Source organism: Salmo trutta, chromosome 13 (assembly GCF_901001165.1).
Source record: "Salmo trutta chromosome 13, fSalTru1.1, whole genome shotgun sequence".
Lineage (NCBI taxonomy): Eukaryota > Metazoa > Chordata > Actinopteri > Salmoniformes > Salmonidae > Salmo > Salmo trutta.
The window spans coordinates 25,020,759-25,091,765 of record NC_042969.1 but is presented as its reverse complement, the minus strand read 5'-3'; the positions used below and the strand labels follow the sequence as shown (position 1 = coordinate 25,091,765).

At 43.8% G+C, this 71,007-nt stretch overlaps 5 protein-coding genes across 6 annotated transcripts; 1 reads left to right on the top strand and 4 right to left on the bottom strand.

Moving 5' to 3' along the window:
- Nucleotides 1-20,256: 20,256 nt before the first annotated feature.
- On the top strand, nucleotides 20,257-25,682 carry LOC115205478 (lateral signaling target protein 2 homolog). 2 transcript variants are annotated; one of them, XM_029771493.1, is made up of 10 exons: nucleotides 20,257-20,371; nucleotides 21,207-21,347; nucleotides 21,616-21,753; nucleotides 21,901-22,103; nucleotides 22,194-22,283; nucleotides 22,395-22,484; nucleotides 22,604-22,705; nucleotides 22,797-24,119; nucleotides 24,341-24,468; nucleotides 25,428-25,682. In XM_029771493.1, the coding sequence occupies exons 1-10, from the start codon at nucleotides 20,336-20,338 to the stop codon at nucleotides 25,571-25,573; spliced, it is 2,397 nt and encodes a 798-aa protein (XP_029627353.1). In that variant the 5' UTR covers nucleotides 20,257-20,335; the 3' UTR covers nucleotides 25,574-25,682. The 2 variants fall into 2 exon arrangements, with proteins under 2 accessions (XP_029627353.1, XP_029627354.1); XM_029771494.1 differs by lacking the exons at nucleotides 24,341-24,468; nucleotides 25,428-25,682 and having other exon boundaries at nucleotides 22,819-22,989.
- A 1,126-nt stretch (nucleotides 25,683-26,808) lies between these two features.
- On the bottom strand, nucleotides 26,809-30,048 carry selenot2 (selenoprotein T, 2). Its single transcript, XM_029771495.1, has 6 exons — nucleotides 29,656-30,048; nucleotides 28,908-29,018; nucleotides 28,686-28,812; nucleotides 28,535-28,622; nucleotides 28,004-28,150; nucleotides 26,809-27,874 (listed from the first exon to the last, which is right to left on the bottom strand). The coding sequence occupies exons 1-5, from the start codon at nucleotides 29,871-29,873 to the stop codon at nucleotides 28,029-28,031; spliced, it is 666 nt and encodes a 221-aa protein (XP_029627355.1). The 5' UTR covers nucleotides 29,874-30,048; the 3' UTR covers nucleotides 26,809-27,874; nucleotides 28,004-28,028.
- Nucleotides 30,049-36,259: 6,211 nt separating this feature from the next.
- Nucleotides 36,260-44,051, bottom strand: rab33a (RAB33A, member RAS oncogene family). The gene is made up of 2 exons (XM_029771492.1): nucleotides 43,688-44,051; nucleotides 36,260-37,517 (listed from the first exon to the last, which is right to left on the bottom strand). The coding sequence occupies exons 1-2, from the start codon at nucleotides 43,955-43,957 to the stop codon at nucleotides 37,068-37,070; spliced, it is 720 nt and encodes a 239-aa protein (XP_029627352.1). The 5' UTR covers nucleotides 43,958-44,051; the 3' UTR covers nucleotides 36,260-37,067.
- A 746-nt stretch (nucleotides 44,052-44,797) lies between these two features.
- On the bottom strand, nucleotides 44,798-54,621 carry si:ch211-159i8.4 (matrix-remodeling-associated protein 5). The gene is made up of 3 exons (XM_029771491.1): nucleotides 52,626-54,621; nucleotides 49,619-50,528; nucleotides 44,798-47,127 (listed from the first exon to the last, which is right to left on the bottom strand). Exons 1-3 carry the CDS (start codon nucleotides 54,271-54,273, stop codon nucleotides 45,219-45,221), a joined length of 4,467 nt encoding a protein of 1,488 aa, XP_029627351.1. The 5' UTR covers nucleotides 54,274-54,621; the 3' UTR covers nucleotides 44,798-45,218.
- LOC115205037 (matrix-remodeling-associated protein 5) lies at nucleotides 54,315-64,760 on the bottom strand. The gene is made up of 6 exons (XM_029770597.1): nucleotides 64,474-64,760; nucleotides 60,858-61,096; nucleotides 58,410-58,539; nucleotides 57,820-58,210; nucleotides 54,728-56,480; nucleotides 54,315-54,393 (listed from the first exon to the last, which is right to left on the bottom strand). The coding sequence occupies exons 2-6, from the start codon at nucleotides 61,067-61,069 to the stop codon at nucleotides 54,315-54,317; spliced, it is 2,565 nt and encodes an 854-aa protein (XP_029626457.1). The 5' UTR covers nucleotides 61,070-61,096; nucleotides 64,474-64,760.
- Nucleotides 64,761-71,007: the final 6,247 nt, after the last annotated feature.

Here is a 71,007-nt window from a genome sequence, read left to right as displayed (position 1 = left end):
TTCGTCGCCAGACCCACTGGCTCCAGGTCATCTATAAGTCTATGCTAGGTAAAGCTCCGCCTTACCTCAGTTCACTGGTCACGATAACAACACCCACCCGTAGCACACGTTCCAGCAGGTATATCTCACTGATCATCCCCAAAGCCAACACCTCATTTGGCCGCCTTTCTTTCCAGTTCTCTGCTGCCAGTGACTGGAACGAATTGCAAAAATTGCTGAAGTTGGAGACTTTTATTTCCCTCACCAACTTTAAACATCAGCTACCTGAGCTGCTAACCGATCGCTGCAGCTGTACATAGTCCATCTGTAAATGCCCACCCAATCTACCTACCTCATCCCCATACTGTTTTTATTTTGTTTACTTTTCTGCTCTTTTGCACACCAGTATTTCTACTTGCACATCATCATATGCTCATTTATCACTCCAGTGTGAATCTGTTAAATTGTAATTATTCGCTCCTATGGCCTATTTATTGCCTACCTCCTCATGCCTTTTGCACCCACTGTATATAGACTTTCTTTTTTCTACTGTATCATTGACTTGTTTATTGTGTTATTGGCTTGTTTATTGTTTACTCCATGTGTAACTCTGTGTTGTTGCCTGTGTCACACTGCTTTGCTTTATCTTGGCCAGGTCGCAGTTGTAAATGAGAACTTGTTCTCAACTAGCCTACCTGGTTAAATAAAGGTGAAATAAAAATAAATAAAATAAAAATTGAATCAGTAGACCTTCCCGCCACATTGTATCATATGGTTTTTCAATATCAAAATATACTATTGACATCACTTCCTTCATTGCCAAAACTTTGGTCACCTCAATACTAACTTTAACCAATGCATCAAGGGTAGTCCTTCCTTTTCTGAATCCACTCTGGTATGGACTTAATAGACCCCTATGTTCCAGATAACACATCAATCTGCCTACAGACAACTGTTCCATTAGTTTACAGAGATTTACTGTAAGTGCAATAGGTCTTTAACTAGCAGGACTGGATGGATCTTTACCAGGTTTCACAAAAGGCAAAACCACAGCACGTTTCCATCCTGATGGTAGCACTTCTGTCCTCCGTATTTTCTTAAATAAACTTTCCCAAAACTTCTGTAGGCAGTTGTTTAAACAATGTAGCATAATGGATCTTCACACGGGGCAGTGCAACTACACCCCTCCAAAGTCCTCGTTATTTTAAACGTGATGAACTCAGCATCCAGTGACTCTCCAGAATCACACTTCTTAAAGGATACATCTTCATGCATTCTTAGCTTTTCTTCCTTACATATTTTACATTCATCACTTAGATTGTCAACTTTATGCACTGCTGCAAAAGCTCTTCCTAGATTACCTGCTTTTTCTTTGTTTGAAACAGACATAACATTTTCCTCAGCCAACACAGATATCTGTACTGTCTTTCCTTTCACCTTCATTCTCTTTAACATTTTCCACATATCCCCCAGTTGTTTCCCTTCCTAGAAGAACAGAATTCCCTCCTTGCACCTTTCTTTGCATTCTTAACGACTTTCCTAGCCAACGCTCTCTTTCTCTGAAAGACTATCATGCTATCAAATGTAAAATGATTCTTCAAAGTTTTAAAAGCATTATCACAATTGATGGCCTTAGTACATGCTTCAGTCCACCAAGGAACTATCTTTAGTCTACCATCCCCCCCCTATTGGAATAGCCAAAAAGGCAGCATCCAATATGACTGAATACACAGATGCAGCACAGTCTTCTACCGACCTTTCCATTGACAATTTATGACCTTCCTTTTCACACAAAGTGTAAAAAAGTTCTGCATTTGCTTTGTTAAAGCACAAATTTGAAACCAGTTCCCTTTTATGAAAACATACGTCAAGATCTATGTTGCACATGACCAGTGGCGACTCGTCATTCCGGGCAGATGGGTCAGTGAAAAGGTCTTACAATATTCGATGATTACATTTCTCTAAAACGGGTTATAGCTACATGTGCACCACCAAGTCAGAACAGTTGGCGAAATTAAGAGGCGAAAATAGACTAAATTATTAGGGTGAGACATATGGGCTACTAACAGCTTACTGCACAACATACACTTAGTATTACTTTCTTAGCTATAGTATACGTTTTTGTTGTACTGTATGTGTGTTAATAGTTTTGTTTAATGTTGTGTTAGTGTCTGTAAGTTGTTTTGTCTGAAACGTTGTTCCCCCTGCTGCTATTGGACCAGGTCTCTGTTGGAAAAGAGATGTTATCTCAATGAAAAAAACCTGTATAAAAAAAAAATGAAAATAAATATAAAATGTAAAAAAATAATTAATGTCTTAATCAAAATGATGGATTGCCTCTTATCGGCTTGTCGTCCCCTTATGTCATAGTTTGTACATCTCAATTGTCAGTATAAACCAAATTTGTTTAAGCAAGTCAGCCATATCAGCTATGTTTTTTTAAAAGGCAATAAATGAGGCTGAATGAACTGGTAAGGTGTTGGGACTCTGCTGTTGGGACAGCTTTATGTAGGCCCTAACAGTTTGTGGGCACCATTTGTCACCGTTATAGTGCAGTTCATGTATTGTTTAGTGTTGTGTTGTGTAGTGGCTTTGCTGGCATGCATCCCACATTCTTTTGTTTGTTTGCCCCACCAAGATTTACGTGCTAAAATCACCATTGCACATGACTGGGAAATTATCAGTACCTATTGTGGATTCTATCTTCACATCCAACTCACATATACCAGCAATGGAGGACACCAGCAATGGAGGACATGACAATGTACCTCTCATTCAATCTTCAACAACTGAACCATTGGCATTTGTGGTATTGCTGCCCCACAAGCTGTTATGCGCATAGACATTTCCACAACATATCTCCTTAACACTTGAACTGGATTTCGCAACTGTGTCTAATTCAGATACAGAAATGGGTTTACAAGGATTATAGTAATTCAACGATGCGATATTACCCCCTTCTCTACACATCTCCACCGCCCCACATTTATGCTCTTTGAAACCATGAATCACTCTATCTGCTACACCTTATTTGATAAATGTAGCACAACCACCAGTGGTCCCTCTATTCCATCACTTCTCACAGAAATAAACCCAGGCACAATATAATCCAACTGAGGTTTAATCCATGTTTCTTGTATACACACCACGTCCAGTAAAACATCCAAGTCATGTATAAACTTCTTAAATTCTTGTCCATTGGTTATCAACTCCCGGTATGGGAGCAGCTTTTTGGGCTCCCGAGTGGCGCAGGGGTCTAAGGCACTGCATCTCAGTGCAAGAGGCGTCACTACAGTCCCTGGTTCAAATCCAGGCTGAATCACATCCGGCCGGGATTGGGAGTCCCATAGAGCGGCGCATAATTGGCCCTCATTGTAAATAAGAATTTGTTCTTAACTGACTTGCCTAGTTAAATAAAGGTTATATAAAATAAAAATCAAACTCCTAGTGCTCCATTGAACACCATAATACTAGTCATTATCTTGATCATCATTTGAAATCTGGTTCAGCATCTGATGTACAATTTCTACCGTAACTTCAGAAATCCCCAGAATGTCTTTGGCTGCCTTCACTTCTTTTATTTGTGCAGTCCTGCTCGTATGTGGAGAGTGAAATTGATTGCACTACACATGAAGGCCAAGAAGTCTACACTACCATGTAGTAATCTGTAATCAAGCATTTATGCTCGCATATCGCATTAACAATCGGCTGAGGTTCCACTGGCGTCCTTGGAGCAGCCACTATCTGCCGATATGTTGTATCTGGAGTATTTTGAACACTAGGTTCGTTATTCACTTTCCGAACAGCCTCAGCATAGGATACATTGTTAGTAACTTTGTACCTCTGCGCTTCCATGGCTTTGAGTTGTACGTCACATCCTCCATATACTGCATGTTCTCTGTCGCAGTTACAACATTTAACTTTAGCATCAGTCCCACATTTCCCATACTAGTGATCCCCAACATACTTTGCACATCTCATTTTACCTTTGCACACATTAGCAACATGCCCCATCCGTTGGCACTTAAAGCACAGAAGTAGAGGTGGCACGTACTCTTAAACTTTTTCAGCCTGGGACCCAAATTAGAAATGTTTTTCCTGGGACCCAAGCTTAGGAAAATACGCAACTCTACATACACTACTGTTCAAACGTTTGGGGCCACTTAGAAATGTCCTTGTTTTTGAAAGAAAAACATATTTTTTTGTCCATTAAAATAACATCAAATTGATCAGAAATACAGTGTAGACATTGTTAATGTTGTAAATGACTATTGTAGCTGGAAAAGGCAGATTTTTAATGGAATATCTACATAGGCGTACAGAGGCCCATTATCAGCAACCATCACTCCTGTGTTCCAATGGCATGTTGTGTTAGCTAATCAAAGTTTATAATTTTAAAAGGCTAATTGATCATTAGAAAACCCTTTTGCAATTATGTTAGCAGAGCTGAAAACTGTTGTTCTGATTAAAGAAGCAATAAAACTTTTTAGACTAGTTGAGTATCTGGAGCATCAGCATTTGTGGGTTCGATTACAGGCTCAAAATGGCCAGAAACAAAGAACTTCCTTCTGAAACTCATCAGTCTATTCTTGTTCTGAGAACTTAAGGCTATTCCATGCGAGAAATTGCCAAGAAACTGAAGATCTTGTACAACGCTGTGTACTACTCCCTTCACAGAACAGCGCAAACTGGCTCTAACCAGAATAGAAAGAGGAATGGGAGGCCCTGGTGCACAACTGAGCAAGAGGACAAGTACATTAGAGTGTCTAGTTTGAGAAACAGATGCCTCACAAGTCCTCAACTGGCAGCTTCATTAAATAGTACCCGCAAAACACCAATCTCAACGTCAACAGTGAAGAGGCGACTCCGGGATGCTGGCCTTCTAGGCAGAGTTCCTCTGTCCATTGTCTGTGTTATTTTGCCCATCTTAATCTTTTATTTTTATTGGTCAGTCTGAGATATAGCTTTTTCTTTGCAACTCTGCCTAGAAGGCCAGCATCCCGGAGTCGCCTCTTCACTGTTGACATTGAGACTGGTGTTTTACGGGTACTATTTAATGAAGCTGCCAGTTGAGGACTTGAGCCGTCTGTTTCTCAAACTAGCTTTTCTTTCAAAAACAAGGACATTTCTAAGTGACCCCAAACTTTTCACCCGTAGTGTAAATATCGGTACATTTCATTGTCCTTATCCCTAAAACAAATACAATATAGACAAGAATAAATAACAATGAAATTAAATATTAATATAAATATATATTCACATTTCTTTTCTACCATTAAATACACTCTTATATATCTGTCTAGGTTGGAACTGTTGCTGTTAAAATACAATAAATCATTTTCATTCTGTACTGGAAATAAACTGATTGATCACATCACACAGATGAGTAACAGAACACACACACAGGCTTTTTGATAGTGCAACCCTAACAATACAGATGAAAAATTATCAGGCCTACTGTACATCTTACCGTATAAATTATTTTTAAAAAGAAAGTCTAGATTAGAACTGTTGCTGTTAAAATACAATACATATTTTTAATTCTGAACTAGAATAAACTGATTGATCACATCACACAGATGTAGACCAGAAAATACACACACTGAGGTCATACTCAGCATTGACACTGTTTCTGTACTTGTTATTTAAGTATGTCAGAGTTGAGAACCCTGACTCATATAGTTATGTGGTGCCAAACTGGATCAGAATATCGGCTGCTTTCTCAGTCAGACAGCATACGTTCCATTTATCGAGCGCATGCATCAAATTGTATGAGTAAACTTGACAGAAAGTAGCAACATGTGAATGTCAAATTTTTGTTGCAAACATATCCAGTAAAAAAATGTTTGATTGCATAGTTTCTTTACATATTTGTATTAATTTATTTGCCAAGTAGCATACATATTATTTATTCGATGACGTCTAAACATTTATTGTGAGAGCCTATAATATAATTTCCCTCCAAAATGCATAGTTTTGGAGCAAAATGCAATAATAAATGGTCAAGATAGCAGAGAGTAGGCTCTTTCAACAATGAGACCAACGCTGAGAAAGGTGGTTTTGATCGCGCAGTTGGACTGGGACCAGCCCCGCCGAAAGCGCAGGTCTGTGTGGTGCTAGAGATGGTTGAAGTCCCGAAAGCATGCAGGGGAGTTCCACCGTCTCATTCAAGAGCTTCGACTATTTCGAGAGGAATTTAACAAACAACTATCCAGGGCAAGGTTAGCTGTTGAATGCGCCTGTTGGATTCTGACAGCCCGGTGGAGAATGTATCGGAGAGTGCTTGGTCTCAGCCCCTCAAATGTCGATGCCTGCGTGACGGCCACATGTGTTCTCCACAACTACCTGCAGAGGTCATTCCAGGAGCCGCACCGGATGGAGATGGGCACGCCAAATGGTCACCTACCTGATGTCACCAGGGCAGGTGCCAACAACGCCCCCAGACAGGCCCTCCAGGTGAGGGAGAAGCTGACCACCTACTTCTCATCGCCAGCAGGTGAAGTCCCATGGCAGTATGCCGTGGAGTGAAACGGCTCTTTTAAGAGCCCCCTAACACAAAGGTTATTTTAAGAACCATCCACCATTTTCCATAAAATAGCATTTTTCCCCAAGATTATTTTATGTCTCCTTCTCTCTTCATTTGGAAGTTATATTTAAGTGACATTTGGGAGTAAAGACCACACCTTAACCCCTTCCCTCTCCCATTAACATCAGTATTATACACACCTGGCATGGTACATCAGGTGAGCAGGACCTCTAATTATAAGACACACAGTTAGTATGATAACAATGGGAAAAGGTAACCTAGGGTCCATACAGATAATATAGTTTACCACCATCTTCACTGGTCTGACAAAATGCAGGTGGGAAAAAAAACAATTAGGAAGAGAATGCATTTTTACTTTAATCTTGTTTAAGATCTGCAAAGGTGTAGGGAAGAAATGAGCAGATTAAGTCCTAATGAAATATTAATAAACAACTGAAACAACTGACTATGAAAACATAATTGAATAAGTATTCCAAGTACAGGAAGTATGGGTGTTGTAAAAATGTTTAAAAAAAATACAACTATTGAAAGAGGTGTGTGTGTGTGTGTGTGCATGTATGTGCGTGTAAAAATACAAAAATGTAAGTGTAGCCTGTAATCTGTAAGAGTACAACAAGAGCATGTATTGTTGGCACAACTGCAGACAGATACAGGGACTACTCATAAAGCCTAGACGTAGTAGGGGAACTGCAGACAGATACAGGGACTCTACTCATAAAGCCTAGACGTAGTAGGGGAACTTCAGACAGATACAGGGACTACTCATAAAGCCTAGACGTAGTAGGGGAACTGCAGACAGATACAGGGACTACTCATAAAGCCTAGACGTAGTAGGGGAACTACAGACAGATACAGGGACTACTCATAAAGCCTAGACGTAGTAGGGGAACTGCAGACAGATACAGGGACTACTCATAAAGCCTAGACGTAATAGGGGAACTTCAGACAGATACAGGGACTCTACTCATAAAGCCTAGACGTAGTAGGGGAACTGCAGACAGATACAGGGACTACTCATAAAGCCTAGACGTAGTAGGGGAACTACAGACAGATACAGGGACTACTCATAAAGCCTAGACGTAGTAGGGGAACTTCAGACAGATACAGGGACTACTCATAAAGCCTAGACGTAGTAGGGGAACTGCAGACAGATACAGGGACTACTCATAAAGCCTAGACGTAGTAGGGGAACTACAGACAGATACAGGGACTACTCATAAAGCCTAGACGTAGTAGGGCAACTTCAGACAGATACAGGGACTACTCATAAAGCCTAGACGTAGTAGGGGAACTGCAGACAGATACAGGGACTACTCATAAAGCCTAGACGTAGTAGGGGAACTACAGACAGATACAGGGACTACTCATAAAGCCTAGACGTAGTAAGGGAACTTCAGACAGATACAGGGACTACTCATAAAGCCTAGACGTAGTAGGGGAACTGCAGACAGATACAGGGACTACTCATAAAGCCTAGACGTAGTAGGGGAACTTCAGACAGATACAGGGACTACTCATAAAGCCTAGACGTAGTAGGGGGACTGCAGACAGATACAGGGACTACTCATAAAGCCTAGACGTAGTAGGGGAACTGCAGACAGATACAGGGACTCTACTCATAAAGCCTAGACGTAGTAGGGGAACTACAGACAGATATAGGGACTACTCATAAAGCCTAGACGTAGTAGGGGAACTTCAGACAGATACAGGGACTACTCATAAAGCCTAGACGTAGTAGGGGAACTGCAGACAGATACAGGGACTACTCATAAAGCTTAGACGTAGTAGGGGAACTGCAGACAGATACAAGGACTACTCATAAAGCCTAGACGTAGTAGGGGAACTACAGACAGATACAGGGACTACTCATAAAGCCTAGATGTAGTAGGGGAACTACAGACAGATACAGGGACTACTCATAAAGCCTAGACGTAGTAGGGGAACTTCAGACAGATACAGGGACTACTCATAAAGCCTAGACGTAGTAGGGGAACTGCAGACAGATACAGGGACTACTCATAAAGCCTAGACGTAGTAGGGGAACTTCATACAGATACAGGGACTACTCATAAAGCCTAGACGTAGTAGGGGAACTTCAGACAGATACAGGGACTACTCATAAAGCCTAGAGGTAGTAGGGGAACTGCAGACAGATACAGGGACTACTCATAAAGCCTAGACGTAGTAGGGGAACTGCAGACAGATACAGGGACTACTCATAAAGCCTAGACGTAGTAGGGGAACTACAGACAGATACAGGGACTACTCATAAAGCCTAGACGTAGTAGGGGAACTTCAGACAGATACAAGGACTACTCAAAAAAGCCTAGACGTAGTAGGGGAACTACAGACAGATACAGGGACTACTCATAAAGCCTAGACGTAGTAGGGGAACTGCAGACAGATACAGGGACTACTCATAAAGCCTAGACGTAGTAGGGGAACTACAGACAGATACAGGGACTACTCATAAAGCCTAGACGTAGTAGGGCAACTTCAGACAGATACAGGGACTACTCATAAAGCCTAGACGTAGTAGGGGAACTGCAGACAGATACAGGGACTACTCATAAAGCCTAGACGTAGTAGGGGAACTACAGACAGATACAGGGACTACTCATAAAGCCTAGACGTAGTAAGGGAACTTCAGACAGATACAGGGACTACTCATAAAGCCTAGACGTAGTAGGGGAACTGCAGACAGATACAGGGACTACTCATAAAGCCTAGACGTAGTAGGGGAACTTCAGACAGATACAGGGACTACTCATAAAGCCTAGACTTAGTAGGGGGACTGCAGAAAGATACAGGGACTACTCATAAAGCCTAGACGTAGTAGGGGAACTGCAGACAGATACAGGGACTCTACTCATAAAGCCTAGACGTAGTAGGGGAACTACAGACAGATACAGGGACTACTCATAAAGCCTAGACGTAGTAGGGGAACTTCAGACAGATACAGGGACTACTCATAAAGCCTAGACGTACTAGGGGAACTGCAGACAGATACAGGGACTACTCATAAAGCCTAGACGTAGTAGGGGAACTGCAGACAGATACAGGGACTACTCATAAAGCCTAGACGTAGTAGGGGAACTACAGACAGATACAGGGACTACTCATAAAGCCTAGACGTAGTAGGGGAACTACAGACAGATACAGGGACTACTCATAAAGCCTAGACGTAGTAGGGGAACTTCAGACAGATACAGGGACTACTCATAAAGCCTAGACGTAGTAGGGGAACTGCAGACAGATACAGGGACTACTCATAAAGCCTAGACGTAGTAGGGGAACTTCAGACAGATACAGGGACTACTCATAAAGCCTAGACGTAGTAGGGGAACTTCAGACAGATACAGGGACTACTCATAAAGCCTAGACGTAGTAGGGGAACTGCAGACAGATACAGGGACTACTCATAAAGCCTAGACGTAGTAGGGGAACTGCAGACAGATACAGGGATTACTCATAAAGCCTAGACGTAGTAGGGGAACTGCAGACAGATACAGGGACTCTACTCATAAAGCCTAGACGTAGTAGGGGAACTGCAGACAGATACAGGGACTACTCATAAAGCCTAGACGTAGTAGGGGAACTGCAGACAGATACAGGGACTACTCATAAATCCTAGACGTAGTAGGGGAACTGCAGACAGATACAGGGACTACTCATAAAGCCTAGACGTAGTAGGGGAACTTCAGACAGATACAGGGACTACTCATAAAGCCTAGACGTAGTAGGGGAACTGCAGACAGATACAGGGACTACTCATAAAGCCTAGACGTAGTAGGGGAACTACAGACAGATACAGGGACTACTCATAAAGCCTAGACGTAGTAGGGGAACTGCAGACAGATACAGGGACTACTCATAAAGCCTAGACGTAGTAGGGGAACTGCAGACAGATGCAGGGACTACTCATAAAGTCTAGACGTAGTAGGGGAACTGCAGACAGATACAGGGACTACTCATAAAGCCTAGACGTAGTAGGGGAACTGCAGACAGATACAGGGACTACTCATAAAGCCTAGACGTAGTAGGGGAACTGCAGACAGATACAGGGACTACTCATAAAGCCTAGACGTAGTAGGGGAACTGCAGACAGATACAGGGACTACTCATAAAGCCTAGACGTAGTAGGGGAACTACAGACAGATACAGGGACTACTCATAAAGCCTAGACGTAGTAGGGGAACTGCAGACAGATACAGGGACTACTCATAAAGCCTAGACGTAGTAGGGCAACTGCAGACAGATACAGGGACTACTCATAAAGCCTAGACGTAGTAGGGGAACTTCAGACAGATACAGGGACTACTCATAAAGCCTAGACGTAGTAGGGGAACTGCAGACAGATACAGGGACTACTCATAAAGCCTAGACGTAGTAGGGGAACTGCAGACAGATACAGGGACTACTCATAAAGCCTAGACGTAGTAGGGGAACGGCAGACAGATACAGGGATTACTCATAAAGCCTAGACGTAGTAGGGGAACTGCAGACAGATACAGGGACTACTCATAAAGCCTAGACGTAGTAGGGGAACTGCAGACAGATACAGGGACTACTCACAAAGCCTAGACGTAGTAGTGGAACTACAGACAGATACAGGGACTACTCATAAAGCCTAGACGTAGTAGGGGAACTGCAGACAGATACAGGGACTACTCATAAAGCCTAGACGTAGTAGGGGAACTGCAGACAGATACAGGGACTACTCATAAAGCCTAGACGTAGTAGGGGAACTGCAGACAGATACAGGGACTACTCATAAAGCCTAGACGTAGTAGGGGAACTGCAGACAGATACAGGGACTACTCATAAAGCCTAGACGTAGTAGGGGAACTACAGACAGATACAGGGACTACTCATAAAGCCTAGACGTAGTAGGGGAACTTCAGACAGATACAGGGACTACTCATAAAGCCTAGACGTAGTAGGGGAACTTCAGACAGATACAGGGACTCTACTCATAAAGCCTAGACGTAGTAGGGGAACTGCAGACAGATACAGGGACTACTCATAAAGCCTAGACGTAGTAGGGGAACTGCAGACAGATACAGGGACTACTCATGAAGCCTAGACGTAGTAGGGGAACTTCAGACAGATACAGGGACTACTCATAAAGCCTAGACGTAGTAGGGGAACTGCAGACAGATACAGGGACTACTCATAAAGCCTAGACGTAGTAGGGGAACTGCAGACAGATACAGGGACTACTCATAAAGCCTAGACGTAGTAGGGGAACTGCAGACAGATACAGGGACTACTCATAAAGCCTAGACGTAGTAGGGGAACTTCAGACAGATACAGGGACTACTCATAAAGCCTAGACGTAGTAGGGGAACTGCAGACAGATACAGGGACTACTCATAAAGCCTAGACGTAGTAGGGGAACTACAGACAGATACAGGGACTACTCATAAAGCCTAGACGTAGTAGGGGAACTGCAGACAGATACAGGGACTACTCATAAAGCCTAGACGTAGTAGGGGAACTGCAGACAGATACAGGGACTACTCATAAAGCCTAGACGTAGTAGGGGAACTGCAGACAGATACAGGGACTACTCATAAAGCCTAGACGTAGTAGGGGAACTACAGACAGATACAGGGACTACTCATAAAGTCTAGACGTAGTAGGGGAACTTCAGACAGATACAGGGACTCTACTCATAAAGCCTAGACGTAGTAGGGGAACTGCAGACAGATACAGGGACTACTCATAAAGCCTAGACGTAGTAGGGGAACTGCAGACAGATACAGGGACTACTCATAAAGCCTAGACGTAGTAGGGGAACTTCAGACAAATACAGGGACTACTCATAAAGCCTAGACGTATTAGGGGAACTGCAGACAGATACAGGGACTACTCATAAAGCCTAGACGTAGTAGGGGAACTGCAGACAGATACAGGGACTACTCATAAAGCCTAGACGTAGTAGGGGAACTGCAGACAGATACAGGGACTACTCTTAAAGCCTAGACGTAGTAGGGGAAGTGCAGACAGATAGAGGGACTACTCATAAAGCCTAGACGTAGTAGGGGAACTGCAGACAGATACAGGGACTACTCATAAAGCCTAGACGTAGTAGGGGAACTTCAGACAGATACAGGGACTACTCATAAAGCCTAGACGTAGTAGGGGAACTGCAGACAGATACAGGGACTACTCATAAAGCCTAGACGTAGTAGGGGAACTACAGACAGATACAGGGACTACTCATAAAGCCTAGACGTAGTAGGGCAACTTCAGACAGATACAGGGACTACTCATAAAGCCTAGACGTAGTAGGGGAACTGCAGACAGATACAGGGACTACTCATAAAGCCTAGACGTAGTAGGGGAACTACAGACAGATACAGGGACTACTCATAAAGCCTAGACGTAGTAAGGGAACTTCAGACAGATACAGGGACTACTCATAAAGCCTAGACGTAGTAGGGGAACTGCAGACAGATACAGGGACTACTCATAAAGCCTAGACGTAGTAGTGGAACTTCAGACAGATACAGGGACTACTCATAAAGCCTAGACGTAGTAGGGGGACTGCAGACAGATACAGGGACTACTCATAAAGCCTAGACGTAGTAGGGGAACTGCAGACAGATACAGGGACTCTACTCATAAAGCCTAGACGTAGTAGGGGAACTACAGACAGATACAGGGACTACTCATAAAGCCTAGACGTAGTAGGGGAACTTCAGACAGATACAGGGACTACTCATAAAGCCTAGACGTAGTAGGGGAACTGCAGACAGATACAGGGACTACTCATAAAGCCTAGACGTAGTAGGGGAACTGCAGACAGATACAGGGACTACTCATAAAGCCTAGACATAGTAGGGGAACTACAGACAGATACAGGGACTACTCATAAAGCCTAGACGTAGTAGGGGAACTACAGACAGATACAGGGACTACTCATAAAGCCTAGACGTAGTAGGGGAACTTCAGACAGATACAGGGACTACTCATAAAGCCTAGACGTAGTAGGGGAACTGCAGACAGATACAGGGACTACTCATAAAGCCTAGACGTAGTAGGGGAACTTCAGACAGATACAGGGACTACTCATAAAGCCTAGACGTAGTAGGGGAACTTCAGACAGATACAGGGACTACTCATAAAGCCTAGACGTAGTAGGGGAACTGCAGACAGATACAGGGACTACTCATAAAGCCTAAACGTAGTAGGGGAACTGCAGACAGATACAGGGATTACTCATAAAGCCTAGACGTAGTAGGGGAACTGCAGACAGATACAGGGACTCTACTCATAAAGCCTAGACGTAGTAGGGGAACTGCAGACAGATACAGGGACTACTCATAAAGCCTAGATGTAGTAGGGGAACTGCAGACAGATACAGGGACTACTCATAAATCCTAGACGTAGTAGGGGAACTGCAGACAGATACAGGGACTACTCATAAAGCCTAGACATAGTAGGGGAACTTCAGACAGATACAGGGACTACTCATAAAGCCTAGACGTAGTAGGGGAACTGCAGACAGATACAGGGACTACTCATAAAGCCTAGACGTAGTAGGGGAACTACAGACAGATACAGGGACTACTCATAAAGCCTAGACGTAGTAGGGGAACTGCAGACAGATACAGGGACTACTCATAAAGCCTAGACGTAGTAGGGGAACTGCAGACAGATGCAGGGACTACTCATAAAGCCTAGACGTAGTAGGGGAACTGCAGACAGATACAGGGACTACTCATAAAGCCTAGACGTAGTAGGGGAACTGCAGACAGATACAGGGACTACTCATAAAGCCTAGACGTAGTAGGGGAACTACAGACAGATACAGGGACTACTCATAAAGCCTAGACGTAGTAGGGGAACTGCAGACAGATACAGGGACTACTCATAAAGCCTAGACGTAGTAGGGGAACGGCAGACAGATACAGGGACTACTCATAAAGCCTAGACGTAGTAGGGGAACTGCAGACAGATACAGGGACTACTCATAAAGCCTAGACGTAGTAGGGGAACTGCAGACAGATACAGGGACGACTCACAAAGCCTAGACGTAGTAGGGGAACTACAGACAGATACAGGGACTACTCATAAAGCCTAGACGTAGTAGGGGAACTGCAGACAGATACAGGGACTACTCATAAAGCCTAGACGTAGTAGGGGAACTGCAGACAGATACAGGGACTACTCATAAAGCCTAGACGTAGTAGGGGAACTGCAGACAGATACAGGGACTACTCATAAAGCCTAGACGTAGTAGGGGAACTGCAGACAGATACAGGGACTACTCATAAAGCCTAGACGTAGTAGGGGAACTACAGACAGATACAGGGACTACTCATAAAGCCTAGACGTAGTAGGGGAACTTCAGACAGATACAGGGACTACTCATAAAGCCTAGACGTAGTAGGGGAACTTCAGACAGATACAGGGACTCTACTCATAAAGCCTAGACGTAGTAGGGGAACTGCAGACAGATACAGGGACTACTCATAAAGCCTAGACGTAGTAGGGGAACTGCAGACAGATACAGGGACTACTCATAAAGCCTAGACGTAGTAGGGGAACTTCAGACAGATACAGGGACTACTCATAAAGCCTAGACGTAGTAGGGGAACTGCAGACAGATACAGGGACTACTCATAAAGCCTAGACGTAGTAGGGGAACTGCAGACAGATACAGGGACTACTCATAAAGCCTAGACGTAGTAGGGGAACTGCAGACAGATACAGGGACTACTCATAAAGCCTAGACGTAGTAGGGGAACTGCAGACAGATACAGGGACTACTCATAAAGCCTAGACGTAGTAGGGGAACTTCAGACAGATACAGGGACTACTCATAAAGCCTAGACGTAGTAGGGGAACTGCAGACAGATACAGGGACTACTCATAAAGCCTAGACGTAGTAGGGGAACTACAGACAGATACAGGGACTACTCATAAAGCCTAGACGTAGTAGGGGAACTGCAGACAGATACAGGGACTACTCATAAAGCCTAGACGTAGTAGGGGAACTGCAGACAGATACAGGGACTACTCATAAGGCCTAGACGTAGTAGGGGAACTGCAGACAGATACAGGGACTACTCATAAAGCCTAGACGTAGTAGGGGAACTTCAGACAGATACAGGGACTACTCATAAAGCCTAGACGTAGTAGGGGAACTGCAGACAGATACAGGGACTACTCATAAAGCCTAGACGTAGTAGGGGAACTACAGACAGATACAGGGACTACTCATAAAGCCTAGACGTAGTAGGGGAACTGCAGACAGATACAGGGACTACTCATAAAGCCTAGACGTAGTAGGGGAACTGCAGACAGATACAGGGACTACTCATAAAGCCTAGACGTAGTAGGGGAACTACAGACAGATACAGGGACTACTCATAAAGCCTAGACGTAGTAGGGGAACTGCAGACAGATACAGGGACTACTCATAAAGCCTAGACGTAGTAGGGGAACTGCAGACAGATACAGGGACTACTCATAAAGCCTAGACGTAGTAGGGGAACTTCAGACAGATACAGGGACTACTCATAAAGCCTAGACGTAGTAGGGGAACTTCAGACAGATACAGGGACTACTCATAAAGCCTAGACGTAGTAGGGGAACTGCAGACAGATACAGGGACTACTCATAAAGCCTAGACGTAGTAGGGGAACTGCAGACAGATACAGGGTCTACTCATAAAGCCTAGACGTAGTAGGGGAACTGCAGACAGATACAGGGACTACTCATAAAGCCTAGACGTAGTAGGGGAACTTTAGACGGTCATAAAGGTAGAGAGGGCAGGGCACTGGAGATCTGAGGTACAGAGAGGAGTGGAGGAGAGGTGTGTGTGTCTGAAAAAACAAAAAGTGAATGTGTAGCCACAATACAGGTTAACACACATTTCACCTTAAGTCTTGTAATAGAACAACAAGAGCATCTGAATTCTCGGTGTGTCAGTTTCAATTCAGTCAATTTTCATGCAATCTATGTACAACTAATAATGAATGCTATCCTAAGTATTGAGAAACTATTTACTTTATGAATCCCATTAATTTTATACTAAAAAAGCCTACTAACAAGGACATAGTAAGTGGAATAAGGACAGTTGGAAAATCTCAATTGAGGACAGTTGGAAAACCTCAGTTGAATTTCCTTGATTCCTCGTGTCCTCTATCCTCACCTCCCACTCAAAACCCATTGGAGGAGAAGGTCAAAACAACAAGCATACAACTCTCCTTTTCCTGTCCTTCCTGTGAACTGGTCGGCTAAATTGACTCCATCTCTGGAAGGGAAGAGAAAAACAACACATAAAAGCATTACATAATATAACACCATAAAAGGTGAGATTTATGTTAACTAAATACTGCTTGTATAGTGTAGTTGGTGGCATAAATATTGGAACAGTGCGGTAAAGTTGGTAATTCTTGCTGTTTACTCATGGAATTTGTATTTCAGATCAAAAGATGAATATGACAGGCAAATATTTAGACAGTAAACTGTTGTTTTGGGATATTTTCTAACCCAGAAACAACAGCTACACATTTCCCTCATATTAATCCTTTGATCTGAAAGACCAATTAGCCTACATGACTATACTGTAAAAATGACCTACTTTACTTCACTGTCGCAATACTTATGACACTACCTGTGTTGTGGAGAAAAAAAACGTACCATTAAACTCTGCATCGAAAAGCAGCTGATGAATTTTAACCTTGACTGCTGCTTTTCTTTGCTGAGGCAGCCTCTTCAGTGTTGGCACCAGGCCCATGGCAAAGAGGGTTTCTTCATCCTCCTTCCTGTGAGGATCAGGTTGGGCTGCATCCCTCTCGATGGCTTGGAGGAGCCTCTGCTGAAATTAGTTGAGGGGATCTGGGGGCTGCTACCTCCGATAGTGCCTGGTGTGATGTTGTTCCTCTTCATTTCTCCATGTTTCTCTCCTCGTTTGTCTCCACAGCCACATCCTGTTCAAGGTCCTCAGTGGTCACTTCCTTGAGGGTCATAATAATCTCAAGTGGTCCTAGATCCAGACGTGCTTCCTCCATTTCATCATCTTCCGTGGCTGCACCGGTGGTGGTCATACTTGTGGATGTTGTAGAGGGTCTCGCTGCAGCCGTGGAGGCGGTGGTCTCACTTGTAAATGACGTAGAGGGTCTTGATGCACCGGTGGCGCCCACACTTGTGGATGAAGTAAAGGGTCTGGCTGTAAAATTGCCACCGGTTGCACTAGGCACAATAAATGGATCCAGAAAAGAAAGAATGTGGCAGAAGCACCAAGGCTGCTGGCCTGAAGCTGCTGACCCAGACCTCTTCTTCTCTTTCTCTCTCTCTGATACCTTCCCGAGTCTTCTCCACTTCCTCCTGCAGTCTTCTTCTACATAGACATGAACATGATAAGCCAAACCATCACCTTGCATTACTATAGTTATTAAATAGCTATCATGGACATGTCACCTACTGTACACACAGACACACACACACACACACACAGTTATCTGACCAAATGATCAGAGGTTGTATCTACCATCATTTATATTATTATTTATCTGACATACACACCAACGCACTTTCAAACATGATTGTTTGGGCAAGTTATCAGGGGTAGTAACTAGCATAATTATATTACTATTTCTTTCACACACACCTCATTGGTTAGGTTAGCAAGCTAGGTTAGCTAGCTAGGTAACTAGCCACATCTAGCACAAGCTCACTACAAAACTGACCTGGCAATCCTACTATCGTGGACACTTGTCTCCAAGCAGCATTTTTTGTGTTTATGTCAATGTAGCTGTCAGCAGTTGTGTCAAAAAGACACGGTTTTGAGGATACTGCGAAAATGATTCTCTCCTCCATGTGTCCAACCGCATGCGACCGTCTGCAAAAGATACATGCATCAGTTTAGTTGCCTAGCTGCGAAAAATGTTATGCAGCGTTGACGCAATAACACAGTCGGTGTGTTTGAAGCGTGAGCAGAGACCGCTGCGAAGCTTGGCCAAATCAATTCCAGTAATTAATGAAATAATTCTAAATGTACTCTGACACGTCGCGACCCATCATTAACAGGTCCGCGACCCATACTTTAGGCTGCTTTATAGCTAACCGGATAACTGAGTAGTGATCCTAGCTACACCCTATTCGGCAGGTTCCCCTCAATGTGTAACAGTACAGTTGTAGTGTCCACTCGACTACCACTCTTTTTGCTTTTCATCCTTTTCGCTTCAATAACTTTTCCTCCTTTCAGGGAAGCCTTAACTTCTTCCATGGTCATTTCCACTGACATCCCAGCAATTACTCCTCTCAGTTTAGACATAACATCATGAATGTGACATTTCACCCGACCCCCATTTAGTGAGAATATATATATTTTTTACTATTTGCAATGATCAGGACCTTCCCATAACCCAATGGTTTGGTATGACCAATCACCCCAATATTTTTCCTAATTGATTTTGTGAAATGCAACCGATGAAAGTACTTACTTGCTGGTTCTGGGAGCACTACCATAACTTGATAACGTTCTACTCCAACCTCTTTGTCTAGAGTGGTCCTTTACAGGTCTACTCTCAACAATGCCCATTGTTTCCCCAGCAGTATTCATCCCTCCATCACCCTCATTTGTAAATGGCTGATCACTACTTGTTTTATCATCATTATCATCATCAATTGCCCTAGTGCTACCATCTGAACTATACGCAATGCCGGCCTCAGTCACAGTAGTTGTTCCAAATCCGCAAAAAAACAAAGACAGCTTGTTGCCGATGTCGTCCGATCGACCATCCAGGGTCGCTCTCCGACGTTATTGCAAACGTTATGTTTATGCTTTGTTTAAGTACTTAGGGCAAGGGAATTGGCTTGCCCCAGTAGTAATGAGTAGAGTTGTAGTGACGTTTTGGGACTTAGAGATTCAGTATCCCTATTACTTTGAATGCTACAAAGTTTTAAAAAAATAAGGAAAAAAAGTATTTAATATATTGTTTAAATCAATAATAAAAAAATGTAGAGTTGTAGTTGGGGGCAGGTAGGCTACTTGTTTCAAAAGTTAGAGAGGGCTGTGAGTTATTGTTCAGGAGAGGGACTGTAAGGGTTTTCTACAAGGACATTGAGCATTCCCTTCAGTGGCAAACTATTGTTGGGGGGGGGTCTATAAATGTGTCATAAATGTGAGGATTATTCCATTGACATTTTGTGTGTCTCAATCCTAAATGTCATGTGTTACTCAATTTATATGAAGGGAAGTTACATTGTGAGAAAAATGATTAATCATATCACCTTTGTAAATTATTTTAAAGGGTTAATGACCTTAGGTTTGAGCATCTGTGGTCTCCATTTCAGAAAATGCAATGTATCATTGGTGTTACTACTCTGACAAGTGGCACAATATTATCATAATGGTAAAACCTATTTAAAGTCTTTAAGCTGCCATAGTAGTTGATTTAGAATGAGAAGAAGTACACAAATGCATTTTAGTAAATACAAATAGAGAAAATGGAAGTACATGTATTCCAAACTCAATGGATTACTTTACATTAATGGATTAATTCAGTAACCAAACATTTCTTTACGTCATTCATGGTTACAGGTTCCTGTAAATCCATACATCAAGGTAGTCTGCGCCCCGCCCATAAATGTGCAGGTAAGGTCAGGTAAAAAGGGTGAGAACAGGTGTCTCCTTTGACAATCGTGTGGTTGAAGAAGGATATGCTAGCACTGCTGCACTAAAGTCATCTGGAACGGCTTTGACAGAAATCTTGGGATTATTGTTGATTTGAATATTAGTTTGGCTAGATTAAATTAAGGATATAGACAAGGTGAACATTTTCAACCATGAACAGAATTCGAAAGTGGTTTCACAAACCTAAGGTAAGAGTCTTTTTTTTATTTAACCAGGCAAGTCAGTTTAGAACAAATTCTTATTTACAATGACAGCCTACCGTGGAACAGTGGGTTGTCTGCCTTGTTCAGGGGCAGAACAACAGATTTTTACCTTCTCAGCTCAAGGATTCAATCCAGCAACCTTTTGGTTACTGGCCCAATGCTCTAACCACTAAGCTACCTGCCACCCATCACAATCTTTTGGCCCTATCAAATGTCTGCTACTATTTTTTGGAAGATTTTATTCAAATCTAATCATTCATAACCCTTTATTATTTGAGGTATTTTAAGAAAAAAATCTATTCTTGCATTTCCTAGCAGTTTCTTTGTCTTTTTTGTGAGAAACATGTTTCCCATTATATAAAAAAAATTGAGCAACAATAATCTTATAAACATTAGCATTACTATTCCATGTAGAATATCCTGTATTTGAGGCAGACATGCTAGCAGTATTTGCTTTTAAACTTCAAACCAGTGGGACGTCCACGTTTCCTCTGTAAACACGGACATATAAGCTGCTGCCCAGCTAATTACAGTAAGGGCTCCTTTGTTGGTGGCTGCTGTGGCTTTGTAATAGAGACACAGCTTATCACCTCGTTCAATAGCTCTGCTTCTTGGCTTTTTTCAGCTAGTCACAAGTCATACCCCAGGGGCACTGTTCTCTCTCATTTGTTGAGCTCCTTTTGTTTGTCCAAAGTGTAGAATCTTACAGAAAAAAAGATGTCGTGTTACTCCCTCCCCCCACAGTCCTTTTACCGTGAAAAATGTGATTAGTCTATTCAGTCTTTAATTTCTTAATGTTACACTATTTGTTTGCCTGAAGAAATCGGACCAACAATTGCTTGCCCAGTTCTACTGTGCTGATGAAGAGCTGAGGCAAGTGGCTGCCAAGCTCAACAGCCTGAATGGCAAGAACGAACCCCAACGCTGTGCCCTGCTGGTCAGCCAGTTCCGCTCCTGCCAGGTAAAGAAAGGCTGTGTCGCAAATGGAACCATATTCCCTATTTGGTGCACTACTTTTGACCAGAGCCCTAAAGGCCCTGGTCAAAAGTAGTGCACTACTAAGGGAATAGGGTGCCATTTTGGACACTGACAAGTGAATCATCATCACTTCCTCTTTTTGTAATGATAAAAGCATCAGTAGTGACCTTTAAGATAATGATTCACAAACTGTAAAATAGTATGTGCTATCTTCAATGGGATTTCGATTCCTCTTCTTGGATTTACAACAGGACAATGTGCTGAGCATCCTCAACCAGATCATGAATGAGTGTATCCCAGGCGAGAGAGCCAACCGAGACTTCTATGTCAAGTTCCCAGAGGAGATCCAACAAGAGAACCTGGAAGGCCAGCTGTGGTTTGGAGCTGAGGTACCTGCTAGCACAATCTTATCTTGACACTTCAGAAGTTCATGTCTCGGCGACACTATAATAGAACAATTGCTGGTCATAGTGATTTTAGCTATTATCTTTGAAAAGCTGACTATGTAGAATAACACATTTATGTTATCTCCCTAGTGTTTGGCTGCTGGCTCCATCATCATGAACCAGGAGGCTGAGAGCGAGGCAATGCGTCCCCTAGCAAAGGAACTGACTCGCTGCATAGATGAAGTACGGAGCATCGCCCGTGACCAGGCTCTTCGCAATCGGAACATCTATACAGAGCTACTGTGCCAGGCCTTGAGAAAATTTGACAACCTGTTTGCAGGTTTCGAGTTCAGGTGAGACGGTGAAAATGATATTTTACTCCCACAGGAAAAGTGGGTTTCATAACGTAACACACTCACTCTCCTTTTCCTTCTGTACCTCAGCTATGTTTCAGCCATGGTACCAGTCAAGTCCTTTAAACAGTATGACATCCAACAGGATGTCACTGTGCTGTTCTGTGAGACAGTGTCCAGGTGAGAATATATACATAGTTCTCACCTATACATGTTTCCTATCAGATAATTGTTTTATTAATCTACTAATAAATGTTACTAAGTCACTTTTTCCCTCATGGATTCTGTTAGGGCACTAAAACGGGGCTATATCACTCAAGACCTGATCGATGACTATGAGCCTGCACTCATGTTTACAATCCCAAGATTAGCTATAGTGTGGTGAGTGTTCTGAAAGAACTCTCCAATAAATACCTTTTCAATTGTCATTTTTATTGTACAGTATTTTAATAATCTACGTCACTACAAATTCTCAAACCAAATGCCATGTGTCTGTCTAGTGGTCTAATGGTGTTTCCTGATGGCCCCATGAAGCTGGATGGTGAGTTGGAGGACATGTCTGAGTTATTCAGGCCCTTCCACTCTTTACTGAAGAAAATCAGGTACAGTACCTCTATTTCAAAGCCTAGTTTTAACTATAGCATTAGTCTTGATGAGGTATTTCCAAAAATCAACATTTTGGTATATGAACAGGAATCTCCTGCGCACACTCAAGGAAGAAGAGCTTCATTCTTTGGAACGCAACCTCTGTGTCACTCATGAAGAGGGTTTGGCTGCCCGTCGCTGTTCTTTAGCCATACCACATTCAGCCATCACTCTGGCCCAGCAACTGGAGCATACCATGCATGGGAAGCAGGGGGAAAAGTCCCAGCCAAGTTTTTCTCCTCAGGCATATGTCGTGATGGAGGAGGACAAGGAGGACAACCCTTCCCTCCTGCAAGTTGAACCTGACTGTTTAGAGTGGGACCCAGAGGTTGAGCTGTCATCCTCCATGCAGGCTGACATCACGGAGATGGAGCTGCTCAGCATGATGTTCTACCAGGCGGGAGATGAGATGTCCAGCTTTCTGTCCCCAGCACCTAGCCAGACTTCGTCTCCTTACCCCCAGAGGAGGGGGGCTGCCAGCCTCACCCCCAGCCCCATGGCCTCCCCTCTCAGGCTCCGCAGGTCTGGGAGCAGAGTGTTGTCTGGTGGTTGGTCGTCTGGTGGGTCAAGTGTAGATAAAGAGGAGCGTGTCTTCTACATAGATGACTTGGACGGGACACAGAAGCAAGGCTATTCTCTTCCTAACTCCCCATATCTGAATATGAGGCGGAACATGTCTTGCCCTTCTTCACCGTGGACCAGCTTGTCCAGGAAGTGTGCAGAGGCAGCCCTCCAGCGCAGCAAGAACTGGCCCAGCAGTAGCAGGCTCTCGATCCCAGACCCTGGGGCTCTCTCTGTCCCCTCCATCTGCCTGAATGGGGAGAGGTTGAGCCAGAATGTGAGCCAGGATTTTTCAGACACGGCAGAGCTGATTGCACTGAGGATGAAGGGGATGAAACTCTCTGCAACTGTGATCAATCCCCCATCTCCCAACCTGTCTACCTGGACCGAGAAGGTGAAAGAGGAAAAAGATGACGATGAAGACGACGACGAAGAGGATTCACAGCTGCAGTCTCTGAATGAAGGGGCCACATACTGCCAGATCAGCCCCTGTATCTGCCTCCAGTGCCCCAGTCTGCATATATTCCTATCAGACCATGATACCTACGGCTGCCTGACTCCCCAAACCCAAGGTCCCCCCTTATCTGCTGTTAGAATCCCAGCTCTGAGCCCCAGGGAACAGGGGAAGGAGAGGAGCCATGTGCTGGGCCCACGATTCTCTTCACTACGGGCCAAAGGTCAACAGAGAGATGGTGTTCCAGCATCTGTTGCCTACCCCAGCCTGACCCAGTGGAGAACCAATGGAGATGGGAAGGCTGAACAGAGAGTGGTAGAGGCAGAGCCAGAGGAATACACCCTGTCTCAGTTCAGGTAAGTGCTAACCTCATACTTGCTCTAGTTTGAATGACGTAACCCAAGAGTTGATAAATTATACTACTATTACACTACTATAAACCACTAGATTATACTATTTTCTCTAGTGGCACTTTATAAATGACAGAATTTTTATAATACATGACAATAACAGTTTTAGCCTAGTTTTCAATGACTGAGCAGAACCTAATGTTCCCTATGTCCCTTACTTCTCTCAGCTATCAACCCAGCAGTAATAACACGGAGGGGATTGAGCATCCTGACATCCAGTTGGCCTGCCACAATATCCGATCCCGTTTCAATAGCAGCGGTGACCTCCTTCATCGTCTGTTTGTGTGCATCTCAGGTACAGTAGGTCCTCATTGGGCGGCAGCGTAGCCTAGTGGTTAGAGTGTTGGACTAGTAACCGAAAGGTTGCAAGATCGACTCCCCAAGCTGACAAGATACAAATCTGTCCTTCTGCCCCTGAACAAGGCAGTTAACCCACTGTTCCTAGGCTGTCATTGAAAATAAGAATTTGTTCTTAACTGACTTGCCTAGTTAAATAAAGTAAAAAATTTGCTAATTTTTGCCCCTTTAGATCGCCGTTATTAGCCACAAAATTGTAATTTTTCACAAAAAACCCAAGTTTGACAGGCCCACTACGCAAAAAAATTACGATGAGCTATTAGTGCTTTTTGAGGTCGGTTTGGTTTCGGTTCAATAATAAAAAAATGATCACGGTTTTCAATTTTGTTTTGATTATAATTTTTTTTTACAATAAATGCACTATGCATTATGTGGGTTGAACGCTGTAACAATACTGAATAAAACAATGAATAAAAGTCCCATGATGGTAGTGACTGTCCATTTATTAACCATCATTTATTCACATTACTTTACTTTAATAAAATATTTCAGTTGTTGTGTATATTACATTTATTTTATTTGATGACTTTATTATTTAATTCCAAGTCATCATCTCATCTTCATAGAGCTTCTACCTATGCTGTCTAACAACTCCCTACTACATCGCAGTTTGGGCTTGATCTGATTTATCTCTAGAGAAACTGCGCATCGGGCAGAAAAAAACAGAACGAAATGGCATTCAAATAATTTAACCGGAATTTCGGTTAATCACTCAGCACTACTAAAAATGGACCAGCCCATCTGTCAATTGCCCGAAATGCCAGATGGCCAGTCTGCCCCTGTATTATGTCATACAGTGTCTGGATATGCCTATCCCTCTGTTCGACATAGCTCTTACATCATAAGACTGAGGGGACAAGTGATCTTAGTCTCTGATAATGTATCAACTCTAACCAGGTGTTGCAGACCAGCTACAAAGCAACTACTCCAGTGACCTAAGAACCATATTGAAGACACTCTTCCAGATAATGACGACTAAGACAGTTCTTGCAGAAGAAGACAAGCAAAGGAAAGGTACTACAGTGCTTGGGCATATAATGTGACATAACCATGACATGAGAGATTCTACACTGCAAAAAGTTCACTCTAAGCACATATAAATATCTTATATTGAGTGATAACTCACTTTAAAAAAATCTTACCAAGCTAAATTATCTAAATGTTTTCTTATTTTAATCAATAAGGGCTTTTCTCTTATTTTAAGAAATTTTACCTTAATCATATTATTTGCAGTGTCGTACACAGGAGGTTGGTGGAACATAAATTGTGGACAGGCTCGTGGTAATGGCTGGATCGGAATAGGTGGAATGGTATCAAATACATCCAACAGATAGGTTCCATGTGTTTAATGTCATTCCATTTGCTCCGTTCCAGCCATTATTATGAGCTGTCCTCCCCTCAGCAGTCTTCTGTGCCATAGATGCATCCAAAATCTCTCAACTCCCAGTTCAATATGGTCTGTGTCTTGTCCCATGTCTCACCAGCATCCTTAGGCCTGAGTAACAAGGCTCTGGAGGACTGTGCCTTGTGTATGGAGTGGCTGTCTTCCTCCCCATCGATGGAGCAAGATGTCCAATGTGAAGGTGATGTCTTCTTTTGGTCTTGTCATTTTAACTGTCCCTATTATCATTTTCTAACCATACATCAACAACCTCAATCACATGCAGCGCTCCCAACCTGGGTTCCTGATGAGGCCTGTAGTGTCTGCACAGCATGTAATGCCCCCTTCACCTTAATACGCAAGAAGCACCACTGCAGGAGCTGTGGCAAGGTACCTGTAAATACCCAGACAAGGGTACCATATAATCAGCACTCAACAGTCTCACTTCCAGCCATACAAACATAGTCACACACTTACTAATGAACACAGATCTGTGAATGTGTGTGAATAATTTTGAAATGTATGTCGTCTCAGATCTTCTGTTCTCGCTGCTCTGCCCGCTCGGCGCCTCTACCGCGGTACGGCCAGGTCAAGGCCGTGAGGGTATGCACCCACTGCTACATGTTTCACGTCACGCCATTTTGCCCCTGGAACGGCAACTGACTCAACCCTGGCCCTTATTATTCTATCAATCCAACTGTTTAAGGTAGTTTACTAGCTTATCCATTAAATGGGCATTCACAATGTGGTACCTCTGTTCTGTGTGCCTTTTAGATGTGTAATAGTATCAAAATGTCATACAGAATGTTTCAACATGTGGAGGACCTTCAATTGTTTGTATTGAATATTTTATATTGAGTGTTTTTCTTTCTAAAACATCACAACAGGGCACTGACATGAGTGAAACCTTTCAGAATGTTTATTACTTTAAGACAAGACAGATATTTTATTCTGCTTCAATCCTGCTTCAATCCTTGAGTTGTAGCCACACCATCTGATTTCACACACATATACAAGAACAAGGGTGCTTTCTCACACTACTTAGGAGTGGTTGACAAAGTCAAACTGAGTGAGGGATCTTTAGATAACAATACCATTTCATTCTGCTAGCAGTGCTTTCTTTAACCATTCGTTTCACAAGTTCACGAAGATACAATATAACTGTTGTGTTGCACAATATCCACTACTTTGAATTGTTAGGCAGCTGGGCACATACAGCTTAACTTTCTTCCGTGCTACTTTTACATTGTCAGCAACCTGGTTGGACAATTCATTGTACTCAAAAAACACATCAAGCATCTCCACTAGAAGATCCATCAGACAGAATTACCATTAAAAATAACAATGAGCAATTAGCCCTCTTAGATTCATTTTCTTCCCCCAAAAACAACTATTTCAATCATGGATAACACCTCAAAGATAAGAGCTGTCATTTTTTTTAAAGCACATTCAAAGACTTCAAGCATTTCAAACCTTCAGCTCATACAGAACTGATTTTGTCAACTCAAGCAGGACAGAACAAGCCCTCCCCCCAGTGTCCCCAATGTAAAGGTTCAGACAGTCAAGGGAGACTTGACACAGAACGGCTGACTGAAAAAACAACCACCCCATTACAAAAGCCCTTGGTACAACAGCAAGTGCAAACCATTAGCTTTCTTTAACTAAACCACTTATAAGGACGACCCTGGAGGACACAAGACACATCACAGTAGCCTCTTAAAATAACATTTCAAATTTTCTCACCAAATATCTGTATTGTATATGACAGGATCTGATCATCCAAGCCAGCTAGTGGCGTGCTTATTTTTTGTTTAGATCGAGGACACAGGAGCGTTTTCCAGGGCAGAGGAAGTGTGGTCAGTGGCAGGGACATCTAGCCTGGCCTCACAGCAAGCTGTTTGCAGACCAAGCCTTCATTACACCACAATGCAGTCCCACTGACCTGAGAAACTGCTTCAGAGACCTGGGATGGAGAGAAACAGATCAGGCTGTTAACAAACACTTGCCCCAGAGTCCATGTCTAAGATAACACAAACAACAATAAGATACATCGACATGCTTCAGTCTGTGGATGGCAGATGTATTTCATTACCTACTAATCTTCTTAAACGTCAGCACTACGGAGATGGAAAGGAGATCTTGTCAACTTGATTCATCTTAATGTGATTATCAAGGATTTGGAAGATCTCCTGAATGTTGGGTACGTATCCTGACTGCAGCTTGGACCATATTGGTACATCTAAAAGGGAGTGTAGAAAAGATAGAAGACAAAGATGTTTACATATAATTTAACTGAATTTCATTATCACTGAATTAGTTGTGTACATCCATGTGTAACAGTGTAGGTTCCGTCCCTCTCTTCGCCCCAACCCGGGCTCGAACCAGGGACCCTTGCACACATCAACAACTGACACCCCACGAAGCATCGTTACCCATCGCGCCACAAAAGCCGCAGCCCTTGCAGCGCAAGGGGAAACCCTACTTCAAGTCTCAGAGAGAGTGACGTCACCGATTGAAATGCTATTAGCGCGCACCACCGCTAACTAACTAGCCATTTCACATCGGTTACACATGCAAGGATGTAAAGTGAAGACAGTGTTTTCAGTGACCCCATTCAACTCACCATTTAGTGTGATTTCAAATGCACCGGTGGACAAGAAGTGGGTCTCCAACATGTTACTGAGGAAGAATGTCATCAGGCACGAGAATATCTGGAAGACAAACAAGTATGTTTAGTCAAAATCTATTGAAGTTGAAACCGTAAAACCTCTCACCTTATTTTCTTGAGTCCACGTCCATGCTCTGGGAGTCTCCAGTCCAAGCATAGCGAAGGGATTTTGCCCACTGACAACCAGGGCAATGGCAAGAAGTTTGAAGTAGGAAAATAAATTTCCGAGATATCTGGTGGAGGGCAAAAACAGTGGTGATCAGAACACCAAATTCACTGACGAAATAAATATGTTGACTGGCTACATGGCAATGACGTGCCATCTTACTTGTTGATGGTTGTGGGAGGGTAATTTTCCCCTTCTATGCGGATGTCCGGGTACAACTGGCTGATAGACCGGGAGTACTCCTGGAACACCTTGCTATACCCTCAGGAGATGCTGTAACACAGAAACTGGTTAGAAATGAGTGTATTTGACATTAATTTGGTACCTTTGACGTTATATTTTGGGGCTCCCGAGTGGTGCAGCGGTCTATGGCATTGCATCTCAGTGCTTGAGGCGTCACTACATACAACCTGGTTCGATTCCAGGCTGTATCACAACCGGCCGTGTTTGGGAGGCCCGGGGCAGTGCACAATTGGCCCAGGTTTGGCCGGTGTAGGCCGTCATTGTAAATACGAATTTGTTCTTAACTGACTTGCCTAGTTAAATTAAGGTTACATTAAACAAATAAAAATAGCTGGATATTGTGCCACCAAATTCTAGACTACCAGCCTGCATATAGTTAGCTACTTCAGGTAATATGCCTGTTCTTTTCATTCTATATACAGCCAAAAAAGGCTGTATATAACTAGGAGGATTAGCGAGCTAGCTCAGCTAAGTACTTGCGAACTAGCTCAGCTAAGAACTTACTAGCTAGCTAACGTTAGTAACTAGCATCAAACAATGTCCCCAAACGATCAAATGGCTAGTTAGCATAAGCTAGTTAGCATTGACTAGCTAACTGCGTCTGCTATCTAACGTTAGCTAGACAAATAGCTACATAACAACTGTAGAGAAAAACCGATAATCTTACCAAAACTGGAATTTCAGCACTGGCCCAGTGTAGAGGGTCTGCTTGCTGAGCCTCTGCGGGTCAGCATCCCGCAAACGGTCAGCCCCCATATTCAGGCTGTCAGAGGCCTGCGCTGGGTGTTGAGTCATCATGGACCTCCCGACGTAAATGTCTTTTACAGTGACAATTGTGAACAGCAGAAGCGCCGTCAAGATACCCGTTTGGCTATATTCTGCCATTTGAAACGGGGTTTAGGGGACCAACGCCCCGCTTCACAGCCAAGTCTATCTACTGGCAACCTACCGTACACCTGACGGTTTTCTTCAGACCCGTTTCCACTGGCAAGCGGCTACAAACTGGCTAGCCCAGTATTAGCAGCAGCTTCATCCTCTTCCTGTAATCTGTGCACCACATCTCTGAAATGCTGCCCCCTGCCGGAGTGGATGCAGCAATATTTGCATGAATACGTTATATTGTATCTGTAATTATACGGATACACTCTGTACAGTGCCTTCAGAAAGTATTATTAATGCCCCTTGATTTATTCCAAATATTGTTGTGAATTCAACATGGATTAAATCGTATTTGTTTCTCAATCCATTCACACACAATACCCCATAATGACTAAGTGAAAACATGTTTTTAGAAAAGTTAGCAAATATATTGAAAATGAAATACAAAAATATATAATTTACATAAGTACTCACACCCCTGATGTTAGAATCACTTATGGCAGCGATTACAACTGTGAGTCTTTCTGGGTAAGTCTCTAAGAGTTTTGTACACCTGGATTGTACAATATTTGCCCATTATTATTTTCAAAATTCTTCAAGCTCTGTCAAATTGGTTGTTGATCATTGCGGGACAACAATTTTCAAGTCTTGCCATAGATTTTCGAGCAGATTTAAGTTAAAACTGTAACTCGGCCACTGAGGAACATTCACTGTCTTCTTGGTAAGAAAGATCCAGCGTAGATTTGGCCTTGTGTTTTAGGTTATTGTCCTGCTGAAAGGTGAATTCATCTCCCAGTGTCTGTTGGAAAGCAGACTGAAGCAGGTTTTCCTGAAAAACTCCCCAGTCCTTAACGATTCCAAGCATATCCATAAAATGATGCAGCCACCACTATGCTTGAAAATATGGAGAGTGGTACTCAGTAATGTGTTGTATTGGATTTGCCCCAAACATAACACGTTATATTCAGGACAAGAAATGAATTGCTTTGCCCAAAAAAATTCTGTATTACTTTAGCGCCTTAGTGCCTTGTTGCAAACAGGATGCATGTTTTGGAATATTTTTATTCTGTACAGGCTTCCTTCTTGTCACACTGTCAATTAGGTTAGTATAGTGGAGTAACTACAATGTTGTTGATCCATCCTCAGTTTTTTTCAATCCCACCCATTTCACTCTGTAACTGTTTTAAAGTCACCATTGGCCTCATTGTTAAATCCCTGAGCAGTGTCCTTCCTCTCCGGCAAACGGAGTTAGGAAGGACACCTGTATCTTTGTAGTGACTGGGTGTGTTGATACACCATCCAAAGTGTAATTAATAACTTCACCATGCTCAAAGGGATATTCAATGTCTGCTTTTTTATTTGTACCATCTAGGTGCCCTTCTATGTGAGGCATTGGAAAACCTCACTGGTCTTTGTGGATGCATCTGTATTTAAAATTCACTGCTCAACTGAGGGACCTTACAGATAATTGTATGTGTGGGGTACAGAAATGAGGTAATCATTCAAAAATGATGTTAAACCCTAGTATTGCACACAGAGTGAGTCCATGCAACTTATTATGTGATTTGTTACGCACATTTTTACTCCTGAACTTGTTTAGGCTTGCCATAACAAAGGGGTTGAATACTTATTGACTCAACCTATTTAAGCTTTTCAATTTTAATTCATTTGTAAAAAATGTACTTTGTCATTATGGGGTATTGTGTTTAGGCCAGTGACAAACAAATCTGAATTTAATTCATTTTAAATTCAGGCTGTAACACAACAGAAGGTGGAAAAAGTCAAGGGGTGTGAATACTTTCTGAAGGCACTGTAGCTTTGTATGCAGCTATCATCACTGATGATGTTGGGGAGGTACTTTTGGAAGGTGCTGTATCTCAGTATGTAGCTATCATCATTGATGAAGTTGACAAGATACTTTCGGAAGGTGCTGTAGCTCTGTATGCAGCTATCATCATTGATGATGGGTGGGGTTATATCTTGCCTGTTTGGCCCTGTCCGGGGGTATCATCGGACAGTGTCTCCTGACCCCTCTTGTCTCAGCCTCCAGTATTTATGCTGCAATAGTTTATGTTGGGGGGCTAGGGTCAGTCTGTTATATCTGGAGTATTTCTCCTGTCTTATCCGGTGTCCTGTGTGAATTTAAGTATGCTCCCTCTAATTCTCTCTCTTTTTCTCTCTTTCTCTTTCTCTTTCTCCTCTCTCTCTTTCTCTCTCTCTTTCTCTCGGAGGACCAAAGCCCCAGGACCATGCCTCAGGACTACCTGGCCTGATGACTCCTTGCTGTCCCCAGTCCACCTGGTCGTGCTGCTGCTCCAGTTTCAACTGTTCTGCCTGCGACTATGGAACCCTGACCTGTTCACCGGACGTATTGGACTCTCTCTCTACCGTACCTGCTGTCTCTAACTCTGAATGATCGGCTATGAAAAGCCAACCGACATTTACTTCAGAGGTCCTGACCTGTTGCACCCTCTACAACCACGGTGACTGGCCACCTCTCAGAGCCTGGTTCCTCTCTAGGTTTCTTCCTAGGTTCTGGCCTTTCTAGGGAGTTTTTCCTAGCCACCGTGCTTCTACATCTGCATTGCTTGCTGTTTGTGGTTTTAGGCTGGGTTTCTGTACAGCACTTTGTGACATTGGCTGACGTAAAAAGGGCTTTATAAATACATTTGATTGATTGATGATGTTGGGGAGATACTTTCGGAAGGTGCTGTAGCTCTGTATGCAGCTATCATCATTGATGTTGGGGAGATACTTTCGGAAGGCGCTGTAGCTCTGTATGCAGCTATCATCATTAATAATGTTGGGGAGATACTTTCGGAAGGTGCTGTAGCTCTGTATGCAGCTATCATCATTAATAATGTTGGGGAGATACTTTCGGAAGGCGCTGTAGCTCTGTATGCAGCTATCATCATTGATGATGTTGGGAGATACTTTCAAACAAACAGTAAGTAGGAAAATTGATTGCATAAAGTTAATTCTTACTGAAGGTTTCACATAATATCAAATCAAATCTTATTTGTCACATGCGCCGAATACAACAGTTGTACCGTGAAGTGCTTACTTACGAGCCCTTTCCAAACATTTGCAGAGTTAAAAGTAAGAACATTTGCACAAAAAAAGAAGGAAATAGTAACACAATAAAATAACAATAACGAGGCTATATACAAGGATTACCGGTACTGGGTCTATTTGCAGGGGTACGAGGTAGTGATGAATCGAGGGGTGATTGAGGTAATATGTACAGTTGAAGTCGAAAGTTTACATACACTTAGGTTGGAGTCATTAAAACTTGTTTTTCAACCACTCCACAAATTTCTTGTTAACAAACTATAGTTTTGGCAAGTCGGTTAGGACATCTACTTTGTGCATGACACAAGTAATTTTTCCAACAATTGTTTACAGACAAATTATTTCACTTATAATTCACTGTATCACAATTCCAGTGGGTCAGAAGTTTACATACACTAAGTTGACTGTGCCTTTAAACAATTTATAAAATTCCAGAAAATGATGTCAAGGCTTTAGAAGCTTCTGATAGGCTAATTGACATCATTTGAATCAATTGGAGGTGTACCTGTGGATGTATTTCAATGCCTAACTTCAAACTCAGTGCCTCTTTGCTTGACATCATGGGAAAATCAAAAGAAACCAGCCAAGACTTTTTTTTTAGACCTCCACAAGTCTGGTTCATCCTTGGGAGCAATTTCCAAACGCCTGACGGTGCCACGTTCATCTGTACAAACAATAGTACGCAAGTATAAACACCATGGGACCACACAGCCGTCATACCGCTCAGGAAGGAGATGCGTTCTGTCTCCTAGAGATGAACGTACTTTGGTGCGAAAAGTGCAAATCAATCCCAGAACAACAGCAAAGGACCTTGTGAAGATGCTGGAGGAAACAGGTGCAAAAGTATCTATATCCACAGTAAAACGAGTCCTATATTGACATAACCTGAAAGGCCGCTCAGCAAGGAAGAAGCCACTGCTCCAAAACTGCCATAAAAAAGCCAGACTACGGTTTGCAACTGCACATGGGGACAAAGATTGTACTTTTTGGAGAAATGTCCTTCATTTAGTCATTTATGTCATTTAGCAGACGCACTTATCCAGAGCGACTTACAGTAGTGAATGCATACAATTTCATAAATTTTTTTTTTCTGTGCTGGCCCCCCGTGGGAATCAAACCCACAACCCTGGTGTTGCAAACACCATGCTCTACCAACTGAGCTACAGGGAGCTATGGTCTGATGAAACAAAAATAGAACTGTTTGGCCATAATGACCATCGTTATGTTTGGAGGAAAAGGGGGAGGCTTGCAAGCCGAAGAACACCATCCCAACTGTGAAGCATGTTGGTGGCAGCATCATGTTGTGGGTGTGCTTTGCTGCAGGAGGGACTGGTGCACTTCACAAAATAGATGGCATCATGAGGGAGAAAAATTACGTGGATATATTGAAGCAACATCTCAAGACATCAGTCAGGAAGTTAAAGCTTGGTCGAAAATGGGTCTTCAAATGGACAATGACCCCAAGCATACTTCCAAAGTTGTGGCAAAATGGCTTAAGGACAACAAAGTCAAGGTATTGGAGTGGCCATTACAAAGCCCTGACCTCAATCCTATAGAAAATCTGTGGGCAGAACTGAAAAAGTGTGTGCGAGCAAGGAGGCCTACAAACCTGACTCAGTTACACCAGCTCTGTCAGGAGGAATGGGCCAAAATGTACCCGACTTATTGTGGGAAGCTTGTGGAAGGCTACCCAAAACGTTTGACCCAAGTTAAGCCATTTAAAGGCAATGCTACCAAATACTAATTGAGTGTATGTAAACTTCTGACCCACTGGGAATGTGATGAAAGAAATAAAAGCTGAAATAAATCATTCTCTCTACTATTATTCTGACATTTCACATTCTTAAAATAAAGTGGTGATCCTAACTGTCCTCAGACAGGGAATTTTTACTAGGATTAAATGTCAGGAATTGTGAAAAACTGAGTTTAAATGTATTTGGCTAAGGTGTATGTAAACATCTGACTTCAACTGTACATGTAGGTTGGGGTAAAAGTGACTAGGCAATCAGGATAGATAATAAACAGTAGCAGCAGCATATGTGAAGAGTGTGAAAGAGTGTGAGAGTGTGTGTAAGTGTGTGTGTGTGTGTGTGGCGTCAATATGAATGCATGTGTGTGCGTATTTTGTGTGTGTGAGCGTATTCAGTGTGTGTATGTGTGTACTGGAGTGTCAGTGTAGTGAGTGTGTGGGTAGAGTCCAGTGAGTGTGCAAGAGAGTCAGTTAAAAAATATTCTGGGTAGCCATTTGATTAATTGTTCAGCAGTCTTATGGCTTGAGGGTAGAAGCCGATCAGAAGCCTTTTGGACCTAGACTTGGCGCTCCGGTATTGCTTGCCGTGCGGTAGCAGAGAGAACAGTCTATGACTTGGGTGGCTAGAGTCATATACAATCTTTAGGGCCTTCCTCTGACACCGCTTGGTATAGAGGTCCTGGATGGCAGGGAGCTCGGCCCAGTGATGTACTTGGCTGTATGCACTACCATTTGTAGCGCCTTGGACTCGGATGCCAAGCAGTTACCATACCAAGTGGTGATGCAGCCAGTCAAGATGCTCTCAATGGTGCAGATGTAGAACATTTTGAGGGTCCGAGTGTCCATGGCAAATATTTTCAGTCTCCTGAGGGGGAAGAGGCATTGTCGTGCCCTCTTCATGACTGTGTTGGTGTGTTTGGACCATGACAGGTCTTTAGTGATGTGGACACAGAGGAACTTGAACCTCTCAACTCGCTCCACTTCAGCCCCGTCAATGTGAATGGGGGCGTGCTCGGCCCTCCATTTCCTGTAGTCCACGATCAGCTCCTTTATCTTGCTGATGTTGAGGGAGAGGTTGTTGTCATGTCACCACACTGCCAGGTCTCTGACCTCCTCCCTGTAGGCTGTTTCATCGTCGTCGGTGATCAGGCCTACCGCTGTTGTGTTGTCAGCAAACTTAATGGTGTTGGAGTCGTGCGCGACCACACAGTCGTGGGTGAACAGACTACAGGAGGGGACTAATATGGAGGACTAAGATACTTAAAATAGGCTTAGTGTCTCACTGTCTTATGAACAGATCCAATAAATATCCCAAAAGATCCAATAAACAATTTAGATATTATGAAGTGTGTAAAATTTGACTCTTCAGCTAAGTAACATGAAATGTTATTTTCATGAAAGTCAGACTGCGACTACCAATTTCTGCAACATCTAGTGAAGATTCTTTGCACTACATTTTTTTAATAACCTTGAAAATTGTGTCAAGTGAAAGATCCTCACCTCAAAACGCTCTTTTTAGTAGTATGTGCTTTGTGATTACCAGCTTCAAAATGCAATAAAGGACACATGATATTTGTTGAATATTTAATTTTGAGGCAAAGACAGGAAACGGTCACAAATTGCATGTTTTGATGACGATCAAAAATATGATGATGATCAATGGAGAGAAAACAGAAAGCAGAAATAGCAGACCTGAACCCAGAGAAACCCCTGGTGGGGCGGGGGGAGGGTATTGGGCTAACCAGCATCGTTGCCTCCCCATCCTCTGCATTATGGTTATGACAATTCAATGTGAAGGATTATTAGTGGATATGTCTTAAAATATAGTTAAAAAACACAAACAATATACTCAACAAATGTAAAACGATTGCAGCACATATACAGTACATCAGTGTGAAGCCCAAATAGTCTTTATGAAAGTCCCTTTGTGAGATTGTGACAATCATGTTACACACAAGTATATTGCATGAAACAATAATACTGACAGCAAACATTTACAGACATGATAATACCGACAGCAGACATGTACATACATGATAATACTGACAGCAGACATGTACAACTCAAATACAAAATAAATAAACATACTTTACAAACACCACTGGATGACCTCTCTTGCCTTAAGGCCATTATTACAGAATGTGATAATGATAACATATCAAAGAAAGAGAGTAAAACAAGAGAGGGGCAGACAGACAGACAGCAAAACAGTATTATAATTGTTAAGAAGAAAAATTGAAATAACTGCAGGCACATTCTTTCAAGAAATGTTAACATTAGAACAGTATCTTCGCCTTACGTTGTTTATGTTAAATTGTTCAATTCAAGTCACAGCAGTATTAAAAGGAGATGAGGAATCATTGCAGAGTGGAGGAGCCTCAACAATGGCAGTTACTCTTGTTAACATCTGTCTCTTGTGAAAGCCTAACCCTTCCATCCTCCCTCTCAACATCCCTGTACAGCAGGGACTTCTGGGCTTTCAGCCGACATGCCAGGCACATGAAAATGGAGTCCACATTTTGGCTCTCCTTGGGGTCCTTCGCCGAGGTCTCAAACAGCAGCATGTTGTGGGCGTCTGCAAACTTGAGGGCAGTGTTGGAGGGTACTTGGATATGACTAACCAGGTCACACTTGTTACCCACCAGTACCCGAGGCACAGTGGGTGAGACACGGTGCCCGTTGCACTCCTGGATCCACGTCTTCAGGTTCTGGAATGAGGCCATCTTGGTGACGTCGTAAACGAAAACGACAGCGTGCACATTGCGGTAGTAGTGTTCTACCATGCTCTTCCTGAAGCGCTCCTGTCCTGCAGTGTCCCACACCTGAACCTGTTGAGGAGTGATAACACATCCAGTGGTCAGAGAGGAATCGTGTGTATTGGTCAGAGAGAAATGGGAAAACATCTCTAGATAATGCATCACAGTAAACACGCACACCTTTGGCTGACGTATCGAATTGCATAGGGAATATGTCGTTTGGAGAGTGTTTGCACATTGGGAAGACGTCGCCAAGACATCAGGATATAATGTTGACGCCTGGCCAACATATAAAAGATGTAGAACTGTAGAATTTAGAATGTAGGTATTCTACACACATCTGAAAGACATCTTGCCAATGTGCAAACAACGTCTAAACATCATCTTCCTGATGTATCCTGTATATATCGTGCCTACTTTGAACAGACATTTGTGTGTTATCTGGGATTATGAGGGTTGAGACATAATCAGAATAAATACTAGACTGGAAAATACTAACTAGGAAAATGCGCATTATGTTTGGAGGACCATTGTGTTATGTTTGGAGGACCATTGCATTATGTTTGAAGGACCATTGCGTTATGTTTGGAGGACCATTGCATTAAGTTTGGAGGACAATTGCGTTATGTTTGGAGGACCATTGCATTAAGTTTGGAGGACCATTGCGTTATGTTTGGAGGACCATTGCGTTATGTTTGGAGGACCATTGTGTTATGTTTGGAGGACCATTGCATTAAGTTTGGAGGACCATTGCGTTATGTTTGGAGGACCATTGCGTTAAGTTTGGAGGACCATTGCGTTATGTTTGGAGGACCATTGCGTTAAGTTTGGAGGACCATTGCGTTATGTTTGGAGGACCATTGCGTTATGTTTGGAGGACCATTGCATTATTGTTACGTTCCCCAGTTTCAGCGTTGTTGTGGGTTCGTATGTGTCTGTATGTGTGTTTCAGGATGGCTTTCTGGATTCCAAGCAGCTGATTGGTCGGCCACATTGCAGATTGGAGCTCTGACCCTGCCCTCTCATCAGGGGATACAGCTGTCTGCAATTACCGACTCCTTCTGCAGCTTTAAAAGCCAGTGTTCCTTTGTTAGGAGGGAGAGCTTCTTTGTATGTGCTGTGTTGGTTGTTGGTCTGGTAAATTTGTTGTAAAGTATTTTGTACCCAGTCCTGCAGAGGTATGTGTTTGCTATAGTACCTAGTGTTTTTGGTTTATTCAAATTGTTCACAGAGTTTGGTGAATTATTCTGTTTCATTTGTTCCCGGGAAGGCACCTTGGGAGTGTTTAGGCAAGAGGCCTGTGGGCATACATATACCTGTAGTATGTACTCTGTCTATGCACACTAGGTAAGACCTGGGCGGACCACCCCCTGTATTTTGGTTACCGCGCCAGGTGGCGTTAAGAGTAGGTAAGTAGTGGGTAGGCAGGTAAGGTAGGAGAGGGGACTCTAACTTTTACTTTCTTTGCTTTGGTTCCATCCAGCCCCCTTTTTGCCACTTTACCATTTGAAGAGAATAAATTCCCTGTAAACTGTAATATTCTCTGCCTTTGTCATCCTTACCCGCACCTACAATCGCATACCTTTTTCCCTCCACGGGGAGTTGAGTGTAGCAGGGTGTTACGTACACCTCTTGGAGGGAACGCAACAATTATGTTTGGAGGACCATTGCGTTATGCGGCCCGTGGGCATGAACCATCCCCAAAAGGGCAGACAATTAGAATAATTCCACATTGATGCTTTTATCATAAGAGATCAAACCCACTGGTCAGTCATTTCAACATGGACAACTGGGTAATATCTGGTTGATGTTGACAGATGAAATTACAACCTACATTCACTATCAAAGACAGACAAAAGTTCGTTGAATTCCCAATGTGTTATCACTATGCTTTCAACCATCTAAAAGCACATCCAAATTACAATGGAACAAAGTCAGATTTTTGGTTTAGTTGTCATCTAAATGTTTTAACACTGGGGTTCAACCATAAAGCAAAGTTGAAATAGGAATACAATGACTGACATTTTGCTTATTTATATAACTTCATGTGTCATCACTGCCCTTCATCTAATAGCACAGCCACATGACCTGTACTGCTGTTGAGATTACATTAAAAGTATGTACCCTATGTATAGTATAAGTAGCACGCGTTCCAGCAGGTATATCTCACTGGTCACCCCCAAAGCCAATTCCTCATTTGGCTGCCTCTCCTTCCAGTTCTCTGCTGCCAATGACTGGAACAAATTACAAAAATCTCTGAAACTGGAAACACTTATCTCCCTCACTAGCTTTAAGCACCAGCTGTCAGAGCAGCTCACAGATCACTGCACCTGTACATAGCCCATCTATAAATAGCCCAAACAACTACCTCTTCCCCTACTGTATTTATTTATTTTGCTCCTTTGCACCCCAGTATTTCTACTTTGCACACTCACCTACAGTCAAATCTACCATTCCAGTGTTTTAATTGCAATATTGTATTTACTTTGCCACCATGGCCTATTTATTGCCTTTACCTCCCTTATCTCACCTCCTTTGCTTACATTGTATATAGACTTATTTTTCTATTGTATTATTGACTGTTTTACTCCATGTGTAACTCTGTTATGTGTCGAACTGCTTTGCTTTATCTTGGCCAGGTTGTAAATGAGAACTTGTTCTCAACTTGCCTACCTGGTTAAATAAAGGTGAAAAAAAGTGATCAATGCTGTTTGAGATGCTTTATTATAGCAGCTGTGAAGATCTCCACAGACCTGCGACCTTTGCCTGCTATCTTGAACATGAACACTTTCTATGATTATATAAGAGGACATTATAGTTACAGTACCCTCAATGTGGTCACAGAGGTGTTACTCTTTAGGCCATTAACTGTATAATAAAATAGATTTTGAATTGTGTTCTGTTGACCAGGCAACCAAATATCAACATTTAAAGGAGATCTACTGCTTGGGTAGTTCCATCTGAGCCACTGACTTAATCCTCTTCTTTAATTTTTAGTTTTGGTTGAGTTGGAGACGTGAATCCAACATATCATTTTTTTTACTCTATTGCAAAAGTGATATTGAATTGTGTTTTGTCAACAAAACCAAATAAACATTTAAACAAGATATACCTACTGGCTTCAGTTCCAGTTTGTGGTATGATTGTGAAACAGAGATTGTCTGGTGAGTGGCAGAATGAGTCAGAAATGTTGTTGTAGCTTATCTGTGAATTTCTGCTTGAGATAAATGTTGTCGCTTAGTTGTGAATGTCTGCTTGAGAGAAATGCCACCCTCCAGAGTGTTGTTCTCTCCCTATCCCAGTCTGTTGTCCCCACATGCTTCAAGATGTCCACCATTGTTCCTGTACCCAAGAAAGCAAAGGTAACTGAACTAAATGACTATCGCCCCGCAGCACTCACTTCTGTCATCATGAAGTGCTTTGAGAGACACGTCAAGGATCATATCACCTCTACCTTACCTGACACCCTAGACCCACTTCAATTTGCTTACTACCCCAACATATCCACAGATGATGCAATCGCCGTTACACTGCCGTATCCCATCTAGACAAGAGGAATACCTATGTAAGAATGCTGTTCATTGACTACAACAACAACCCCGCCCTGTGCAACTGGGTCCTAGACTTTCTGACGGGCCTCCCCCAGGTGGTGAAGGTAGGAAACAACATCTCCACTTCGCTGATCCTCAACTCTGGGGCCCCACAAGGATGCGTGCTCATTTCCCTCGTGTACTCCCTGTTCACCCATGACTGCGTGGCCACGCACTCCTCCAACTCAAGTTTACAGATGACATAACAGTAGTAGGCCCGATTACCAACAATGACGAGACAGCCTACAGGGAGGAGGTGAGGCCAAAAAGATCATCAAGGACAACAACCACCCGAGGCACTGCCTGTTTACCCCGCTATCATCCAGAAGGCGAGGTCAGTACAGGTGTATCAAAGCTGGAACTAAGAGACTGAAAAACAGCTTCTATCTCAAAGGCCATCAGACTGCTAAATAGCCATCACTAGCACAGAGGCTGCTACCCAATACATAGACTTGAAATCACTGGCCACTTTAATAATGGAACACCAGTCACTTTAATAATGTTGATATATTTTGCATTACTCATCTCATATGTATACTGTAATCTGTCCTATTCTACTGTATCTTAGTCTATGATTTGATTTAGTCCTATTGTTTAACTTCAATTTTTGATTGAGACGGAGATGAGAAAACCAACATATTAATTACTAACCTGTAGATTAAATTTGAAATCAACCAGAGCTTGAAACCCTAGGCCTATTGTATTGTTTATTTTTAGTTGAATTCTGGGTTGAATTGTAACAATAGACGTTGATGACTTTACAAATGCTATATAGGCCTAAACAGTATCATGAATGATATTGATTCATCAAGTATGGTTACTGTTAAACCTACTATTTGAAATGACTTTGATAGCAACAGTGAATCTATTTAATTTTTCAGTGGAGGATTCTCCCAATAGCACATCGCTAAGAGTCTGTGACAAATACGAAAGCTGAGCACGGCTGGCCTTGTTTAAAACTGTGGATGCCCAGCCAATGGTTTTTTTTAATCTCATAGTTGATATTGAAGAAATTGAAGATTTGCCTATGTTTAAAATTGATTCCCATCATGACATAATCCTGGGGTTGAAATTTCCCCTTCAAAACAACAGTTTAAGTTGATATGTTGATGAATTTTTGCAAATCCAGTGTGTTTTAAACAGATTCCATGTCACAATATGTTGGCAAATTACATTGAAACAACGCTGATTCAACCAGTTTGTGCCCTGTGGGGAAGGCACTATATTTTGAAGACTGTATTACTGCATGTCTTCCATTTCTGAATAAAATAAATAAAAGAACTGATACTTGGAACAAAGATGCTCTATTGCTTATGTTTTCATACTGAGGAAAGCTTTTTATTTTGAGGGTGAATCTCAATGAGAAGTCATGATGAAGAGATAATATTGTAAAAACATCACAATATCTATCTTTGTCACTGTCTGTTGCTAGATACACTGGGATTAGGTCATCATGTTTGGGGCGGGGGCATTCAGAGGTTGTACTACACTGACATTTTGTGTTTTTATATACACTGAACAAAAGTATAAACGCTACATGTAAAGTGTTGGTACCATGTTTCATTTTTCATGAGCTGAAATAAAAATATCCCAGACATTTTCCATATGCAGAAAAATGCGTATTTCTCTCAAATTCTGTGCACAAATTTGTTTACATCCCTGTTAGTGAGCGTTTCTCCTTTGCCAAGAGAATCCATCCACATGACAGGTGTGGCATATCAATAAGCTAATTAAACAGCATGATCATTACACAGGTGCACCTTGTGCTGGGGACAATATAAGGTCACTCTAAAATGTGCAGTTTTGTCACAACACAATGCCACAAATGTCTCAAGTTTTGAGGGAGCGTGCAATTGGCATGCTGACTGCAGGAATGTCCACCTGAGCTGTTGCCAGAGAATTTAATGTTCATTTCTCTAACATAAGCCGCCTCTAACATAATTTTAGAAAATTTGGCAGTATGTCCAACAGGTCTCACAACCGCAGACCACGTGTATGGAGTCAATGTGGGCTAGCAGTTTGCTGATGTCAACAATGTGAACAGAGTGCCCCATGGTGGAGGTGGGGTTATGGTTTAGGCTGGCCTAAACTACGGACAACAAACACAATTGCATGTTATCGATGGTAATGTGAATGCACAAAATCCGTGACGAGATCCTGAGGCCCATTGTGAGGCCCTTTTTTAAAGGTGATCAACAGATGCATATCTGTATTCCCAGTCATGTGAAATCCATAGATTAGAGCCTAATTTATTTATTTAAATTGACTGATTTTCTCATGAACTGTAACTCAATGAAATATTTTAAATTGTTGTATGTTGTGTTATATTTTTGTTCAGTATAGTTACTAGGCCTTAGTGGCACATGCAGAGAAAACGGTTGGGGGGATATGATGGTGATCTGAAATTAAACGGTAAATTCCGTAATTTTAAAACCATGCCAACATTGCTGAATGATCTATTAATTAAAAGAAAGATTCAACCTAACAGGCCATTAAATATAAATTGATGGACTCAGGAGAGAAATAATTCTCTACTCGGTTTATTGACATGTCATGCATAGATTTATAACGGTTAAAGCCGAACACATAAATGGTCAATTGACCCAAATAAAAATGGCAGTGTCCCGACCAGATGCTAAATTAGCCTATTACCTTGATTTTTTCGCCCTCTATTTCCACTGCTTTCTCTCTGAAATCAACACCGATTGTCGCCTCCGTCTTGTCGGGAAAGCTTCCCCCAGTGAAGCGGAAGGTTAAGCAGGTCTTCCCTACATTTGAATCCCCGATTACAATTATTTTAAATATTCGAGTCTGAACACTTGAATCTAAGGACGTGCTGAGATCCACAGATGATGTGAAATTTGTATTTCTTGAGTTTCTCGAACCGGTACCTCCCTCATTTTCAAAAGATTCATTTGCCATTACGCTAAAATGATGTACACAGTTGTGCACTGGTCTCGCGGATGGGGGAAGGTGAGGCAGTCAGGCACGGCAACAACAGCGACCCACTCCCTCACAAGCAGCTTCATTGAAGAAGGCTAAATGCAATGTTCCCCTATTTACAAATACTGTAAATATGCATAGAAAATAGTTTCTAGTCAGTAAACACAATGGTAATGTTTAATGTGATTTATAGCCTATATCAAAGAGGAAATTAATAAGGCTACAGTAGGCTCATATTTAACAATCTTTAGATTGTCAACACAAACCTGTCAACAGTGTTTATTCCTCTGCCATATACATTTTTACATGTATTCAAATGTAACCTACATATGTCTTTCACTCAGGTTTGATTTCACACTTGAAAAATCATGTGATCCATTCAGCTGATCAGATGCCATCATCCAAAATGGCGCAAATGCATTGGCCTCTAACCTGTTGTCCAGATAAGACGTGTTTGCTGTACAAGGTGAAAATCAATACTGAGAGGTTTCAAGTAAGTGAGTGCACCAGTGATGCATCTTTTCCACATTGCACTGGATATCCTAGGCCTATTATAATTAAATATTTAGGTCTAGTCATGAAGTAAAATTTCCCAAATATGTATTAACAATGTATTAAATAAATTCATAGCTGGTAGACTTAGTTGCTGTGTCTCCATTTTGATTAGCTCTGTAGAACAATTAGAACATTTGTATCACACAAAGCTTCCTTTTACGCCCTCTATGAAAGGCTCATTTGTTCCAAATGGTTTGCATAAAATCTGAAAGCATGCCTCAGAATGGGATTCGCACAATCAGAGAGGGTGTACAAACAGATAGATTCCTGTGTAAGTGATTCACTTTTATTTTTTCTATTGTCAGAAGTAACACTAGGCACCTGCAAGCTGTATCTTAGTAAAAAAGGCATATAGATTAACCAACAATGTGAGTTCAGTCAACACAGTATACTTAGATATTTACATACAGGAATATTTATAAATTCAAAGAAAAGAGAGCATTCCCTAAATCACATCTGTTAAGTTTTTATATGCTTATATTTCTGCCAACAATTAAAGCAGACCTTTTTCTCCTTTCCTTGTTAGTGATATTAGAGTTCACACTATTTTTCTCTTATAATATGCACATTAATGGTAAGGTTACATAATTACACTGTACATATGGCATTCTAGAGGATTAAGTTTTACATTCAAGTGTAATTGTCAAATTAGATTAGGCACTTCTGTTGTTCTGTTGGTTGTGGCTCAGATCACCTGAAGATATGTTGCTTTGAAGTCACTTCCTAGAGCATTTTTTGCATTGCATTTGTAAATCCCTGAGTTCATAAGCATTGGGTCTTGTATGACCAAGCTGCCCTCAACCGTCATGTGAATTCCTCCCTGTGCCGTGAAACGGTTGTTGGGAACAAGTGTGGTTCTTCCAGGTAGAGTCCATGTTATTTCAGGCTTTGGTATGCCTGCAGCGATGCAGTTAAGTGTTACTGATGAACCTCTGTGGACTCTAGTGATGGAAGGGGGTGCGTTTGTGATACTTGGAGGATACACCATAACTGCAACTGGGTATGACAACGCAGATGACCCAAATGTGTTGGTGGCCTTACAGACGTAGGTTCCCCTGTCAAATGTGGCGACCTCTTTGAGTTGAAGCGTGCCGTTTGATAAAAATGTAATTCTCCCAACAACCTGGGGCTTGTCCAGGACCAGGCTGTTTGGTAGGGTCCATGTGATTGAGGCCTGTGGCCAGCCATCCACAGAGCACGGCAGGTTCAGAATTTGGCCAAACGTGATCTTCATGACCCCTGTTGTGCCTCGAATCACAGGCTTTCTTCCTGGTTCTAGAGCGTATCGCTTCTCTGCAGTCCCAGCCACGTTTTTCGCCAGACAACGGTAAACCCCTTTGTCAGCTGTCACTGTCTGGGCGATGCGCAACGTCCCGTTTCCTCTATAGTGAGTGAAGTGTTGATGTCTAGTGCCTGGCATCAGCGCTGTGCCATTTGGCAGGATCCAAACAAACTCTGGGTTTGGCTTACCGCGGGCAGGACACTCCAGAGTGACATCACTTCCATCTTGTTTTATTGGTAAAATCTCAATGTTCGGCATGGCGAAGCTTGGCTTCTCTGCTATGGATGCCACTTCAAGATCAATTGCCAGGCTTGCTTCTCCCAAGTGATTTTTGGCCAAACACACATACTGACCCTCGTCTGTCTTCCTCACTCCACGTAGCTCTAGACTCCCATTCTTGTGGACTTGGAAGCGTCCTCCCAGGTAAGGCGTTGGCAGAGAGAGGCCGTAGGGTGCGGCCCAGGAAACGCGTGGCTCAGGCTTGCCCTCCGCTCTGCAGTCGAGCAGTGTTGTCTGATAAGATACTGCCAACAATTTCATACTGCTTCTTCCACCTTGTTCATTGATGTGTGGCTCTCTTGGTTCTACTTGTATCTTAATGTTCTTGATGTCATCCCCAGCAGAACTCCTTGCCACACAAGCATACTTCCCTTGGTCGGCCAAAGTCACCTTCTTTATCACCAAAGTCCCATCATCTAAGATTTGGTATTTGGTTGAAGAGGATGTGATGACGTCATTGCTTGGGGAGAGCCACACAATGGTTGGTGGAGGCTCCCCAATCGCCTGACACGTCATATAGGCAGACTCTCCTAGTCGGGCCGTGAGCAACAGCTGAGCCTTGGATGTGATTCGGGGGAAGTCAGGGCCTACTTTGACGCTCACCTTCATCTCATCCTCCCCCAGTTCATTCTTAGCATGGCATGTATAGTCCCCCTCATCCTTCTTTCCCATCTGCTGCAGCAACAGTGTTCCATTCCCGAAGATGACGTAGCGGCGAGAACGGGTGCCGCTGTCGTCCGACTGTAGGGCGTTGTTGATCATGGTTCCATCAGGGAGGCTCCAGGACACCTCTGGGTCAGGGAGACCTGAGGCAACACAGTCCACCTGGAAGTTTTCCCCGGAGGTCACCCTCTTCTGAGCTGTGGCCAGATGTTCGATCTTAGGTGGCATCATGAGCACCTGCACCTGGAACAGCTCCATGTCCTCACCGTTGGGCCTCTGGAACATACACAGGTAGCTACCTCCGTCTTTTTCAGTCAGCTGAAGGATCCGTAAGGTCCCATTGGAGAACACGGTGACAGGTCTCTCAGGGCTGATTATGAAAGAAATAGACACACAATATTAATGTTTTTAACAAGGGTTGGAACCGGTTCAGAGTACAGAACCGAAAACAAGAAAATAACAATTACTTGAAGAACAGAACCTGAACCGAAAACGAAAGTGATCTATACTGTTCCGGAACAGAATTGTTATTTTAGAAGCATGGGAACCGGTTAATAACATTATTTTATGTTACTCGCAATTTTTTCCAGTCCCACAAAAATCACAACAAAGTGCTTCAAGGCAAGCTTCCTCCATCCTCTCTCCTAACCATAAACATTTCTGTTGCATCTCACACCCTACACTGTGACTGGCAGCACAGTGTGTGTGTTTGTCTTTCAATATGATTAAACCATGCTGTTATGACAAAATGCAATTTGCTCTTAACGACTTTCCTATACAGATTAAACCACTTACCCACTACACAGCAAACTCAAATCAAAATGTATTTGTCACATACACATGGTTAGCAGATGCTAATGTGAGTGTAGTGAAATACGAGTGTAGCGAACTCCTCTATCCTCACTGATTGGTGAAGTAATTTAATGTCGAGCTAAATGTAAAAAAAAAAGAATAATAATTATATATATGTATATGTCAGAGGTTTGAAAAGGAACAAAAGTAATGATATGAACTGGTACTTTTTGGGGGTTCTAACCGGTTCAGAACTTTATTTTGCTGCTCAGAACAGTGGAACATAACAAAAAAAAATTATGGTTCCGTTCAGAACGAAACAATTATAATTCGAATAATTTTGGTTCCAAACCCTGGTTTTTAATCACAAATACAATATGATTTTAGTGACATTGAGAACATTAAAAAATGTATTATGTTGTAAGATACATTCTAATGAAATTATGTGCAATGATTTACACCATTTAGTTACACTGGATTTTCAATTATAGTGTAATTACATAATGTAACTGCACAATAGATACTTTGTATTTGTACAATGGTGCTTCTCCCATTTCCTGCTTCTCTTGTCTTACTGAATTCTGTGCCACTAGTGTTCCACTGTTTGGGAACCATGTGAGCAGGAATTAATTGGCAGGCACCCTGCAAATTGACCGTAAGGATATTTTTACACAGAAAAAAATGAAGGTTCTTAAAGGTTCTTCCTCAACTCTTAAGGTTCCTTGGAGAACTCTTGCCCGATAAAGAACCTTTGAGTTCAGTGTGGGGTTCTTGACGTGGCATCTACGGTCTTTAGAATTCTAAAAGGTTATTTAGATGGAAGCATGTCCATTTAATAGCACACAGCAAATTGGCCAGTGTTAACTAGTGTTGATATTTCAGTGTAACATTTCTAGTATTGATTCAAGAGTTAAATTAACAATCCGTGGTGTAAAAGAACCCCCGTGTTGGTGTTAATGACCAGAGTTGAACCAAAACCATGCCTATCATTACCAGATTTCCCAGCATGCTCTATTGCTGGTTGATTTTTGGTTTATATCTATGTTTTTGCATGTTTCTTGATTGTATGTTTTTCATGTACAATATTATGCTACTCAAATATAAATAACATAATTTTTCTAAACTAATCAAATCTGTTACTTATTGCACCCGTTATTAAAATGGTTGTTCCAGTTTAGATGTTGGCTATCCCCACTCTAGGTGGCTTTCCATAGGAATTACACATCACTCTGCAAGCCAGAATAATGTGACTGGTATGCCTGATATGGCCTGTAAACTATGAAAGGCCATTGTATTAGAGTAAAACGGGCATAAAAATTAGGCTTTATGAAATAGGTATTGTATTGTCTTAAATCATTGAATTTGAATAATAACACATTTACTTAGGATCCCACTTGGTGAAGGCCACAGGACTGAAAATGAATGAATGCAGCAACCATTTCTCTTTCACTATCAAGCACAGTCATGGGTGGTACTGGTAACTAAAATTCACTCAAAAGGCACCCTGGGCAATATGAAAATAATGCTCAACAACCTTATTTGCAAAAAATAAGGTGCCGAGTGTGTGTAATTCTTCAAAGAACCATCCCATTTCAGTTTCTTCAGAGAACCTAAAATGGTTCCCCTATGGCATTGCTCTGAAGAACCTTATTTTTTATTTTTTAAGAATGTAGTCTCTGACAGTGGGACCCATCAGGGTTTCTGACCCTGAGATCACAGGCTGGTTGACCTTGGTCAGGCTCCAGCAGATAGCTTGTTTTGAATTACACTAATTGTGTTTGAAAAAAATAATTGCGTTTGATTAAACCTCCCTGAAATTTAGGACTGTAATAGTTGAGAAGTTCTTTATAAGGTCACTGAAGGGAAAGCGATTAGAATTATAGTACGAATCTCAAATTCGATAAAACGAATGGAAAAATATGACTTCTAAAGGCCTTGTGAAATAATTTAGCTTAATGAATAATTATAGCAATTATTCAGATCTCTGATACCTAATCAATATCAGCACAGTGTATTATTTTTATAGGAAAACTCCTATATAGGTTTGATTACTAGCATGGTGGAGTTACCTGTAGCGATGTTCCAGCAATGTTTTGGATGGTAGCTGCCACAGAGTGCCACGGGGAGAGCCAGTGGACTCTGGACAGTGCAGGTACACAGTGGAGCCATACATGGCTGTGACTCTGTGCTGTTGGGAGGGGTGGTGTGACAGTCGCAGGCTGGGGACCTCCTGCCTGGCCTTCAGGTACAGAACTCTCCTGGCCGCGCCCACTGCGTTGGTCACAGAGCACTCATACCTCCCCGAGTCTTCCGGAGAGATGTTCTTGATGTACAGCGTCCCATTGGGGAAGACAAACAGTCTCCTGCCGAGGAACTGGGAGGGTTTGACATGTACCCCTGCAGGAAGGCTCCACTTTAGCACGGGCGCAGGCTCTCCCTTGGCAGTGCAGTGGACGTACACACTTCTCCCTTCCTGGATGACGATGCTCTCCGAGGCCTCCTCGTTGATGGTGGGCGGTAGCGCTGCCACATGGATGTGAAAAGTCACTGTGTCAGCCCCGGCCGCATTGCTAGCGATACACCTATAGTCGCCTTTACTGGAGAAGTTAGCTGATTGGATCCTCAGGGTGCCGTTAGCCAGCAGAGAGGCTGACCTGTCAAGAGCTCCCACATCACGCACAAAGGTCCTGTCTGGAAGAATCCAGGAGATCTGAGCCTGGGGCTTGCCAGAGGCTACACAGTCTAAGCTTATAGCCTTCCCCAAATACACTGGGACCTCTCTGGAGTGGGGACCTATGATTTTGGGAGGCTGGGTCAGCACAGCCAGGGTAATGACCATTCGGTCCGAGCCAAATGTGTTCTGTGCCGTGCAGAGGTACTGGCCTCTGTCCTGTAGCTGAACGTTTTTAATCACAAAGGTGCCATTCTTTACAACTTCAAATCTCTGTCCGTGTTTTGTGTTGGCTTGGACGGTAGCACCTGTTGTTGAAAGGAGAGAGAAGCACATCATTGGTACTCTGGATTAGGCTTGCGTCCTAATGTTAATGCAATGAATCATTTTGGAGTTTTTGTCAAGGGTCTCTCTTTCAAATATTACAGCATGAGTTGAGCACACTCAGGTGGTGCCATTTTGTTAATATATTTTACAAATGTCTTTATTTTATTTTTATTTCACCTTTATTTAACTAGGTAGGCTAGCTGAGAACAAGTTCTCATTTACAACTGCGACCTGGCCAAGATGAAGCAAAGCAGTGCGACACAAACAACAACACAGAGTTACACATGGAATAAACAAACATACAGTCAATAATACAATAGAAAAAGTCTATACATAGTGTGTGCAAATGAGGTAGGATAAGGGAGGTAAGGCAATAAATAGGCCATAGTGGCAAAATAATTACAATATAGCAGTTGAACACTGGAGTGATAGATGTGCAGAAGATGAGTGTGCAAGTAGAGATACTGGGGTGCAAAGGAGCAAAATAAATAAAATATTTACAGATGGGCTATGTACAGGTGCAGTGATCCTTGAGCTGCTCTGACAGCTGGTGCTTAAAGTTAGCGAGGGAGATTTGAGTCTCCAGCTTCAGTGATTTTTGCAGTTCGTTTCAGTCATTGGCAGCAGAGAACTGGAAGGAAAGGCGGCCAAAGGAAGTGTTGGCTTTGGGGATGACCGGTGAAATATACCTGCTAGAGCGCGTGCTACAGGTGGGTGTTGCTATGGTGACCAATGAGCTGAGATAAGGCGGGGCTTTACCTAGCAAAGACTTATAGATGACCTGGAGCCAGTGGGTTTAGCGACGAATATGAAGCGAGGGCCAGCCAACGAAAGCATACAGGTCGCAGTGGTTGGTAGTATATGGGGCTTTGGTGACAAAACGGATGGCACTGTGATAGACTGCATCCAATTTGCTGAGTAGAGTGTTGGAGGTTATTTTATAGATGACATTGCCGAAGTCAAGGATTGGTAGGGTAGTCCGATTTACGAGGGTATGTTTGTCAGCATGAGTGAAGGATATTTTGTTGCGAAATAGGAAGCCGATTCTAGATTTAATTTTAGATTGGAGATGCTTAATGTGAGTCTGGAAGGAGAGTTTACAGTCTAACCAGACACCTAGGTATTTGTAGTTGTCCACATATTCTAAGTCAGAACTGTCCAGAGTAGTGATGCTGGACGGGCGGGCAGGTGTGGGTAGCGATCGGTTGAAGAGCATGCATTTAGTTTTACTTACATTTAAGAGCAGTTGGAGGCCACGGATGGAGAGTTGAATGGCATTGAAGCTCGTCTGGAGGTTAGTTAACACAGTGTCCAAAGAGGGGCCAGAAGAATACAGAATAGTGTCTTCTGCGTAGAGCTGGATCAGAGAATCACCAGCAGCAAGAGCAACATCATTAATGTATACAGAGAAAAGAGTCGGCCCGAGGATTGAACCCTGTGCCACCCCCATAGGGACTGCCAGAGGTCCAGACAATAAGCCCTCCGATTTGACACACTGAACTCTGTCTGAGAAGTAGTTGGTGAACCAGGCGAGGCAGTCATTTGAGAAACCAAGGCTGTTGAGTCTACCGATAAGAATGTGGTGATTGACAGAGTCAAAAGCCTTGGCCAGGTCGATGAATACAGCTGCACAGTATTGTCTCTTATCGATGGCGGCAATGATATCGTTTAGGACCTTGAGCGTGGCTGAGGTGCACCCATGACCGGCTCGGAAACCAGATTGCATAGCGGAGAAGGTACAGTGGGATTCAAAATGGTCGGTGATCTGCTTGTTAACTTGGCTTTCGAAGACCTTAGATAGGCAGGGTAGGATAGATATAGGTCTGTAGGTCTGTCTAATCCTTTGCAGCCTCAATTAGCCTATGCATATATTATTTCTGCTACTCCTTGAATGTTCACAAGCTTGTAAAATATAGTATTTCTGTTGGATATTATTCTTTACGATGGTAAGCTCACAAGAGCCTGAAGTCAAAATATTTATGCCATGCATTACAGAGAGACTATACTGTAATTCACTGCAAAGAGGCAATAATTGTTTCTACCCTACAAAGTCTTTCACAATAAAAGTGTTTAAATACCTGTAGAGACTTTAGTCCAGGAGAGCGTTGGCTGTGGGTCTCCTGATGCTTCACAGGGCAGCAGCACATCGCCCTCAGCCAGGGCAGACACACTGACTGTGTTCACAGAGGTGATCCTAGGCTTCACCCCACTACCCATCAGTTTGGGGAATGGCAGGGCCGTGCTCAGCCTCCTCGGGCCCCAGTGGCTGTAGTGCCAGCGGCTGCCGTACAGGACACTGGCTGTGGAGTAGGGCCTGTTGGTGGGCACGGGGAGGGAGGTGGTGGGGGGCACATGCCAGTAGTTGTATGATGGAGTGGGAGGCTGGTAGTGAGGTCTAGGTGTAGGGTGACTGATCTTGGGCTTAGTTGTCACTCTCTTCCCTAGCTGTGAAATACGGTCCAGCTGAGCCTGTCTGTATCTGTTTCTGAGCTTGGAGAGCATTAAGAGGTCCTGCTGTCGGGTCCTGCTGGCTGGGCCTGGGCCCCTGTGGGGTGGGTGGGAGGTCAGCGGGGCTGCCATGCCACTGCCCGGTGAAGCAGAGATGAACGCTGTGGGCCTGACAGTCTCAGCTGTGATTTCTGGTCGATTGGTGACCCCAACGCCCCGGCCCCCTGGGTGGGGGAAAAGCATGGGCCTCTCTGTAAAGGCAGGATGTGGCCCTGAACCATGAACTGAGGGCCACACTGGGAAGCGGCTATAAGGCCAATAGGGGGTGGGAGCACGGGGTGGAGGGGTGGTTTGAACTCTCATTTGGACGTTCTTTTGGTAGATCCAGGGGTGGATGGGGAGACTGGGACTGTCAGGTTTCATTTGAGAGTGATCCTCCTCCTTTTTATATGAGTTTCTGTGTGTGTTCCTCAGAATGTCCTCCCGAGCAGCACTGCCTTTTGCAACGGTTCTCAAATGTGTTTGTGTCTTATCTTGTGATTTTTTAGGAATTGGATTTAGAAAATGTACTTTTGTTAAAGGGGTTTCTGGCTTTGCAGCTCCTTTATCTGAAACGTCAAGTTTAGTCAGGACTGGTGTTGCCATAGCAACCATATCATGTGACAAATTAGGTTTTAAATTAATGTCATAATTAATATGAGTGGGCTTTGTTGTTGTTGTTATCTTTGGGGATGTTTGCCTGTTTTGGGTAGTCTGTCTAATAACATCCTGTTTATTTAAGTTCTCCCATGTCCTCTCCTGTTGAGGCACCTCAGTTGGGGGAGGTAGATTTTCTGCTGAGGTGATTGTCTCTGGTGCAGACACATGCTCCCTGTTTGAAGGGTTAACTATACTAGGGTCTTTCACCTCTGGTGTTAATGATTTTATGTGAATGCTATCTGATTTGTCTGTAGCAGTGCTGGGCTTAATGATCGGATCAACAGGCTCAATGTCATCATGTGTTGAAATGGTGGGTATGTGTTCTGTAATATTGTCCTCCATTTTAGAATTGTCGTTTTGCGATGCAGTAGATTGTTGTTTTTCCACTCTTGTTGCGGGTTGAGGGAGTGTCGTCTGTGGTTTGTGTGATGAGGGGAGGGAGGGTTTCTGAGGTCGAACCCGCCTCTGTGGGGGTCTGCCCCGTCTGTACGGGGGTCTTCGTCTGTTTGTCCAAACAGGATTGTTCTTCTGGTTCACTCTCTCTCTCTCCCTCCCCACATGCTTGTCCTCTAGCTGCATTGGTTGTGTGACGGATTGCGGAGCTTCTGTAACAGACAGGTTTATGACCGAGTCTGAATCTGGGTTTGGACCTCCTCTACCTCTACCACGGTCCACAAGTAATGCTTTCCCTCTTGGGGCCTGTGTCACATGTTTTCTAGGTGGAGGACGTAAAGGTTCAGGTTGCTTTTCGGAAAAGTCCAATTCACCTTCTGTTTCTGTGTGGTGACTTGTTTTAGAATGGCTCTTGGTGGGCTTTTTAGTTGTGGTTGTTCTGGTAGTTGAAGGAGGAGCAGTAGTAGTTGTTGTGGTCGTAGTTGTTGTAGTTTTCTTCGTGGTAGTGGTAGTAGGAGTAATAGTGGGTTTAGGAGTAGTAGTAGTGGTAGTAGTAGTGGGTTTAGGAGTAGTAGTGGTAGTAGTGGGTTTAGGAGTAGTAGTAGTAGTAGTGGGGTTAGGAGTGGTAGTAGTAGAAGTAGTGAGTTTAGGGGTAGTAGTGGTAGTAGTGGGTTTAGGAGTAGTAGTGGTAGTAGTAGAAGTAGTGGGTTTAGGAGTAGTAGTAGTGGTTTTGGCTGTCATTGTCGTTGCTGTTTTTGTTGTTGGTGTAGTTGGTGGTTGCCTTGTAGGCGGTAGTGTTGGAGGTTTAGCATTAGCTTTGGCTAGGATCTCAGCCCAACGGTTGGGGTCGAGCTCCTTGACAGACTTATTAGGTTTCCTCTTGTTATCCTTGATCCTCTTCCCTTTCATACCAGGGCGTAAAAACCCTCCTGGGTACCTCTGTTGTCCACCCACCCTCTTAGGAGACTGTGTAGCATGGGGGCCTTTTATCTCCTGGAACCCTGACCCCTCACCTTCATCCTCCTTACTCCCAAACAAAGGTGATTCTCCTCTGGCTGTTTCAACACCAGGTGATTCTTTCTCAACCTCTTCTTTTGCATCCGAGTCTTTCTCCCCTGTGACGACCACGAGATGAGCCAACATGTCTACTCCATAGAGGTTAGCAGCCAAACAGCTGTACTCCCCAGCGTCCTCATGAGTTGTCTTTTTGATCACCAGGGATCCATTTTGATTGACATAGACCCTCCCCTTCGGTTGCGACGGTTGTAGGATCTGATTTTTAGGGAGGTACCAGCGTGTCTCGCTAGGCTGTGCTGAGTTCACATAGCAGGGGAGTGAGAGGGACTCCCCGCTCTCCACTTCCATCTTCTTCCCATTTAGAGTGTTCGGACTGAGCAGGCGCTCTTTCACTGTCAACCTCACAGGCAGCATGTCCACATCAGTCTCTGTGCGGACTACACAGTGATACAGCCCAGAGTCAGACACACTAGCATTTCCAATGACCAGTCTGCCTCCCTCAGACACCAGCCGGGAATTAGATTCTTCCAGGATAGATAGATCTGGGAGCATCCACTCCACAGACTGTGACCCTGAACTGATAACTGTACACCCCAGACTGACCTCAGAGCCCTCCAGCACAGATTGAACTCTCCCAGGGCTTCCTCTCTGTATTAGGGCCCAGGAGGAAGTCACATCCTCCTGCTCTCCCCTACCACTGATGTGCTTGGAGATGAACGTGGTAAAGTCCAGCACCAGTTTTTTCGTGGTGGTTTGCCGTCTGTTCAGCTGCAGGGTGACCCTTGGTTGGAGGAGCCACGTCGGTTCAGCCATTAAGTGTCCTTTGAGATCTGTAAAGTAAGGGGATTCCTCATTGTGTCCCTGGGAGTACTGAAACGTGACTCTGCTGGTGTTCTCCCTCCTCATCCCCCTCTCCAGGAGGGCGGGGCTCTCGTAGTAGTAGGCCACCAACCTCCAGAGGTTCTGCAGAGCGTCCCGGTCGATCTCACACTCCAGCAGGCTGACCAGGCTCACGTTGACCGCCACCTCCCCGGACGTCCGCAGGTTCTCCCATGTCATGGAGGAGCTCTCGCTGGGCCGCCGGACATTGCAGGCCACGTGTGCTTTGTTCCCGTGGTTGTCAGTCAGGACGAAGGTGAGGTGGCCCAGGGGACGTTCCAGGTCCCTGGTGTAGGGCAGGTCGGGCTCTGAGTCCGCGTCGTCCCAGCCGGGGCTGTCCCACTGCTTCAGATGGGACACCAGAGAGGGCCGCTCACAGGCCAGCTGGCCAGCAGACAGTCCCAGGACCTGGCTGCCATTTAAGGACTGAGGTGAGGAGCAGACAGCACAGCTCTCACCAGACGTAGCGTTCCGCTCCTTCTTACACTTAATCACTCCTGACAGAGAGACAGAGAGACAGAGAGACAGAGAGACAGAGAGACAGACAGACAGACAGACAGACAGACAGACAGACAGACAGACAGACAGACAGACAGACAGACAGACAGACAGACAGACAGACAGACAGACAGACAGACAGACAGAGAGAAAGAAAGAAAGAACGAAAGAGTGCAAGGGTGTCAGAATTGTCATTTTTGTTAACCTTAAAGTGGGTTCAGAAAAAGTTACAGATTACTGCAAGCTAATTAGAGCATTGTTTAGTGATCGAGTCATGCAACTATTTATAAATATTAGCAGTCCAACTGGGTCAGAGGAAACAGCACATAAACACTCACATGGATGTATTATTAACAGCCTGCACATGGGCCCAATCATTGTTGTGAAGTGAATGACAAATATTTAAGTGTTGGAGTGTATGGCAGACACTGGAGAAATATACAGCACAAATAACTAAAGAGAGAGGGAGAGATGGGAGACAGAGAGATAGGGCAGAGAGACAGAAACAGAGAGACAGGGCAAAGACAGAAAGATAGAGACAGATAGACGGGAGAGAGAGAGATAGGGGGAGAGAGAGCAGAGACAGATAGACGGGAGAGAGAGAGAGAGGGGGGAGAGAGAGAGAGAGAGAGCAGAGACAGATAGACGGGAGAGAGAGAGAGAGAGAGAGGGGGGGAGGAGAGAGAGAGAGAGAGCAGAGACAGATAGACGGGAGAGAGAGAGAGAGGGGGGAGAGAGAGAGCAGAGACAGATAGACGGGAGAGAGAGAGAGAGGGGGGAGAGAGAGAGAGAGAGAGAGAGCAGAGACAGATAGACGGGAGAGAGAGAGAGAGGTCAGAGAGACAAAGAGATAGAGAGAGAGAAAGAGCGAGTAAGAGAGGAGAGAGAGAGAGAGAGAGAGAGAGAGGGGGAGAGAGGGGGGGGGGAGAGAGAGAGAAAGAGCGAGTAAGAGAGAGAGAGAGAGAGAGGGGGGGGAGAGAGAGGAGGGGGAGAGAGAGAGAGGAGAGAGAGGGGTAGAGAGAGAGAGGAGGGGGAGGGGGGGTGGAGAGAGAGAGGGGGGAGAGAGAGAGAGAGAGGGGGGGGGGGAGGGAGAGAGAGAGGGGGGGAGAGAAAGAGGAGAGAGAGAGAGGGGGGAGAGAGAGAGAGAGGGAGAGAGAGAGAGAGAGAGGGGGGGAGAGAGAGAGAGAGAGAGAGAAGGGGAGAGAGAGAGAGAGAGGGGGGGGAGGGAGGGAGAGAGAGAGAGAGAGAGGGGGGGGGAGAGAGAGAGAGAGAGAGAGGGGGGGGGAGAGAGAGAGAGAGAGAGAGGGGGGGAGAGAGAGAGAGAGAGAGAGGCCTCACCCTCATGTTTGTTGTTCCACTCTAGCAGCCACTGGAGATGGCAGTCACAGGTCCAAGGGTTGCCATGCAGGGAGAGCAGCTCCAGTTTGCTGAGGGGCATCAGGGTCCCAGGCTGGAGGTAGTGCAGCTGGTTGTCCGACAGGTGGAGGTGACGCAGCCCAGAGCTCCAGAAGTTCCCCAGGAGAGAGAGGGTGATGAAGCTGTGTGGGTGGAGGTCCCTCAGCTTGTTACCCTCTAGCTGTAGGAGTTTTAATGATGTTAGCCCACTGAAGGTGTACGGCTCGATGAAGTCTATGTTGTTGCGGTCCAGGTGGAGTCGCACCAGGCTGACCAAGCCCTCAAACATACCAGGGGTGATGGCCTCCAGCTTGTTGTAGCTCAGCTTCAGAATCTGGCAAGAAAGAGAAATTGGTTTAAAAAAAATTACATTCAAATGTTTTCCAATATGATTGCCTGTAAACAAGTGACTGAATATTTAATAGTGAGACACAATCCCCTGACTGTTATGCATCTATGTAGGTTATCCTTCTTGTCTTGAATGAGACGACAGACTCCCCTTGGTGCCAGCCTGTCTGTCGGGGGAAACTTACCTGCAGAGAGCGCAGGCTGTAAAACGCTCCTGGAGACACGGTCGTGATATCATTCCCATGGAGCATAAGCATCTCCAGCTGGCGGAGTTGTGTGAACTCTGACCCCCCCACTGCCTGGAGGCTGTTATAGCTACACAGAGAGACATAGAGAGGGAGGGACAACATGAGAATGTTGCAGGAGCTGCCTGCCTGTGTGAAATATAAACAAGTAAAGAGCCAATAATCCTGAGAAATCCTCAAAGACATGGAACAGATCAAGCAATCCTTTGGCAGGGAAAGTTACACCAGTGTGAGCCATTCCAACCCCCCACATGTACCGTAGATTGTTTGGTGCAAGTACAGAGCGTTCTTTAAAAACGATTATATATCAGTTCAATTCCCATAACCCAGAGCACCCCATAGTTTCTTGTAAGTAGGCTACCATGTTATACTGGGCTGTCAAATAAAGTGTAACCAGAACATGTTGGCCTATTATATTGGATATTATTAAGATAGAGGACCCGACAGTCTGTTTACGCTGAACAAAAATAGAAACACAACATGTAAAGTGTTGGTCCCATCTTTCATGAGCTGAAATAATAAATATTTCTTACACATTTTGTGCACACATTTGTTTACATCCCTGTTAGTGAGAATTTCTCCTTTGCCAAGATAATCCATCCACCTGACAAGTGTGGCATATCAACAAGCTGACTGAACAGCATGATCATTAAAAGGGTACCTGCTGTCTCGACCTCTGAATGCTCGGCTATGAAAAGCCACCTGACATTTATTCCTGAGGTACTGACCTGTTTGTTGCACCCTCTACAACCACTGTGATTATTATTTGACACTGCTGGTCATCTACGAACGTTTGAACACCTTGAAGAACAATCTGGCCTTAATGGCCATATACTTTTATAATCCCCACCCGGCACAACCAGAAGAGGACTGGCCACCCCGCAGAGCCTGGTTCTTCTCTAGGTTTCTGCCTTTCTAGGGAGTTTGTCCTAGTCACGGTGCTTCTACATCTGCATTGCGGTCCACGAAAGTAAGTCCACAAAGTAAACCATTTTTGTATGGCGGTCAATGAGAGTGTTGACTTTTGTTAACATATTGTTAATTTGCTACGTGAGGCGTATTTGATAGAATAGAAGTTTCATCATGGTTAGGTTGTTATGTTTTTATTTAACTAGGCAAGTCAGTTAAGAACAAATTCTTATTTACAATGACGGCCTACCTGGGCTAAACCCAGACGATGCTGGGCCAATTGTGCACTTTCCTATGTGCCTCCCAATCACAGCCAGATGTGATGCAGCCTGGATTCAAACCAGGTACTGCAGTGACCCCTCTTGCACTGAGATGCAGTGTCTTAGACCACTAAACCACTCGGGAGCAATGGCTATGAACATGTTGATATAAGTGGACTCACGTGACATTCCGGCAACTTTGAAAAAACAACAACTTTATATTGGAGTTGTGCCTGTTGTCAGAGATAGAGGACTCATCATGGATATTATCTGTTTTAGCATGGATACTGTCATTGAGGGCTTCCACCATTTTAAAGTAGTCACCTGGGTGGGGATTCATCTGAGTTGGGAGCAAACAGCCAATGAAGAAGAAGAAAAATGGATTACTTTAACATGGAGATAGACTCAGTAGCGCTGCCCATGCTGTCACAGACACTATAATGTTCACTCGCATATCTGCCCTCTTATTGCCTAAAATGGTCCCACCTGATTTCGCTGCCTCCCTCCCGCCTTCCATCTTTCAGGACATGTATTACCATTGTCAGAGCGGTCACTTGACTGTCTTGACAATATAATAGACAATCTTTGGGAAGGTATACACTTGTTTCCCCGTGGACCAGTTTGTACATTAAACATTCTCCATTCAGGCTACAAAGGAGCAGATATCCTTCTTAACTCTGTTTAATGATGTGACAGACGAGTCAAACGTATAACTTTTGGGCTCAATGAGAAATGTTATGTTTGTCGAAAACCAAACACTGCGTTCAAACAGAAGAACCTCATCACAACCGTCAAGAATGGTGGTGGGAGTGTGATGGTTTGGGGATGCTTTGCTGCCTCAGGACCTGGACGGCTTGCTATCATTGACACAACCATGAATTCTGCATTGTATCAGAAGATTCTAGAGGAGAATGTCAGGCCATCTGTTCTTGTGCTGAAGCTGAACCGAAAGTTAGTCATGCAGCAAGACAAGGATCCTAAACTTACACGCAGATCTACAAAAGAATGGCTGCAGAAGAAGAAATTACGAATTTTAGAATGGCCTAGACAAAGTCTGTACCTAAACCCCATGGGAATGTTGTGGCAGGACCTGACGCCAGCTGTCCATACAAGGAAACCAGAACATGACATTTTGCAAACACTCCAGAACATGACATTTTGACATCATATCATTAAATAGAACATTTATACAGTATTTGGAATACAGGAGCAGTCTTACCCCAGGTTAACCCTCTCTGTGTCCTTGGGCAGGTTACGTGGGGCAGAGGTGAGGTGGCGGAAGGTGCAGTGTACCTCCTTGATGCCGGGGCAGCTGCAGCCCCTGGGGCATGGGGCACACAAGGCCAGGGGGGAGAGGAGCAGCACCAGCAACAACAGCACTGCCCTCAGTCTCAGCCAGGGAGCCAGGACAGTGACACCCTCAGCAGCCATGGCAGGTCTCTCACGCCATCATCCGACCTGGGACAACATGAAGACACAGGAGGGAAGGTTAGTGTGCTTCAGCAGTTTCACTTTGTAAACGGTAAAGCTATTGTTATTGTGATTGAACATTTGCAAACTCTAGAATTCCTGTAATAAGGCACAAAGGGCTGGAGATGTATTAAACTGTTGAAAGTAGGCCTAGCTACAGTGTTTGGTTGTATTCATTGCTGCATCTCTTGCTTTCGTAACTTTGTCCTTCACTCTTTGAAAAAAGGGTTCCAAAAGGGTTCTTTGGCTGTCCCCATAGGAGCATCCTTTTTGGTTCCAGCCAGGTAGAATGGAACCCAAAAAGGTTCTACCTGAAACCAAAAGGGTTTTACTTGCAACCAAAAAGGTTTCTTCAAAGTGTTCTCCTATCGGGACATCCGAAGAACCCTTTAACGTTAAGAGTGTAAGAATTATGGGAATGAGTTTTAGAATATTGTTTTAGATGTTTCATATCCAAATGCATAGAGCTGCTGCTGAATTCATAGGGGAAAAAACCCATAAGATTCTTCCTTAGAAAATGCAAAGCATTAAATACTTATTGCATGCCTGTGCTAGCAGGCCTACGCATTCGAGAGCTCAATTACAAAATCCCCCTTCAAAAGGTTGATGACAAGTACAGTACCTCCCAAACGGCAAAATATTCACCTTGAGGGCAAATAAAACAAGCTACAGTTTCTTGTGTTGTTGGTGCGTTGCCTTGTGCGGACCTTGGTGGTTAGAGGCTAAGCTGTTTGTCATGCCGTGTGTGCAGAGGGTCTATGAAGGAGCCATGATTTATCATGTCTGTCGTTGGTATGATAATGACCCATGATGAGTGTGCCAATTTTGGACAGTTTCCTCCCTCCCTCCCCCTCTTCCTGTCCCACCACCTTTGCTGACTCCAGCTGCATGTTGAAATACCCATCTGAGTGAGAATAAAACATACTGACAGCCCAGCACAGCCCAGGCCAGGCCAGCCCAGCCCAGCCCAGCCTAAAGGGACCCTGTAAGAGAGTGAAAATACACTCTGTCTGAGGATGACAGGAGTTAGTGTTAGAGTAATACGACCATAATATAGTCTTCAATCTGACTCCATTATCATGTGAATGCTGTAGGTCCATAAGCGTATCCGATGGGTCTAGTCAGGGGAGCTAGCCTTGCATCACCACTCTGAATACTGTACACTGAGTTTACAAAACACCTGCTCTTTCCATGACATAGACAGACCAGGTGAATCCAGTAGAAAGCTATGATCCCTTATTGATGTCACTTTTTAAATCCACTTCAATTAGCGTAGATGAAAGGAAGGAGACAGGTTAAAGAAGGCTTTTTAAGTCTTGAGACAATTGAGACATGAATTGTGTATGTGTGCCATTCAGAGGGTGAATTGGCAAGACAAAAGATTTCCGTGCCTTGGAATGGGGTATGGTAGTAGATGCCAGGTGCACTGGTTTTGTGTCAAGAACTGCAACGCTGCTGGGTTATTCACGCTCAACAGTTTTCCATGTGTATCAAGAATGGTCCACCACCCAAAGGACATCCAGCCGACTTGACACCCCTGTAGGAAGCATTGGAGTCAACATGGGCCAGCATCCCTGTGGAACGCTTTCGACACCTTGTAGAATCCATGCCTCGACAAATTAAGGCTGTTCTGTGAAGACGGTGAGGTACAACTCAATATTAGGAAGGTGTTCCTAATGTTTTATACACTCAGTAAGATACATGTGTCCAAGATAACCGTTATGCAATTATTAAGAAGCTGAGAGACAAAGAGCTAACACTGTATCTTGAGATTAATGTCAGCATTAAATTATTGAGTTAACCTTGGCTCAGAGCAGCACAGTTAAGAGGCCAAGCATATCTGCTATGTGTAGTGTGAATAACGTTTATCATTAGACCATACACAAAATAATAATTCACAGAATAATACTCAGACATATGAGGACTACCTTTCATATTCATTTAAAAGTAATCAGATTTATTACAGTTATGCAATAAGAGTACACTTATCAAATGGTTCCTACCAGAAGTCTTCGATGTCAAAAGATACTAAATATCTAAACGTCTAAACGTATAAAAACCCGCTATAGTGTAATGGAACGCTACACCAGGAGGTTTACAATGACTCCATGAACAAAGTTTCCACCAGTCTTTTGTTCTCTGTGGGAATGTCTGGCGCTGGAGAAAGCCACGGATAAGGTATGTTTGACTCTTGTGATAGATCTCATATGGTCAGCCATCCAGGCATTGCCATAAATCATGATGGAGTCATCACGCTGGGCCTCGGCGCCTGCAAGTCGCTAGACGCATCTTCATCACTGGCCTTCCTCATCATCTCTTTATTTTTAGACTACAACCCAAAACACATCACACACACATCACTGATGACAGGAGTGAAAATAGAGAGAGGTCTGTGGTTACAGCAGTCTATGCTACATGTTTGCTAGTCGTAAAAGTTTGTTAGCTGTGCTTTTAAATCATTGTCAGTAGGTGATCATGCAGGCTTTGCTGGGTATAAACCGTATTGTGTGAAAATGTACAAATGTACACAGTACTGAAAACACCCTCCAATCTTTGGTGCACACCTGATGACATGTCACGTACCACCAAAAGTTCATAACAAGTAACTGCCAGTCAGTTGGTCCTTACATTGATGGGTTTAACACAACCCACAACTATACACTAGAGGAGTTTCTCTCCAGTCTTTAATCATCTGGCAGAGCTGAGGCACCACATGCCTGTAATGTATAATATATCTAATTCAGATCAAAATCACATGTGCTGTCTGAGAGTCAAAATAACACATATATGACACCCATATGTTTCCCATATATGACGTAATCTATGTTATGAAGAACCTTCACACTTTTTATTGAGATTTCAAGCAAATTGAAGATGCCATTTTAAATATTCAATTTTAGGGGTATAGTAATATAAATCTCTCGGACTGTAAAATGTTGGACTAAAGCCCCTTTTCCACATGTCTGTCTTCACTATGAATTGTGATTAAGCGCTTCACTATGAATTGCAGTTATGTATATCCTAGCCACAGGTCAATCAGTCCAAAATGACAGGAACCATATAAAATAACATTAATGTATGTCTTGATTTAAGTCTTGAATTTGTTTCCAACTAGAATTTACTGTTTCTTATAAGTAAATGCTTTGTGTTTAAATAGCCTTAATGTTGACAAATCAAAGATTCTTCAGGCAATTGTTCTTTTGATTTCATATGGTAAAGGAATTCAGTCAGACTTGGCGTCAGTTGATTACTCACCTAAGAAAGGAATTTTGTGCATCAGCAATAACTTTTTGCACCAACAACAATGTGAACTTCACTATGGGGCTATATTCTTCAACTCTTGTCAAATAATGTATGTTGCTTACCTGGAAATTCCTCCAAGAAAAAGTTGGTTGACAGCAGTGTTCACAGTAGCCAGGACAATAAGACACCAGTTCGGTAGAGGAGTGAGGTATCCAGTCTGTGTTTAGTCTTGTTGTGACGCTCTGAGGTAAACCAAGCAGCACTAGGTCTGTGTTAGGAGTGATGGAGGAGAGTTGGGTCTGTTTTAGAGAGGTGGGACCCTAGCTGCGTCTGCTCTGGTCCACCCAGCCATACACATCTGGATTAGAGCTTAACTCTAACCCACTCCTCTCTTCCTGAGAGCCTGGCTATACAGGGGAGGAATGCTGTGCTCTGGCTCTGCCTTTGCTTCTCTCTCCTCCACCCCCTCTATTCTCTCTCTCTCTCCACCCTCCCCTCTCTTATTCTAACACTGGGATTATTTCTATCCTGTTGGCTTGTCTGGTTGGTTTTTACATATAATATCAGGAATGTAAAGATGATACATTTATAATGTTTTACATATTTTCAGATATATTTGAACAGGTTGGTATCAGATATATTCAGATTAATACCCCCAAAGATAATCGCATTGAAAGCAATGTTGTCAAATACTTTTGTGAATTTTCCAAATTGTGAGGTTGCAATACCCCCCCCCCCCCATATGCAACTCCCCCAGCCGAATATACACTCCCCACCCTCCCCACTCCAATATACACCCCCCCACCCAGCCACCTCCGCATTGTAAATATGAGTCAGACAGGTATTATTGTCAGATTGGCCTCTGACATTCCTGTCCCCCTTCTTCCTTTCACCTCCTAAACGTATCTTCTTCCCCATGTCTGTGATGACAGGCTTTGCAGTTTGCACCCATCATCCATCCACAGTAACCCCCCCCACCATCCATCCACAGTACCCCCTCCACCATCCGTCCACAGTACCCCCCCACCATCCATCCACAGTACCCCCCCACCCCATCATCCATCCATAGTACCCCCCCCTAACAGATTCTGTTCAGTTTTTTTCTGTATTCAGCTGTTGTTTCATTTTCTGTGTTTGCCCAGCAGTGTCGGGACAGGATGTGTCTGCTCATCATCATGCTGACCATGTCTCTCAGCTGCATCTGGCAAATTAATTTGGCTCTCTTCACCTTTTACTGTTTCTCAGCGATAGTCAGACCTTGGAAAATGCTGGAAAGTGAAGAAATAGCAAAGCAGCCAATCACTCTGAATTTGCTAAATAGATTAGATACACAGGCCAATACCTTGTAGCTACAGTACATGTAGCAGAGGAAATAAGAAATCTGAACCATGGAAGCTGGCACAAAAGCCTCAATCACTCCTAACCAAAAGAGAGACAGTCAGGGTACGTCCATTCTAGACTGAAAGTTATTTTGGTCTTAGTGTATCATTAATTCATCCTCCTTTTCTCTACCAACACAGATAAAGCCATGCCTGCCCTCTGCTTGCGGTACTGTGAGGGTTGACAGGGGAACAATGCTATGAAAGAGATCATGCACAGGAGAGCTCTCACCTTACATGAGTGGGCTCATCTTGCATTCCCAGAACACTGCTGTCAGTATGCTGTCTGTCTGCGATGCAGACAACCCACCATGGGCTCCGATATTAATGCATGCACTCTCTGTTTCATCTTTACAATGGACTTAACGTGTAAAACAACATGCTAGGGACGATTTGGGACTAAATAACTAACTCTCTCTCTCTCTTACTCACTCACTCACTCACTCACTCACTCACTCACTCACTCACTCACTCACTCACTCACTCACTCACTCACTCACTCACTCCTTCAGGGACCGAGTTCCTTTAGATCTCTTAGGTCATTACCCCAGCTAGCCCAGAGCTAAGTGGCAGCAGCATACCAAATCAGGCCCCTCAGCTCTGCTCTTCACCAACTGGGCCTGGCTGTCCTTTTGAGCGTGTAACTGCTATGTAATGCTGTGGTGGTGCTGTCCTGGACCAGGTTCATTTGAAGATCAAAGTATCATTGGGTGTTTGATCCAACTTTACTTGTACGTAAAGGGATCAGGTCTTGTTTTGCCTGCTGACCTAAAATCGATGGCAGATAGAACTACTACACCAGAAACCAACTTGCTCTAACCATCTTGCTCAGTAAAGTGCTGGAGCAGTTCACCTCAGGCCTACATCATTAAAAAGGCATCATCAATCATTAACATTCAATTGAGCATTATGCACTCACACAATGAGACCACTCAATAATTGCTATGGTCTATGCGCACCCTGAAAGCACATTCTTAAGATTCCACTCCATCGTGGGTGATGGCGTGATCATGCATTCCACATCTCAATTCATAAAGATGCCAATGATATTTATTTGCAGTTTCACAGTGAACCAGCCCATCATTCTAATGATCTAAAAAAAAAAAATCCAGAGTAGAAATACTCTCCTCCATTTGCCAGGGTTGAACAGAACCCAGCAGTGTGATGCATGATAACCTTTTCACTTTGGGCTACAGTGCTACCACATCTCCAGCAGAGCTGAGTCGAGTATTTAATTACCAAATTAGGCTCAGGATGATTGGACTCCCTGTGATACAAATGGAGAGTTTCACCAATCACACACTAAGGGTCCTAAATCACAATGAAACATGCAGTCCATTACCGATGCCTTGCTCTGTCTCTCTCTCACCTCTCACCTTGTCCCTACTCTGTCCATCTCAGCCCCTGGCTGCCTGCTCTCTCTCTCTCTCCCTCTCTCTCTCTCGCTCGCTTCTCCTCTCTCTCTCTGTTACTCTCACTTTCTCTCTCTGTCTGTCTCCCCCATGTAATCCGTGACCCCCTTTGACAGCCACAAATCAAGTGGTCAACAGCTCCGGACATGGTTATCACAACTTCTATTGAATGTGTTTGGCTTGTAATCTTCTCCTTGTGAAGTCAATAAGAGTTTATTCTTCAGGAAGCCTGTGTGCCGTGCCAGTTTATTCTTCTGGAAGCCTGTGTGCCTTGCCAGTTTATTCTTCAGAAAGCCTGTGTGCCGTGCCAGTTTATTCTTCTGGAAGCCTGTGTGCCTTGCCAGTTTATTCTTCTGGAAGCCTGTGTGTGCCATGCCAGTTTATTCTTCTGGAAGCCTGTGTGCCATGCCAGTTTATTCTTCAGAAAGCCTGTGTGCCGTGCCAGTTTATTCTTCTGGAAGCCTGTGTGCCTTGCCAGTTTATTCTTCTGTAAGCCTGTGTGCCGTGCCAGTTTATTCTTCTGGAAGCCTGTGTGCCTTGCCAGTTTATTCTTCTGTAAGCCTGTGTGCCGTGCCAGTTTATTCTTCAGGAAGCCTGTGTGCCGTGCCAGTTTAATCTTCTGGAAGCCTGTGTGTGCCGTGACAGTTTATTCTTCTGGAAGCCTGTGTGTCGTGCCAGTTTATTCTTCTGGAAGCCTGTGTGCCGTGCCAGTTTATTCTTCTGGAAGCCTGTGTGCCTTGCCAGTTTATTCTTCTGGAAGCCTGTGTGCCGTGCCAGTTTATTCTTCTGGAAGCCTGTGTGGGCTGTGCCAGTTTATTCTTCTGTAAGCCTGTGTGGGCCGTGCCAGTTTATTTTTCTGGAAGCCTGTGTGGGCCGTGCCAGTTTATTCTTCTGTAAGCCTGTGTGCCGTGCCAGTTTATTCTTCTGGAAGCCTGTGTGCCTTGCCAGTTTATTCTTCAGAAAGCCTGTGTGCCGTGCCAGTTTATTCTTCAGGAAGCCTGTGTGCCGTGCCAGTTTATTCTTCTGGAAGCCTGTGTGTGCCGTGACAGTTTATTCTTCTGGAAGCCTGTGTGTCGTGCCAGTTTATTCTTCTGGAAGCCTGTGTGCCTTGCCAGTTTATTCTTCTGGAAGCCTGTGTGCCGTGCCAGTTTATTCTTCTGGAAGCCTGTGTGCCGTGCCAGTTTATTCTTCTGGAAGCCTGTGTGCCTTGCCAGTTTATTCTTCTGGAAGCCTGTGTGCCGTGCCAGTTCATTCTTCTGGAAGCCTGTGTGGGCCGTGCCAGTTTATTCTTCTGGAAGCCTGTGTGGACCGTGCCAGTTTATTCTTCTGGAAGCCTGTGTGGGCAGTGCCAGTTTATTCTTCTGAAAGCCTGTGTGGGCCGTGCCAGTTTATTCTTCTGGAAGCCTGTGTGGGCAGTGCCAGTTTATTCTTCTGGAAGCCTGTGTGGGCCGTGCCAGTTTATTCTTCTGGAAGCCTGTGTGGGCAGTGCCAGTTTATTCTTCTGGAAGCCTGTGTGGGCCGTGCCAGTTTATTCTTCTGGAAGCCTGTGTGGGCAGTGCCAGTTTATTCTTCTGGAAGCCTGTATTCTTCTGGAAGCCTGTGTGGACGGTGCCAGTTTATTCTTCAGAAAGCCTGTGTGCCGTGCCAGTTTATTCTTCTGGAAGCCTGTGTGCCTTGCCAGTTTATTCTTCTGTAAGCCTGTGTGCCGTGCCAGTTTATTTTTCAGAAAGCCTGTGTGCCGTGCCAGTTTATTCTTCTGGAAGCCTGTGTGTGCCAGTTTATTCTTCTGGAAGCCTGTGTGTCGTGCCAGTTTATTCTTCTGGAAGCCTGTGTGCCTTGCCAGTTTATTCTTCTGGAAGCCTGTGTGCCGTGCCAGTTTATTCTTCTGGAAGCCTGTGTGCCGTGCCAGTTTATTCTTCTGGAAGCCTGTGTGCCTTGCCAGTTTATTCTTCTGGAAGCCTGTGTGCCGTGCCAGTTTATTCTTCTGGAAGCCTGTGTGCCTTGCCAGTTTATTCTTCTGGAAGCCTGTGTGCCGTGCCAGTTTATTCTTCTGGAAGCCTGTGTGGGCCGTGCCAGTTTATTCTTCTGGAAGCCTGTGTGGGCCGTGCCAGTTTATTCTTCTGGAAGCCTGTGTGGGCCGTGCCAGTTTATTCTTCTGGAAGCCTGTGTGGACCGTGCCAGTTTATTCTTCTGGAAGCCTGTGTGGGCAGTGCCAGTTTATTCTTCTGGAAGCCTGTGTGGGCCGTGCCAGTTTATTCTTCTGGAAGCCTGTGTGGGCAGTGCCAGTTTATTCTTCTGGAAGCCTGTGTGGGCCGTGCCAGTTTATTCTTCTGGAAGCCTGTGTGGGCAGTGCCAGTTTATTCTTCTGGAAGCCTGTGTGGGCCGTGCCAGTTTATTCTTCTGGAAGCCTGTGTGGGCCGTGCCAGTTTATTCTTCTGGAAGCCTGTGTGTGCCGTGCCAGTTTATTCTTCTGGAAGCCTGTGTGTGCCGTGCCAGTTTATTCTTCTGGAAGCCTGTGTGTGCCGTGCCAGTTTATTCTTCTGGAAGCCTGTGTGTGCCGTGCCAGTTTATTCTTCTGGAAGCCTGTGTGCCGTGCCAGTTTATTCTTCTGTAAGCCTGTGTGTGCCGTGCCAGTTTATTCTTCTGGAAGCCTGTGTGTGCCGTGCCAGTTTATTCTTCTGGAAGCCTGTGTGTGCCGTGCCAGTTTATTCTTCTGGAAGCCTGTGTGCCGTGCCAGTTTATTCTTCTGTAAGCCTGTATGGGCCATGCCAGTTTATTCTTCTGGAAGCCTGTGTGTGCCATGCCAGTTTATTCTTCTGGAAGCCTGTGTGGGCCGTGTCAGTTTGTTCACCTCTTCTTCTGTAGAGTTTTGGGGTTTATCCAGGTTTCCTGGGGAATAATCTCATCTCTGACTGGATTGTATTTGTCTCAGTAATTGATCTACCCAAGATCTTGGCATTGACACTCATTTATAATGCTTAACCCTTTCACAGGTCACTGCTCTTTGTGACATTCTGACTTCATGGTGGGATGATTTATCTGAATAACACCTAACCCTTCTGGGACACCGTACCTTCCTTTCTTTCTTCCAGTGTCAATGGAGAAAGCCAGGTAGAGAAGCGCTGAGTCACTGAGAAATGTCTCCTTATCAATTAGAAAAGAGTTTGGCCTATGGCCATTTGTTATCAATGTACCTTGTTGAGACAGTGAATATCCATTGTGAATCTGTCCGACAGTGTCCTCATCAAATGACCCATCCCTCCATGTATTTCACACTTCGTTTGTTCTCACCCATATTGCCCCCAATTCCAATAACGTGGCGGCTCAAGTCTGTCCTTCAGGAATGGACCAATGGAAATCTCTCCTAACCGAGACCAGCTGCAGACAGACAGGATGGAGCAGGGCCAAGAAGAAGGTTATCCCTGGGTAGATAAGTCCATGGCTCCTCAATGCTCTGTCACCCCTCCCTCCTCTGCAGAGCTGTAAATCTCTCTATAGTCAGATCAGACCAGACCAGGGCAGGATAGGACAGGATACACCGTGCCTGCCCTGTGCGTGTGTGCAGTCCTGGCAGCTGGACTTTAGGGGAGCAGTCAAACACACTCATGGCGGTCAAGTCAGCCAAGTTCACTTCCATAGCAGGAGTTTTATTGGAACAGGACTATCCATTATCAACGCGACTTGACATATTATCCATCATGATTTAGGCTCCAATTGTTTTTATAGAGATGGAGCATGGTTAGGGAGACAGCAGATGTCTCTGGTAGTGATATTACCACCGAACAATGCACAACAACAAAATCTTTCTTGGTTACACGTTGTGCATTTTATAAGAATGGGCTCCTGAGCGGCGCAGCGGTCTAAG

Bases quoted from the DNA above. Each gene is read 5' to 3' on its own strand.
- LOC115205478 (XM_029771493.1), top strand. From the start codon at position 20,336: ATGAACAGAATTCGAAAGTGGTTTCACAAACCTAAG. The intron at 21,754-21,900 runs GTACCTGCTAGC...TTATCTCCCTAG, and splicing joins AGCTGTGGTTTGGAGCTGAG to TGTTTGGCTGCTGGCTCCAT. The intron at 22,485-22,603 runs GTGAGTGTTCTG...GTGTCTGTCTAG, and splicing joins CCAAGATTAGCTATAGTGTG to TGGTCTAATGGTGTTTCCTG.
- rab33a (XM_029771492.1), bottom strand. From the start codon at position 43,957: ATGGCAAATGAATCTTTTGAAAATGAGGGAGGTACCGGTTCGAGAAAC. The intron at 37,518-43,687 runs GTAATAGGCTAA...ACTCCTCAACAG, and splicing joins TAGAGGGCGAAAAAATCAAG to GTTCAGGTGTGGGACACTGC.
- si:ch211-159i8.4 (XM_029771491.1), bottom strand. From the start codon at position 54,273: ATGCAGCTAGAGGACAAGCATGTGGGGAGGGAGAGAGAGAGAGTGAAC. The intron at 50,529-52,625 runs GTATTTAAACAC...TTTCAACAACAG, and splicing joins CTGGACTAAAGTCTCTACAG to GTGCTACCGTCCAAGCCAAC. The intron at 47,128-49,618 runs GTAACTCCACCA...TTTCATAATCAG, and splicing joins TTGCTGGAACATCGCTACAG to CCCTGAGAGACCTGTCACCG.
- LOC115205037 (XM_029770597.1), bottom strand. From the start codon at position 61,069: ATGGCTGCTGAGGGTGTCACTGTCCTGGCTCCCTGGCTGAGACTGAGG. The intron at 58,540-60,857 runs GTAAGACTGCTC...CTCTCTGTGTAG, and splicing joins ACAGAGAGGGTTAACCTGGG to CTATAACAGCCTCCAGGCAG. The intron at 58,211-58,409 runs GTAAGTTTCCCC...CTTTCTTGCCAG, and splicing joins ACAGCCTGCGCTCTCTGCAG to ATTCTGAAGCTGAGCTACAA.